At 37.0% G+C, this 72,089-nt stretch overlaps 3 protein-coding genes and 3 long non-coding RNA genes across 8 annotated transcripts; 3 read left to right on the forward strand and 3 right to left on the reverse strand.

The window, feature by feature from the left end:
• The first annotated feature begins 15,494 nt into the window (after window positions 1–15,494).
• On the forward strand, window positions 15,495–17,816 carry LOC110869257 (exocyst complex component EXO70B1). The gene has a single exon (XM_022118551.2). The coding sequence runs from the start codon at window positions 15,718–15,720 to the stop codon at window positions 17,599–17,601; it is 1,884 nt and encodes a 627-aa protein (XP_021974243.1). The 5' UTR covers window positions 15,495–15,717; the 3' UTR covers window positions 17,602–17,816.
• Window positions 17,817–21,227: 3,411 nt separating this feature from the next.
• LOC110937169 lies at window positions 21,228–21,824 on the forward strand. The gene is made up of 3 exons (XR_002590616.2): window positions 21,228–21,332; window positions 21,479–21,588; window positions 21,729–21,824. It is a non-coding gene; the product is annotated as an uncharacterized LOC110937169 (long non-coding RNA).
• A 10,136-nt stretch (window positions 21,825–31,960) lies between these two features.
• Window positions 31,961–33,022, reverse strand: LOC118481984. The gene is made up of 2 exons (XR_004866570.1): window positions 32,929–33,022; window positions 31,961–32,789 (listed from the first exon to the last, which is right to left on the reverse strand). It is a non-coding gene; the product is annotated as an uncharacterized LOC118481984 (long non-coding RNA).
• Window positions 33,023–33,082: 60 nt separating this feature from the next.
• LOC118481985 (glycosyltransferase BC10-like) lies at window positions 33,083–34,555 on the reverse strand. Of its 3 annotated transcripts, XR_004866576.1 has the most exons (5): window positions 34,214–34,555; window positions 33,846–33,891; window positions 33,664–33,727; window positions 33,445–33,483; window positions 33,214–33,279 (listed from the first exon to the last, which is right to left on the reverse strand). XR_004866576.1 is itself a non-coding variant. In XM_035977358.1 (3 exons), exons 1-3 carry the CDS (start codon window positions 33,748–33,750, stop codon window positions 33,157–33,159), a joined length of 249 nt encoding a protein of 82 aa, XP_035833251.1. In that variant the 5' UTR covers window positions 33,751–33,780; the 3' UTR covers window positions 33,113–33,156. The 3 variants fall into 3 exon arrangements, 1 of the variants encoding a protein (XP_035833251.1); XR_004866574.1 differs by lacking the exons at window positions 33,846–33,891; window positions 34,214–34,555 and adding an exon at window positions 33,083–33,106 and having other exon boundaries at window positions 33,664–33,786; XM_035977358.1 differs by lacking the exons at window positions 33,846–33,891; window positions 34,214–34,555 and having other exon boundaries at window positions 33,113–33,279; window positions 33,664–33,780.
• A 16,491-nt stretch (window positions 34,556–51,046) lies between these two features.
• LOC110937175 lies at window positions 51,047–51,837 on the forward strand. Its single transcript, XM_022179576.2, has one exon. It carries the CDS (start codon window positions 51,238–51,240, stop codon window positions 51,682–51,684), a length of 447 nt encoding a protein of 148 aa, XP_022035268.1. The 5' UTR covers window positions 51,047–51,237; the 3' UTR covers window positions 51,685–51,837.
• Window positions 51,838–68,130: 16,293 nt separating this feature from the next.
• LOC110937187 lies at window positions 68,131–68,779 on the reverse strand. The gene is made up of 2 exons (XR_002590635.2): window positions 68,592–68,779; window positions 68,131–68,501 (listed from the first exon to the last, which is right to left on the reverse strand). It is a non-coding gene; the product is annotated as an uncharacterized LOC110937187 (long non-coding RNA).
• Window positions 68,780–72,089: the final 3,310 nt, after the last annotated feature.

Raw genomic sequence — 72,089 nt, forward strand, 5'->3', positions numbered from 1 at the left:
ACAGAAAATCAGACTCTATTCCTTCGACCTCGTGCTGAGGGCAGTAATTCTCCTTGATTAGGGCAACAAATTGTTCCCAAGAGATGTTGTATAGCGGTATCTTTCTGGTGGCTTGAATCAGCGACTTCCACCATTGCAGTGCATCACCTTTAAAAGATTGTGTCACAAACTTCACAATATCTTTTTCAGCACAGCCACTTATATCCACTACTGTCTCCATCTCATCAAGCCAAGTCATACAGTCCACTGCCCCCTTCTCCCCAGTGAAATCCCGGGGTTTACAAGACACAAAGTATTTATACGTGCAACCCTTGGCACGTGGGGCATCATAAAGCACAATCTTCTTGGAATGATTATCATTTTCATTCGAAGAGTGTCTATCATCCTCCTTCTTGGATTCCTCCTTTTTAGACTTGGGTTGGACAGAAGGTGGCTTGCTGTGAGCCTCAGAATGAGTCTTAGACTTATTATGCGGTGTAGACAGGGTTCTACTGTGGGTCCCACTGTACTCACTGTACTGTCTTTCTAATGCCTTTGTAACCGCATCAGCCACCAGTGCTTTCAACTCCGTACCAGTTAACTGTATCTTTGCATTATCGTGGTTCTCCACCGGACGACTATTCACTTCATCCGACCCCGCCATGTAGTTTCAATTGCTACATATAAACAATAATGGGCAAGGTTTTATTTAATAGCTAATACAGTATTTTATGTATTTTATTAACCATGGTTTTAAATAGCCATTGCAGGTTAATTTATTAATCAAATATTAATCCAGGATCTGTATTATAATCCTAGATTATAGTTAAGAATTAACATATAACTTAGTCACAAGGACAGTGTTAGTTTATAACCCGGATTCTTACAGAATCAAGGTATTAGGGTCTGAATCACAGTTCATTACCCTATTCTAGACAGTGAGTTGCAGACTCAAACTGTCTCTTAGTCCCTAGGACACTAATTACTACCCGTAGGCACTTCATTCTCAAGGAATGGACATTTACTTACAGGGAATTTTAAATTAACCCAATTTTCAATGATGGCTTATGTGACTTTTACTGTGTCACACTTTGCCCAGTATGTTAACATACTTACAGATGTTAACAGAATTTGGAATCTTCTAGACAGGTTCTACCATCTTGGCCATGTCTGCGACGACACGTGGCTAGGTCTTACCCCTTAGATTCTCTTTATAACGCAGATCAATCCTAAGTTGAGACGTTAATTATGGACCTGAATCTAATTATGGAGATACCATCTTGGCCTTGTCTTAAAATGACATGTGGCTAGGTCTTGTCCCTTTTTAGATTTTGCCATTTATATTAATGGTAGGTCTTCTTTAATTTATGAAATGTTATTTTCATTTTTACCTTTTTATTTTAAGTTTATTCATATACTTATTTATAGCAATAATCATGAAAATTTAAATGCAACATTTCCTTAAATAAAGATTCAATAGTACAATACTTGCCCTAAACGGGACTTCTACAAACAACATGCCCACGCAGGGGCGAAATACAACCAACAAACAACAAACAAACCCACGCAGGGGTTAACTGAAAGACATGCCCACGCAGGGGCAGAATACAAAAAGACAAGCTCGCGCAGGAGCTGAATACAGAAACAACAAGTCCACGCAGGGACTGATTACAACTAAGCAACAAACAACAAGGTCTTCAGTGACCCCTCCTCTTAGACTTCCCCTTTAGCAAGTCTGACAGACCCTTGAAGAAGCCTTGCCGCTCTCTGCGGTCTTCTCGAACTTCTTGTTCGACCTGGTTCAACCTATCAAGAACCTCCTGCTGACGCTCCGGCGGGATATGCTGTGGCTGCGGCGGCTGGTACAACGGCTGAGGAGGTGGTGGCTGCTGGAACACATACGGAGGGTACCCGGTAGTCCAAGGACCACCATAGGGCCCTTCAGGGTGTCGAGCGTTGTAATCCCAAGCCTCCTGATATGGGTCCACGTTGGCATAGTTAAAGCTGTTGTGGCCCGGCATTTCAAACGGGTTGTATGCCGCAGAATATGCAGGAATTGGGTTGTCAAAACCCGGCGGAGGTGCCACAGGCACTGAGTTGACTTCTGGTATGGGGTTTGATGGACCCCCCATTTGTGGTTCTTCCTCTTCCTCCTGAAGTGGCGGATAATGGCTGCCACTTGATGGTTGGGGTGTGCTGATGCGGACACCCCCTCGCACGGACATCCGTGCGTTCGACCTCCTCCGCCTCGGTGGTTCCGGAGGCGGCTGCTGTTCCACTGGTGGTGGTGGTGGAGTGACTGCCACAAATCGTTGATCCTCAGAAGGATCTTGCTGCTGCTGTTGCTGATACGGGGACGAGTGCTCAGAAGGTGTAAAGTACCAGTCCCACTGCTTGAACCTCTCTTGATAACTATCCGGACCGCGGTATGGTGATCCGTGGAAAGATGACCCATCCGAGATTTCGATTGGGTGGTTCGGCGTTCCTGTAGCAGGCTCCATTGGATCAGTATCCTCGTCCATGTCATTATCCCCAGGGAAGTGGTCTTCCGGTCCGAGTGGGTTAAAACCCCCGGGTTCTGGAAAAATATTGGCCGGGTTGAATCGGCTTTGGAAAACTAGGGTTGGGTCACCAAAGGAATGGTGCGAGTTGGATCTCTGTAACGGTATGAAAGAGGGTGGTTGTTTGTTGGGCTCATTTTCCGATTGGGGCCCAAAGGAGTGCTGGTAAGAAGGTGAAGAGCTGAGGGAAACTGACCGTCTCCCGGGTTCAACATAGAGCCTCCACGGCTCTTGTGGACTAGTGCTCATGGTGATGGACGGGGTACGCCGGTGCGAAGGCCCGGCTTCGTGATCGTGACCCGTGACTGGTGCTTTGCCTCGACCGCGAAGAAATCTTGGTGGCATGTTGACCTGCATACAAGTTTTAGATAACAACAACAACATAATAATAAGACCCAAAAATAAAACAAAACAGAGCTTGTCCTATGTTCTTTGTCTAGACTCGGAACTCGAAGAATGTGCAATTCGTGCACTGAGACTAAACACAAAAGGCTAGTGTTTAATTCACTCAGTGTTGGCTCTGATACCAACCTGTCACACCCCTAATTTCCACGTGTCACGGGTGGGCCCGGTGGGGGATTAACGTGACGTAGTTGATATCATCATAGTCAAACAACACAAATTATAATGCACAGCGGAAGCAAAGATAGATTCATTTCAACTTAATTTATTGTAATATTCAAATATCACAAAATGTCGAAATAGAATCCACAGGCAGAATCAAACAAAAAGGAAACTTCATTTCAACAGACTTCATGCATCCTAAGCTTGCGAGACTTCTATGGATGCTTAAGGAGTGACCAGCCTATTACGCGTAGTACCTGTACTTAGTCTTTTTTGGAAAATACGTCAGTTTACACTGGTAAATACAATTTTACTGACTCATTTTGAAAATGTTTAAAATTGATTTAAATGCTCGTGGCATAAAACTTTTTATAACTTGGGATAATTATTTGCTTAATAATCTTGTAAAAGAATTACATGTTCGTTCTGCGTTCGGTAGCCCGGGTCATGCCGGGTTAAAGATTAATAGACACACCACTTAATATAATTCCGCCGCAAGACTTCTCTCGTACCGACGATTATACATGTTGTACAACACTACGGATGTACGCCTACACCCGAGTGCTAAGGTCGTGGCAATTCTTTGAATGATGCCAAGGATATCCGGGACATGGTCATTAAGCCCCCAAAGGCGTTAAACAAACAAAACATCATTTTCAAACGGGTTAATTTGACTGCGCATAACCAAGACCGGTTAAGGTCAATTCCCCGACCAAGCGGTATTTTATATACCGTACCCCAAGCCCGTATAGGGAAAATAAGTTAAAAGTATTTACCTGAGCAAAGTATAAACCAAATATAACGAGTGCACGTAGCTTTTGCTGGGCTCCTAGATCTGGAAATTAAGGTTTTAATAACCTATTAGAATCCTAACGGGTCTTAAGCTTAGACCGGTTAGTTTTATATAAAGATTACGGTTTTAAACGCACAATAAGGCGAGGACCGTTTTAGAATGTGGTTTTGTCCCAACAAGCTTGCACACTTGTTTTATATGGGTAACATAATCACATTCTGGATTTTGAGACCAAAAAGATATGGTTTGACCCGTTTCGGCTAATATGGCCAAACTAGTCACAAAAGCCGATCCGAACGCGTATAATGCGTAACGAGTAACCATAAGAGTCAAATACAAGTTTCTGAAGTCAATATGCTCAAAATATGTTGTGATATCAGAATGATACCTTTCATTATGCCCCAAATGATTTTAAACCAAAACTATGCCTTATAAGGGCGTTTTGGTCATTTTATAAGGTGAAAAAGGGTTAAAATGATAACCTGAGTTACAGGTCTGATTCAATTAGTAAATATACTAAATTTACTAAGTTATAACAGTAGGGTATCAAATTTATGTGAAATTTATTATCTTTAACCTTACTATGCACCGTAGGGGCATTTTGGTAATTTCACATGTGCCTAAAAGGTCAATTCAGGAATTCTGAGTTCAAAACATTTGCCTACTGTTTAGAATATAAGAATTTACTAATTACATCAGTAGGTTCAAACCCTTAAGCTTAATAAGGCTCTAGTGCACACTTATGCGTTAAAAATGACTAAAAAGGCGATTTGGAGCCATTTCCGGGTTTTCTGTAAAAAGCTGATATTTTTAATATTTCAGAAGGCTCAAAATAATTTATTTATCATAATAAATTAGTAGAAATTGGTTTGAGGTCAAAAGGATTTGTAAAACTCATTTTATGGCTAAAAAGGGCAAAACCGGCATAAACCGAATTAATCTTAGAACACTAAGTTATGCTCAGCCTAAAAATAAATAAAAATCACCAAAAATCCCAAAATATTATTTTATAACAGTGGGTAAAAAGTTTGGTATAAAAATTTGGGTTTTGATAGGCTATACATAATTTACGCTATTTAATTATCAAAGAAGCCCTTAATTACGCTATTGAGCATAACTCTTAATCTAGACCTCAAACTGACTTCAAATTTTGGGTGCAAGTTTATAAATCAGTAGCTAAGGTGCTTACCCTTTTATATTTTCAAAAATCACGTTTTAAGGTCAAATGGGCATAATGGTCAACATATAAGCGATTAACGGAAACATGCATGTGAATAGGATATCCAATGAACCAAGTTGTATAATCTCAGAGAGTTATACTAACATGTAAATAGGTTCAAAAGAAGCTCTAAGGCAATCCTAATCTTGGCTTAAACGGGTCAGAACTGAAAGTCAAAGCAGAAGTCAAACTTTGCGACTTTCGGTTCCAAACCGAGCCTAAACTGAAAATTGTCGAGTTGAACATGTTCTTACATTAATTACCAAGTTATTTTACTGATCAAACAGGTTGCATGTAACCTACATTGCTAATCATGCATTAATTCGCAAATAACCTTTCTGTTGACTTTTTATAATAAGCTTTGACTCGACAATTAGCATAGTTAGAGTGGGATTCTGGAAATACCCTTTTAAGGGTTTGTTATCCACATAATTACCTACTTATAGGTATTTTTAATTCGGGATATTAGTGAGTAATTATAGACTAATCCCAAAGTCAAACCTTAATTACGACGGTTTGATTTTTAGCTAATTAACTAAGCTAAAACAACTTAAAAGAGGTTAAGGACACTTACAAGAGTCCTAAGAAGGATTAGGGATTTAATGAGAACTTGATGTTGTCCAGAAAAGCTCCAGAGAAGTCTTGAACCAAAGTTGCAAGTGAGCATGTAAAGTGTTCACAACTTCAAGCTCTTATATAGTGAACCTTGAGGTTCAAGATGATGCCAAGATAGTCTAGAGTGTTTACAAGATCATCCCAGGTGTCTCTATGATGCTATATACTGCCTAGCAAGTCCTTGGTTTCGAAAACCATTCATTTAAGTCGGTGTAACAGGCTGAACAGGCAGCTGTCCATTTTCTGCTGCCAGCGACTGCCTTACGGACCGTAAGCTTAAGGCCTTGCGGTCCGTAAGCCCCTTTTGCGGACCGTATGCTAAAATAGTTACGGTCCGTAACCGACCCTTGCTGAAATCGCCCAGGTACCCTCCTTACGGACCGTAAGACTAGGGCCTTGCGGTCCGTAACCGGTGGTCAGAAAACAAAAATTTCACAAACTTCAAGTCTTGACGATGCAACCTCGTGGATTCCGAATTACATGCTAACTTTCTCAGTTGTGGGACCTAGTGGCTCAGCCATTGCATACTTGTATGTCCCTTACATGTTTCTACAACCTTGGCATCTTGTAATCTTTTAAAGTGACGGATATTCCTAAGTCTTGGATTCTCACAAGAGTTGGTCTTGTTAGTTAACTATTATTAATTTCTTTTACACAAGAATTTTATTCAGCATTTTAGTAACAACATTCCCAATAATCCAAATTCCATATAAAAGATGGAACTTTAGAAACGATCGGTTAATACATATATATAAGATGTTTATCAAACGATTTAAGGATCTTGGGATTTATAAATTTGGGTCGCTCAGAGGTATTTTAATAACATGTCGCCCTTGGGTCGTTCAGAGGTATTTTGAAATAACATGACGCCCTTGCATTTAAAATCCTACCATACATCTTTATATTTAATCCGGTTTCCCTGACACGTTTGTTCCTCATGACACGTGTCTTTATTTTATTGGACAGGAATTTTCGTGGTGTTACAGTTAGGGTTGTTATAACAATGCCGAAACGTTTAGAGATCGGTTTCGTTTACCCAAAGAATTATTTTTAAAGATTGTTGGAGATATCGAAGCAAGCGAGGAATGGTTTCAAGAACGTTACGATGCGAGGGGCAAACCAAGTTTCACGGCGATACAAAAATGCACGTCCGCCATTCGCCAACTAGCGACAGGTAACCCTCCCGATCAATATGATGAATACCTAGCTATGTCGGCCAGAACTTCACGTGAATGTTTGCAATTTTTTTGCAACGCGGTCATTAAGTTGTATGCTAACGAGTTTTTACGTAAACCGACGAGCCACGACATCTCACGTATTTACGCCGCACACGAGGCTAGATGGCATTTTCCCGGGATGCTCGGTAGCATCGATTGTACACATATCGTGTGGAAAAATTGTCCAAGAGAGTTGCGAGGGGCGTATGTTAGGGGAGACATCAAAAGACCAACCATCATACTAGAAGCGGTGGGGTCGAATGATTTATGGATTTGGCATTCGTATTTCGGTGTTCCAGGTTCAAACAACGACATCAATGTGTTGCACACGTCACCATTGTTTCAAACCGTAACGGATGGTACCGCACCTTCCTATCCTTTCAATGTTAACGGTCGACATTACAGACGAGGCTTTTTTCTTGTGGATGGTATCTACCCGTCTTGGTCTGTTTTTGTGAAAGCTTCCTCATTTCCTGTCGAGCATAAAGAAATCGTGTTCAAAAAATTGCAAGAATCGGCAAGAAAAGATGTTGAGAGGGCATTTGGTGTTTTAAAAGGTAGATGGGGTATACTACACTGACCGGTTCGTGCGACGACCAAGAAATCAATACATAGCATAGTGTATGCATGTATCATATTGCACAATATGCTGATCAAAGAAGACGGACGTGCAATATCCCCGGATTGGGTGCCGGATCCTCCTACACAAGTTCAAGTTCCACAAGATATCCATCTACAATTGCGTAACGAAGAAACTCACTTTCGGTTGAGATACGATTTGATCGAACTAGTAGGTTCTCTAGGTTTGGAGTTTCATGATTCGGACGAGGAGTATGTTTTTTTTTTTAAATTGTATGTTTGTAGTATGTTAAATTGAAGTAGTATGTTTTAAATTTAATGAATTTTTTAATTTTAGTGTTTTATTGTTAATTTCTAATTTAAAATAAAAATAAAAAAATAGTGAAATTTAATTTTAATATGAAAATTAAAAAAATTAGTGAAATTTAATTTTAAAATGAAAATTAAAAAAATTTGGGAAATTCCATCACTAGTGATACCACCCCCTCTACATTTCTATCACTAGTGATAGAATTTTGGTTGATGACAGGGCATGATTTGATTGGATAGTGAGAGTGATAGAAATCTATCACTAGTGACCACCCCTCCTCCCCTTAGGGCTGGTAATTCTGACACGAACACGATAACACGACACGAACATACACGAGGTTAATAGGTTTCGTGTCTATGACAGGTCGACATGATAACACCTATTTTATTTCGTGTCGTGTTCGTGTTTACCTATTTCATGTTCGTGTCTTATCGTGTTCGTGTCTTAACAGGTAATGTCAGGCACGATATGACCTGTTAACACATGTTAAGACATAAGACCATTATACAATACCTGTTAAGACATGTTAATGGCTAAATATCAAACATGTAGTAACAGGTCGTGTTCATGTCTTAGCATGTCGTGTTCGTGTCTTAACAGGTTATATGATACGTTGGTAATTTTTTCGTGTCTTAACAGATCGTTTCGTGTAACCTGTTTATTATCAGGTTCGTGTTCGTGTTTGGATAATCCGACACGATAAGATTTCGTGCGTGTTCGTGTTTACCTGTTTCGGGTTCATGTCTTATCGTGTTCGTATCTTAACAGGTCGGGTTTACACGATATGCCAGTCCTATAAATAATGATGTAAAATAAGTAGTAAATACTGTAACTAATACATGTTCAAGTGTCCACTAACTATAGATATATTTTTTTCTATAAAAGTCCAGTTGATCATAAAGTGTATACATTTTTAGAAACATGCACTTTAGTGATCAAGAGTACAATATGACATGTTATAAATACTTTTAGAATTAGAATTGATTGTTTTATTTATAAAATGGAAATATAAACATTTGTTCTGTGACAAAGGAACTAAAAGGAAGTAGTATATGTTACAAAACCTTATTCAAATGTTGGTTGTTACACTAACTTTATGTGTCACGTTTCGATAACTTTAAAGTTGTTTCCTCATAGTACTTTCACTTTATATTTTTATTTTAATCAAGTGGAAAACAATAGTTACTAATAATCTTTTTGAAATCTTTATTACTTATGTGAGATGAGTTTTTAGAAACCCCTTTACTTACATATCTCTCAAATCTTTTATCTATGTTTTTTTTAATATGTTGAATGAGTTAATTGTTACCAAAGCAACCGCTTAAACATGTGACATCTAATAGTTCACGTCCTCATCACACACTAAACAAAAGTGTTAGAACATCCGTAGTGGGAGGTTTTTGAATGTTTTTTCCCAAAAAAAAAAACCCCCTCCACGCCTTGAAACCGTCTTTTGGGCGTTTTTAAAAAAAAAAAATAGTTTGGCGTTCTTTTCTCAATGCCCTTGTTCATTCTTTTTGGCTAATGACCTTCTCGATGGTTTTGTTTGGCCAATAAGATTTCTTGATGGTTTTTATTTTATTTTATTCTATTACACTCCTTTTAACATAATGACTCACAATGCCCACATTCACACTACACTCATTTTAGAAAAACGCCCCATAGTACCCCATTGCTGACTGGACTGCCACCAGTGGCGGAGCTTGACCAAAAGTTTCGGGAGGGCGGAAAGTCATGGGATCCAATTTATATATTATATAAATATTTAGTCAAAATAATTGGGGGCGATCCTTTATAATTTTAAAATTTTTGGACGAAAAATAAAAAATTTTATACTTTAACCGAAACATGGGGGGAGAGGGTGCACCCCTGGGTATCAACTAACCCAGTGGCGGAACCAGAAGAAAAATTTAGAGGTATCCCAAAAAAATTTACCTTGACCCGTCTGAGAATTCAAAGGCACTATGCAGCTAGTAAAAATAGGCCCTTAAATTCTTCTTTTTACAATTTAAAGCATATGTTGATTATCATTTTTTTTATTAATGCGTGTACCACACACACGAGAACGTTATCAAATATTTTTTATAAAACTTAAATGTTATTTACAGGTTTTATAAATAATATTTAGTTTATAATAAATAATATTACAAATCGTATCTAAGATCCTTATCTTTAATTTTATGACTAGAGTTTAAAATTTTTCTTATTCATATATCCATATAATAGAGATAACATTTATATATTCATGTTCATATAATATAAGAAAAAAAGATAATTTATTAAATCGTGTATTTAAAAAGAACCATTTTAATCATTTTTTCAAGTATTATATTATGTATTTAAAAAGTATTATTTTAATTTTTTTTAAGTATTATTTTCACTTTTAACCTTTTTATTAGTTTAAAAAATAACCACCGTACAATTTATAAAAAGTGTTGATGCATATCATTTTTCAAGGAATCTTTTATGCAGGTAAAACCTAAAATGATAAATAAACAAAATAAAAAAAACAATTAAGTAATGTTTATAATAAATTGAATAAAATGTTGAACATTAATTGGAGATTTTGAAACCAATGGGGTAGTGGTCCATTGACAAAGGCAAAGCCTTTATAACAACCAAGGTTTGGAAAGTAGGAGGTCTTGGGTTCAAGTCCCACAGACAACAGGGGATTAAAGAAATTAGCCGTTCAAAAAAAAAAAAAAAATTGGAGATTTTGAAACCTGACTTTTGACTTTTCCAAATTTAGTATTCATTTTCATTTATTATCCCAATGCTAATAATATTATATTAAATATTAATATGAGTTCATCTTCTTCCTTCATCAAAAAAGTGTGCTATCACAACCTGCAACTTTATGTAACCAAAAATTTTCTGAAACTTCACTTCATCTTATCCTCTCCTACATTCAGGGGTATCCTAACATTTGATTAAGGGTATCGCCACAAGAAAAAACGGATATGAAATAAAAGATTGCACTACGCCAAGAAAGTTGAGGGGTATCCTGTGCTACAGCTCACATAGCACTAGGTCCGCCCCTGAACTAAGTTACGCCCCTGACTGCCACATGACGCACAACGCCCATGTATGTATGGTATTACGACTATCTTAACTTGTAACTCCAAATCTTAAAGTAAATTCAAAGATTATTTATGGTGTGATTTTCCTTTTCATTTTTCACATGGTTAACAAATTATTTTGAAAATTTCGAGTTCATATGTTTTAGAATATAGTAATAAACTAATATATTAGTATCTTAAAGAAATCATTGATGCTACTACATGAGATAAAAAAAAAACTTCGCAAGTACAAAATATAAAGTAAAAAATCGAAGTTTGTTTAAATTGTTATTATTTGATATTAAATTTATTTGTTGTTTTAATAAAGTTGCCTGTGTTTTCTATTGATTGGATTTTCAAATTTGACTGCTTTGGCACCTTGTTTCTTAAAGGCACCGTCGTACTTTAACTTTAAGAAGATAGCAATAAAGAATAAAAGCCGATCTACAAAAGAAATTTGGTTTCATTACATTATTTCATTTGATTACTTAAATGGTTTTTTTTTTTTTTTTTCATTACATTATTTCATTTGATTGGAAATATAAAATAGGATAAATCAACCAATATACAATAACATTTAATTTAATAAACTCTCAAACTTACCAAGTTTTAACACAACAAGTTTTGTAACTTATCATATAACGTAAACAACTTGTCAAGATATTATAATTAATCAATAAAGGAAAAGTTTATTTATTATCATTTTGTTAAAAATATCATTCTTTTTATAAGTTATAACCGATCTACACCTTCTTCTATTACAATCAAGTCTATTAGCCACATCATCAACGGAGAACCCGCCTAAATTGGAGGTGGATCCAGACATGGAAGATAGATGGTGAGAATTCAGGATTGGGTGTTGTCGGTGTCATCACCCGTGAAAGCTCACGATAGTTGATCAAAGCTTGAAACGACGAGGTGCCATTGGGCTAAAACAAATATATGTTTGTTGTTTAAGAAACTCACGGTGTTTGTTGAAATGATGTATCAAAGCAAGTGACAACTACAAACTAAAGGCATACTATACATAAATGTCTCCACAAAACATTATCATTATTTGGCCACTTGTTGAATCTTAAAAACGTATCGACCGATGGGTTTGAATCAAGAGATGGATGCAACTTGCTTCAAGTTATGAATTCCGCATTTGAATATCCACGGTGAGGGTGTTGCTTGAAATGACTTAACTGATGAAGAATTTACTCAAATTTTACAAATGGTGGTGACAATGGGTTGCCATGTCGAAAATACTGGGAGTTCATTTGTTTTTTTAGAATGACCAACAAAAAAGATTATTAATAACATTCAGACTATAACAATGTGTTAGCCCATGTAAAAATTACATACAATGCACCTTGGGTTGTAAACGAATCGAACGAACACAAACGAGGTCTTGTTCGTGTTCGTTTGTTAAGGAAATAAATGTGTTCATGAACGGTTCATGAACACTTACCGAACGAGATTTTATGTTCGTGTTCGTTCATCAAGGAAATGAGCGTGTTCACGAACGGTTCACGAACGCAAGCGAACACAAATAAATTTGGCGAACGCAATGAAGGATAAAGGTGGATGGCCCAGAGAGTAGCACTATAACTTGAATCCCTTATTGTGGAACGGAGGTAGATCATATTCGTCGATGTAAATAATGAGAAAAGAAAGGGAAATGGTGCATAAACAAGGTGAAAGAGGGTTTCCTAGTTTAATTGTTAGGGTAATGATACAAGTAAAAGTTTAATAGTATAAAAAGTATAGATAAAACATATGAAAGTAACAAAAACTTTAATTAAAACACGAACATAAACGAACGCATATGAACGAATGTTCATGAACACCTTACCGAACGTTCACGAACACAATTGAACGAACGAGACATTTGTTCATGTTCGTTCATTTAACTAATCGAACGGAATTTCTTGTTCATGTTCGTTCGTTTATTAAACGAACGAACATAAACGAACTTCCCGCCAAACGGTTCACGAACTGTTCATTGAACGTTCGGTTCGTTTACAGCCCTAAACGCACGAAAAGAAACCAACTAACTACATTTGCTCGGCTCTTCGAGTGAAGTTGTCGGTAAAAGGAGTGGAGATTATAGAGTATGATTCATAAGTAAAAGTTCGTTATCATTTGAAAATCAACAAGTTACTTTTTGTGTAAGTAACTACTTATAAGTTAAAATGTTGAGGTATTAAGTTTACTATATTATAAGAATAAAATACAGTTATTTCACTAACTCATTAACACGTATGAAAACTCAAAACAAAATAATATTATCCTATAGTTTACATAGTCAAAGTCGTCTTCACTTATACAAATTTAAAATAGATGAAACCAACTTCTTTTAAGATAAAAGTTTATTCCTAGACGAACGTAACACCCAACAAGATTGTTGATGCGATCAATGGTTTACCAGCAAAAACACACACACAACAAATTATCAAAACTAGATATTACAAAGTTAGTATAAATAAGTTTAGTCAACCTTAACACAAAAAAAAAAAAAAAAAAAAAAAAAAACAAACAAACCTGTACTAGCCTAGACAATTTTGGTTTATGCTTTGATTTAGACTTAAGACTTGTTTCAGACTTCTAATGAACCAGTCTTAAGACCATATAATTCTTAAATATCTTACAAAAAAACTTGACTCCTTTACGTTCGTAATATTATTTTCGTTCACTTTATCTTTATCTTTTTCACACAACATTTCACATACATTCTCATCTAAACAACTTTTATCTTATTCACATAATCTCACTCATATACTCTATGAGAATATCTCTAGAGAATATCTCTAGTGAATATGTAGTTAGAGTAATGTTTAGGTACAAATAAATCTTAACATAAGAAATGAAGGAGGGGATTTATTTTATTTTAATGTTTTTCTCATCTTGTTAAGTACGTATTTTAGTCCCAGAATCTAAAAAAGAAAATATTTCGTGTATTTACATTACTAGAGTAAATACACATATTTTTTTAAATTTTACACCTAAATATTATGTTTAAGTAGATAGAAAAACATTAAAAAAAAATCTTTCTTCACTTATGTTAAATCCATTTATATGTTAAAACTCGTTATATAATACTCTAATTTACAATATTCTTGTGTAATATTACTTGTACACCATGCTTTCTTTATTTTATTTGCATCTTTTGTTTGTACAGTACCAGTGGGAAGCTTAAAGCTTCTTTTAAAGGCTTTATCTTATATTTTTTATATATGAATGTTAATAGAAAAATAGAGTTTCTTTTAGTTTTTATTTTGGTTTTATATATACGAGCTTTTTCGATTTTAATGGTTATTTATGGTTATATGGCATTGCTAATAGACATGGTTTCAAGTCCACACCCGCAACGCGGGGATAGTTTTTCTAGTTTATATTTAATCTTTACACTGCATATAGATATTTACCTTATATTAATTTACAAAAATTTGTCCCTCACAAAAGTACTATTCTTTTTTCTTTTATTTTTAACTTTTTAACTTTTTATCTGTCACACTTTTAACCCGGTAGTTTTCATCTTTGACGTAACCTTCATATTTTCATCTTTACACTTTTAACTATAAACTCTATAACTTTCATCTTTTACATATTGTTCCTATGTAATTTACATCTTTTACAAATTTGTCATTTTATTATTCGTTCTAGATTTTGCGAGTTAACACGCTACAAAACGCGTGTGTAGTTCAATGTTTTTATGGTTTAACAGCTCACTCGAAACTCGCGGGGTCCTAAGCCGACTTAGTTATTTTTTTATATGTTTTACTTCTTTGGTAATTTGGTATAACTAGAACTAAGCTCTCTCGCGTTGCGGCGAGGGCGTAATGCCAAATAGCACTAATGTCATATCACCTCCAGCGACTACCAATGCTGAGTCAATCCAGGACCCGTGCGTTGCGACAAACTTATCAAACGAAAAAAATAAACGTAAAAACATTGAACCACACACGCATGTTGCGTCATGTTAACTCGCAGATTTTTGAACGAAACAAAAAAAACGCTGAACAATACACGTACGTTGCGCCGTGTTAACTCGCAAACTTTAGAACAAAACATAAAAAGAAAATTTATGGAAAAAAATGTTGTGAGGTTAAATTGAAAATGATAAAAAGTTTGAGTTAAAAGTGAAAAAAAAAAAAAAAAAAGAAAAGGTAAACAACCAGATTTTAAGGTTTTGCGTTCGTGGTTAAAAAATAAAAACAAAACCAAGAATCTAAACTCATAGTTTATTAGCCCACATGTAATGGGGCGCGACCAACAACATAGCGCCGGTATGGAGCCCCATACACCGCCCCCCCCAGCGCGATGATCAAAAAAAAAAAAGCCTGGCGTGAAAAAATTCGCGGCGCGAGAAGGTTTCCATTTTCCATTTTGGTCCCTGCATTTTACACTTTGGTCCCTGCATTAAAACACTTTGGTCTCTGCATTTTACACTTTGGTCCCTGTATTTTACACTTTGGTTATGATGAGGTAGGGCTTTATGACTACGGCCTCAAGCCCCATAAAGCCCCGGGATGACGTGGCATGCCATATGGCGCATAACGCCCCTTTGGGGGCTTTATGACTACACATGGCCTTAGGTTTTCACTTTTCAGGTCTATTTGGTCTGCTTCCTCCTTCCTTCCTTCTTTCCTTCCCTACACCGCCGCCTCATCATCACCAGCCCCCACATCAAATCCTTCACTGTTCATAAACCGCGTTTCCCCTTAATCTCCACATCTACAAAAACAAATCTCAATTTAACCATATCATCACACACACACACACATCTTCCGCATTTCATGCCCTAAATATCTCCAAACCACCACATCCACCACAATCATGTCTGAAAACCCTGAAGAAAAGCTCATCGCCGTCGCCCGTCACATCGCCAAAACCCTAGGTCACACCGACAACGCCCTCACCGACGACATACTTCAAATCTTCTCCAATTTCGATAACAGGTTCAGAGAAAAACTCACCGGAACTCTTTCCGTCACCGAAACACTTGACCAGACGCTAAAAACCATAGACCGTAGAGTTTCTCGTTACTTAACCGTTGACGAACCTATCTGGTCAAACTCCGGCGACGCCTCGTTGTTTCTCGCCGTTGTTGATGACTTGATTGCAGTGATTCGTGAAGGTTCTGTAACAGCTGATGATTCGGCGGTTATTGTTCTCGATCGAGCTGAGGATTTGCTTCAACAGTGTATGTTTCGGCTTGAAGAGGAGTTTAAGCGGTTGATTCAACGCGGCGGCGTTGAATTTGAATTTTCCGATGATGTCGCCGGGGGAGACAACGGCGGTTGTGCAGATTCAGATTCCGATGAAGATAACAGATTCGATGACGGATTTGATGACAGATCTGATGAGTTTAACGTTCCGGTAGCGCATCCGGTAACGGATTACAACGTCACGATCGACTCACTTCCGTCAAGTACGATTAACGATCTGCACCAGATCTCACAACGGATGGTGACGGCTGGTTACGGTAAGGAGTGTTCGTTAGCGTACAGTAACTGCCGGAGAGATTTTATAGAAGAAAGTCTATCGAGGTTAGGGTTTCTAGGGTTACAAAATGTTAGTAAACCGTTAGTAGATGATGATAACGATATTGAGATTGAGAAATGGATTAAAGCGGTTAATATGGCGGTTAGAGTGATTTACCCTAGCGAACAACGGTTATGTGATCGAGTGTTTGGTTGCTCCACTTCGGCTGCTGCGGCTGCAGCCGATCTGTCGTTTATGGATACATGTAGGGTTTCGGTTATGGAGCTTTTGAATTTTGCTAATGGGATTGCGATGGGGAGTAGAGCGCCGGAGAGGTTGTTTAAGATACTCGACGTGTATGAAGCGGTGAAGGCGTTGTTGCCGGAGTTTGAGGTGTTGTTTTCCGGTCATTACTGTTTGTTTTTGAAAAATGAAGCGGTTGGAGTTTGGAAGAGATTAGGTGAATCGATTAGAGGCATTTTTGTTGAGTTAGAAAACTTAATCCAGCGTGATCCGGTTAAAGCCGCAGTCCCTGGAGGCGGTCTTCATCCGATTACTCGTTATGTCATGAATTACCTTCGGGCTGCTTGTTCTCGGCCGACTTTGAAACAAGTGTTTGACGACTATGTTGAACAATCGTCAACTTCGAGTTCATTATCTGTTCAAATCGCGTGGATTATGGATGTTTTAGAAAACAATTTAGAATCAAAATCAAAGGCTTATAGAGACCCTGCGTTATCGTCTGTGTTCATGATGAACAATGGTAGATACATCGTAAAGAAGGTTAAAGACGACGAATTAGGTTCTCTTCTAGGAGACGACTGGATCCGAAAACAAACATCAGGAGTAAGACAGCATCATGTAAATTACCAGAGAAGTTCATGGCATAAGATTCTCAACACGTTGAAGCTCGACAATAACAATAGTAGCTCGTCTTCAAATCTTGCTTCGAAAGCTTTGAAAGATAAACTCAAGCTCTTCAATTCGCAGTTTATCGAGATTTGCAGAAATCAATCCACATGGGTTATATTTGATGAACAATTGCGAGACGAATTGAAGATTTCTGTAGCTGGAACTTTGCTTCCGGCTTACCGTAACTTTCTTGGGAGGTTTCATAATCTTCAAGATATTGGGAAGTATGCAGATAAACATGTGAAGTTCACCATAGAAGACGTTGAGGCTCGAATTGACGGTTTGTTTCAGGCAACCGCAGTGGCGGGGAATGGCCGGAAGTGAATATGATCGATCAAGCGAGTGTTGGGTTGTGTTGTAACATATTGGTGTATGTAATTTTCTACAATGTTTTGGTGTTAGATTATGGGTTGTGTGTTTAGTAAGTTGTGATCATTTGTATATAGTTGGTGTTGATCCATTTATGGCTTGCTTGGTTCTTGAGTAAATTGTATACACACGAAGTTCAGTATTAGTTATTACACTTGTGGGCTTTTTTAGAATCTAAACTGGTTAGATGAGCCTGAAGCATTCACTCAACAATGTCAAAATATGTGTGATTGAACAGGTATGTATGAAAGGGATTATTAAGTTAATGAAGATTATATTTGAAGGGTCAAAATCAAATTGTTTGGTTTTGGTATGCATGTATCATCATCATGCATTCATGCCTAATATTACCATGAATTCTATTTGATGACTATAAATATGAGTGAAACACCAATGCTTATTATAGGTAGTCATTTGTTTTTAGCTTACATTTTAGAACACCAGCAACACAAAAATTAAACAACTGAAGATTGAAGATTACAGAAGTCGTCATCATCATACTCAGTAAATCATACCAATAACAAAAGCTAAGGTAGAGTCTGAGAAAAGTAAATGTAGACAGACTTACCTTTATCCTGTAAGAATAGAGAGGCTACTTCCAGTGAGACCTCGGCTTGGATGACTGATGCATAGCCTGAGATGATCAAGTTGTGTTATGTTTGGCAAATTGAAGAAGTCAAACTTCAAAGTTCAAAGTTCAAGTTGGCAATGGAGTAATGGACAAACATCTCTGTCTAGAGTAGAGTCATGTAGAGTTTATGTAAATTTCAAGAAAACCAGTTAACCTTTTAGGTAAAAAAACTAACAAATCTATATAAAGCTGTTAGACAAGATTGAATTATGGCTCAAAATCTCGAAACCACGCACACCCTAAAACATTCGCGCTTGACCCGTTTGGAGAAATACATACCCATTTAACCCGTAAAAGAAAAAAACCCAACTGATTTGGCCTAGAGGGAAAAAAGAACACATGTGTAATCTATTACTAGCTATTGGAAATAACATAAAATAACTTGTTTGATCAGTCAGAAATAAAAGCAGCATTATTTTGTGTAACTAGCATAAGTACCACCTCATCAGTGTTATTGCTAACCACACAGAATAGTATTCTTGGAATTGTAAAACGCATAGCCTTGAATACACAAAATAAAATTCTCTAAGACTAGGTGTTATGGTGGCGCGAGCCACCCACCAGCGAGCCACGTAGACGAAGTTTGGTCGCGCAACATCATAACGACCACCTGTGAGCTCGCGCCGTGATCGGACCAAGCGGGCCTGCTCACGTGAAGAAATTGAACGTTGGGTCTTGGGAGGGGAAAAGTTACCGTTGGTGTTTAATGTTTTATTTTCTATTTTTAAATTTTGCCTATAAATACCCCTACTATTCTACCAAATTTTATACCATTCGATCCTTCTCTCAATCTATTCTCTACATCTTTTATAAATTTCTCATCCTTTTTTCAAAAACCCACAATGGATCCCAACAACATTTTTAATGTAGAAAGTTATCGGGTCTCACTCGACGACCCGTACGACGAGCAATTCGAACACAACATGAGCCAAATGCCACCGCTCTCGCCGGAGATGACGCAGGAGAGGCACCACCACAACGACCGGCTGGAAGGGACCGGGGAAAACGAAAAACAACTAATGAATCTGATGCCGAATTTTGTGATGAGATTCGGAGGATAACTATTGCCATGGAGTAATCGAAGGAGGTGAAAAAGGAAAAACAACGGTTGCGACACTTAGACTTCATAACTAAGGACTTCAGTCACCTAGAACTGGACCGACGAGCCCTACTAGAAAACGAGCAAAAGCTTATCACAAAAAAAACTAGAAGACGAGGCAAAAAACATTAAGTTTTTTTTTAATGTGTAATGTTTTTTTTTTAAAGTTTAATGTTCTTTTGTATTTATAAAATGTTATTTTTAATTAATATAATGTTGTTTTTGATTTTAAAAAAAAAATCTCGCTCACTTGAGCTGCTCACCTGGACCAAAACAGGTTGCTCACCTTGAGCGTGCCACTTTATCAAATGTACAGTCAGCATCCAGTCAGCGCCAGATGTGGACCAATGGACTTCGCTCGCTTGGGGTGGTCAAGAGAGCCATAACACAGTCTAGTGTTAACCACTTGCCTAATTGCCACATCCAAGGTGGCCTATTAATTAGACTTCTAACATTTTGGTGCGGCCCAACAGCGTCTCTGCCCAGCAGCAGTGTTCCAGCCCACTCCTTGCTAGCCCACAAAATTTAGTGACCTAATTTTTATTTTGGTAATGATTATTTAAATTTAAAACAGAATATTTTACTTTAATTAATTTTTAGCATTGTGAATTTTGTTAAATACACAATACTTGTATAATTACATATCGTTGGATTTTTTTATATAATTACATATACTGAGAAATAATTGGTAGGTCCCTGTTTATACACATAGGATTGATATATATAATTTAACAGTAAAACACTTGCCAGTCATAAAATCAAATCGAATACAAAGATTTGCTCAAATTGAAACTTGTTGCTCCCAAGATTCAAATGTCAACATCTAAATACCAAGGCGGTTAAGTATTCAGACTTCATTACAATGTTAACGAACATGGTGGATGTATCAAGCAAATTTGGCCAAGAATGTCCCATAACAAATATGCATACTTATTCGGAATCATTGAGTTAGCAACCATAAACATGAGACGTCTATCAGTCTATGGGCGCTTATGTTCTTCTTCTTCAATGACATTAAAGTGGCTACACATGCAGCCAAACAAAATCATTTTGAGTGGGAGCGGATGGTACTCACTACTAAACTGCAACACCATGAGTACTAGTGGTTCGACCCTTACTAAATTATATATATCTATGGAACCCATTAAGTCTAACCGTTTTTTAAATTAACCTCCACCGTTGGATTTGGATGAGATTAAATCTCAGCCACTTAAACTCACTAAAATAACCGCTCTTGTGGCGGTTTAGGGAAGTTCTCGACAATTTTGATAGCTCCACCTTTTGCTGCCATGATCTCCACACTCTTGCCCATGATCTCCACAATTTTAGCATTCTATAAACCTGGGTAGTATTGTCCCAATTAAGTGTAACCAACTTTCAAATGAATATTGATCATTGGATCTTGCTGAGATTAAATCTCAACCCTTTAAACTCATAAAAATAACTATTGTAGTAGCAGTTTAGAGCAGTTACCTTAGTGGGTGGTTTTCTCCTGATTTTTTTGCTCATTATCTCCACAACTCTCCACGACTAAGCTCCTACAAACTTGGATAGTGGTGTCAATTCAGTTAATGGGTATTCTTATATAATCTCTGCAAAAAAAAAAAAAAAAAAAAAAAAAAGAATTGAAGAACCATTTCGAGCAGTGAACAGATTCTCCATCAAGAGTCATCCCATGGTTGTTCAATCCCCAAGTTGCAAATACAGGTATCTACATCAAAACATTCATCTTTGTAATTACCCTTCGTAAACTCTTCACCTCCTTAATCGTTCATTCTTCCAATCGTGAAAGCATAGAATCATCCATTTCCAAATTGGATCTTTAAGTGATGATGGACATAAGAGAAAAAAGAGACATTCTAAAAGGGACCGACACAAGCGTGGTAAAAGGAGGGACAAGAGACATGCGAAGAGGCGCAGGAAGCATGATAAGAAGTCCAAATGCAAATCGAAAAGGTTAAACATTTAGGTTATATAGAGTCAAGGTTTATGACAGGTTTACTTCTATTTATCGCTTTTCTTTTACTTCTTGATTCTTTACGTGTGGAAAACGTTGTATGTGGCGCAATGTCATCATTTTATCTCTCGTGTTTTGATTTCAGGGGGTCGGATAGTGTTAGCGAGAGTGCAAGTGAAAATGAACATGGTTCTGAAGACAATGGTGATGCTAGGAAGCTAAATCAGAAGCATAATAACTCGACTAATATCACTGGTATGATCACTGATATTTTTCTTTTACTTTGGTATACTATTCAGTTTTCTTTATATGACACATTACAGTTTTATGAATTCACGCTGGAGTTTCTATTTGGTGGATTTTAATTATTTCTTTTTAATTTCAAACACATCCAGATGGCAATCAGTCTCCTTCAGAGTTCTGGTATGTAACTGTAATTTACATTTTCTTTATTCTTTTAATTAGAGCTGGGAGATTTGGTGTGGTTGCTACTTGTATAGAATAGGATGGTGAAAATGTAATCTGTAAGTTTTGGTGACCCTCTAGCTTTGGCGAATTAATAAAACTTCCTTTGGCCTTTAAAAAAAGTGATGGGTTATTAATTTCCTATAGGCATTCATTGTAATTCTTGAACTGATTTCAGCAAAAAGTATATTGTGAAATTATTATTTGTTTCTATGTCCCAGCATAGACACATTCTTATGTATTATTAGTACTTTTTCTATTAAGTTTGAAACCCAGGCCTGGAATAACTGAAAACACAGTTTTAAATCGAAATTCTAGCTCGAGCTCGGCTACATTAATCACATAAATTTTATGAGATCACTAACCTGGTATTGGCTATAATATGTGTTTTTATATGTATGTAAGTATGTATGTGTTCTTATGTATAGGGTTCGGTTACCGTTGTTGAAATGTTTGGAATTTGGTTTTGGGTTCCGGGTTGGTTCGAGCCGATTCCACTGGTTTTAAACTGTATGCTATATTCCTACCATATATGTTTGTGTATGATGTTGGTGCTCTTATGTATACAGTTCGGTTACGGTTCTAAACTGTATGCTCATCCCTACATCTATAAACCATAGATGTCTTAATTCAAAACATTTACATGAAGATAATAAAAATTTAGTACAGGTGAATATAAGGATGTATAATTGGATTAGATATTACTTTTTTGCCTTTCGAATTGATTTCATGAAATCTTGAGTGTACCTGTATATTGTTTTTTGCCTTTAGAAGTTGACTTATGAAATTTTAGCAATATAATTAAACCATTTGGTGAGTTAGATAAGGTGTAAGACTATAAGTCATGGGTTCAATAGGTATGCAAGTTTAGCTATTAAAAGAAAAATTAAACCATTTACAGGGGATAGTTGTAATTTGCTTAGTTGTAATTTGCTGATGTTGTGAAAAATGGTTAATTTTAGGGGTATTTTTTTCTATAAATATTATTCTATTCCTTCGTCTTTTCCGCCCTCTACTGGTACCTGTGCTGAATATGAGGTTGAACTAGGGATGAGTAAATGCGTAACCGGTACCAGATTTCCCGGACGAGTTGATTTTCGGTACCAATCCGGTACCGACATTGAGTTTGGGAAGCAATCGAGACTGTACCGAACTTGAACAATTGTTGGATATTTGACATCTAAGATGATTCTAGATAACCCTGAAAAAGCTTCTCTTTTGTATTGGGAAGAAGACTGTTGTCTTCTTTTGAAATATGTGTTTGTGCTAATAGCAAAACTGGGACGAAGTTGTGTTCTCGTGGGTTTGGTAAATCACATATTCTTTTGTGACATAGTTTGTAGATAGAAGAATCTCTTGTGTATAAGTAATTCCATCAAAATATGGAGGAAGTTATCTATATACCAGTATTAGAAAAAAAACCATTTTTTTTGTTGTTTGTGGGAGGGGGTATATGAGATCTTTTATACTATGTTTGATTCATTATTTTTATGTGGTAGCTTTGAGTGATCAATTTTTGAAATATCATTCTTATAAATGCTTGAAAGATCGATTACCGATTATAAGCAAAATCTTGAACTTGCTTTATTATTATAATAATGTTGTTCTGTAATCGTAATATAAATAATTTATCATACAAATGGTTCATGTAGCCAAACTATGATTTTGGTCCAACTTCAAAAAGGCTGCTGCGTCAGAAAACATTATCATTTTACTAAAACTTTTAACCTTTTAAATTAACAAGACATTTAGAGAAAATCAATGCATGTGACGCAAACAAAGATATCTAAATAATGTGTATGGCTATGAACAATTTATGTGTTTTAAGGGTGTGTTATTTGTCACCAAATGCAAGAGCGACAAGAATATCTTCATCGGAGTGCATGCTAAAATTTCATCAAATTCAGTTGTATCAATGGCTTCACAATTATTGAAGTTGTTGCTGCCTTAATTGCCCCGGTATATTATTTTATGTTTTTGGATCAATAAAAATTCCTTTTCCATCATGAGCATTTGATATGTTTAATACCATGGGAAGAGAAGACTGAGTAATAATTTGATTTTTTTAAATATATTTTGGTTGTTATTTAGCTTATATGATTGTTACTTGACATTGTCATTATACCATTAATATATCCGTCCACTGGACGGGTATTAAACTAGTTGTAATTGTTTAAGGTTGTCTTTGTTATAAAATTTCCGAGAGAATTTCATTGTGGAAATTGATACCGGATGTAAGGTCCAGTCATCGAACCTTAAAAAGATAGGACCTGGCCCATAAACCACAAGACACTCCGGCCACAGTGATGGCCGCACATCGACTGAACTGAATGGGTCGGGTGATGTCATCTAAATCTAAGAGTATAAATACCCAGCTCCAAGTACAATCAAAATACGTTCTTTTGTACCTACGTCCTTACTTTCTCTCTCTACAATAAACACTTATCATCATGCCAGAAGATGGCCACAGAGTAGCCTTCCACCTCTGCGACGAGCCTAATGGTTCTTTGTTTTGCAGGTCTCTTCCCTGTTACAGGATTCAATCCACTAGTCTAGTTTTTGGATCTTCAGTTATAAAGTTTGAGTGTGTGTGTATATTGTAACTAAAATAGTTAAGGTTAAACAAGGTCATTGAAAATTATTGCCTTAATATATAGAGGTGTTAAAGTGTTACACTACTTAAAAAGACATTAGCTTTTCAATCTCACAGAATTTTGGCATAAGATGCCACATGACCCATATCTTGCGGAATATATGTGATATGCTTCATTAGCTTTTCACTATAAAAGTTTATGAGACGGTGATTTTGAGTCAAATAACATCACACTTAACAATAACCTATACGAATTATTAACATTTACTTATTTTGTAAATTCAGAAAAGGGAAGGTTAGGGTTTGTAATTCAAAAGGGGGTGACGGCGCAACTTGTTGCTCGTCTACCTTTTGTTTTGATGTAACTTTGACAAGTTTTTTGGTGAAATGTAAGGCGATTATTGATCTGAAAAAAAGTAAATATTTTTATTGGGTTACCTATATGTTAAATATTGTGTATCTATTGATTAGGAGAAGATATCCAATGCATTAAATTGCAAAAGCTTGATGTCCGGAAACATGAAGCAATATGATAAATTAATAGCAACTCGTGACTCTTTATAACATCTCTAGCTTCAGATTCTTAGTTCACCAGCTTCTGAGTTTTTCTATTACTTTTTTAACTATTAAATTCTCTGAAAAAAGATTTGCAAATACATGCCCAGCTGGAAACAGAGTGGCCCTATGACTTTTGGACTTCGAGCCACACGATCAACTACTGATTATTAATCCTTAGGCTATAGGGTGTGGTTATGACCCTAATGGTCATCATGACCCTCCACATGAGCGTCATGTCAATCACTTTTAATCCATCATCCAAAATCACTACTCTAAGGGTGTGGTCATGATCCAAACCAATATTTTCTTATTTTAATTTATTTTTGTGAAAAGGGAAAGGAAACATTAAAAAAGGAAAGGAGGCTCATGGTTGCCATGGTTTAATCCATGCCAACCATGGTGGATGATGTAAGGGGATGGTGTAGCAATCCAATAATGATCCTATGTGGCATTAATGATCCAAATCATGTTCCCCGCACCCTTTAGCCTTATATATGTAGGTAAAGCCGTAAAGGATCAAATAAAAACAAAATTAACTTACGAAATGTACGAATTGAGGGAAAAAACAAAAAGTGGCGGTGTCATTTTGGTAATTATCAGTAACTTCAAATTACTGGGGAAAAAGCAAAAAGTGGCGGTGGCAATCTGGTAATTATTTGCAACTTCAAAATTACTCTAGTAGAGTAATTTTGAGCATCTGTAGAGTAATTTTGAGGATTTGTAGAGTAATTTTGAGCATCTGTAGAGTAATTTTGGGAAATGTAGGGTAATTATCAAATTACTCTAGTAGAGTAATTTTGACTTCTGTAAAGTAATTTTGGAAAATGTCTTGTAGAGTAATTTTGTTAGATTTAGTTATGAGGTTTAGCTTTATGGTTTAGTTTTTAGCTTTTAGTTGGGGGGGGGGGGTTAGGTAGGGGTGAGCAAAAGGAAAAACCCGACCCTATCCGACCATTACCCGACCTGAGAACCGATTAAACATAAAATACAGAACCGATTCACTACCCTAAATATAGGGTCGGTTCCGGTCCATAGGTCCAAGTCGGGTTTCACTATGAAAATAACCGAAAACCGACCCGACCCTATTTTATATGAAAAATTGGAACCGATCTAAATACCTAGGTACTTCGGTTCGGGTCGGGTTGGGTATATTTTCGGTTCTTGGTTATTTTAGGTCCGGACCTAAACTTGCTCGCCCCTAGGTTTTTTTTTTTTTTTTTTTTTTTTTTTTGGGGGGGGTAGGTTTTTGGGGGTGGTTTAGGTTTTTTTTTTTTTTTTTTTTTTTTTTTGGGGGGGGGGGGGGAGGGGGGTGGTTTAGGTTTTTTGGGGGTGGGGGGGTTAGTGTAATTTTGATAATTACCCTACACGACCAAAATTACTCTACATGAACTTTTACAAAATTACTCTACTAGAGTAATTTTGAAGTTGCTGATAATTACCAAAATGCCACCGCCACTTTTTTTGACTTTCTTTCAATTCGTACGTTTCGTACGTTTATTTTATTTTCACAGGAACTTAACTCTATATATGTAACTTGCTAAACGTATTATATAACTAGTAAACTGTGTCGTGGCGTATCGAAAAAAAATTACGTTAAAATATATGTCAAATAAAAACGTAGATAAAAATAAGCACGGAAACGTATTATATTTGACTCAATTTATTTCTGAAAAAAAAAATTTACGTGAAAACGTAGACCAACCGAAAACGTACATAATAATAAGCATATTATATTTGACCCGACTCATTTTCGTGAAAAATTTACATCGAACGTAAGTCAACTTGAATCTATACCCACATGTATATAAAAATAAAACGTAAAATTCGATTACAAAGTCTTTAGAAAGTTAACAGGTTGTAAGTGTTAATGCAGGTTGTAAGTGTTAATGCTGAAAGTTGAGTGATAAAAGTATAAAAATAAAAGTACATTGTTTTTTTTTTTTTGAGCGACCAACAAAATTAATCCTGAAAACTCTCGGGGCACCCACTGGACCAAATAGAGTACTCTGAGAGTAACCCGAGTCCATCATCAATTTCAGAAAAAAAAAAACCCTATAACTCACCGCCCATTGTAGGTTACAATTTCTAGTGATATACCAAGCTCCTCAATTTGAGACCCGAGTCTCATCATATGATCATGATTTTAGGTTATTATTATCATTTCATAAGCACAGTGGTTCAACTTATATACAAAATATTGATTACAAAGCCGTCCCCGAAAACTCTAAAAAATTTTAAGACCTTGCATGACAAAAAGAATTGGACCAAAATTGTGGTTAAGGGAAATAAATTAAAATTTAAGGCCTCGCATGACAAAAAGAATTGGGCCAAAATTGTGGTTAAGGGAAATAAATTAAAATAAGTAAACCATACTGATGAAGTCAAGACTTGAATTTGAGACCTTTAGGTAGCGTTTGGTATGAAGGAATAGAAGGTGGAATGGAATGGATCATTCTGATGGAATGAAAAGAAACATGTTTGGTTATCATGTGGTAATGGAATGGTGCATTCCAAAGGAATGTAACTCCTTCCAAATATAACAATTTCCATTCCTTGGTATGAGGGTGTTTTTTTTCCATTCCTTAAATATATTATTATTATTATATTTATATTATTATTATTATTCATACTAATATTAATATATATCAAAAAATTTATTATTAATTTTTTACCATTAATATATTATTATTATTATTATTGAGGCAATTATATTTTTACTGTTCGGAAAAAAATATATTTTTGTCGTTTTTAATACAATTGTGTTTCGTTACTTCATCTTTTTTGATTATTAAATTGTACAAAGCAATGATTTATTCTATTCACATATGAGTAACCAAACATCACAATGGAATGGAATAATCCATTTCATTACGTTATCCATTCCATTACCTGGTCCATTTCATTCTCTCATCCATTCCATTACCTCATACCAAACAGACCCTTACAATATTTTAAGATGATACTTCCTACTCAACTACCCAAACTTTTTAAAATAATTAACAAGTGCAAATACTAAATATATAATTTAACATATATATAAAATCTCATAAAAACTTTTCAGGCTATTTAAAAATTTAAGACTCGAGCAACAGCATGAGTTGGCCGAACCAATAGCACCGGCCCTGATTGATTACTTCAATTGATTCTTCCGATGGAATAAAATATAATTTCATGGAATGCATAGAGTTTCTAAGTAGCCTTTTAATTATTAGAGATTCCATGAATCATCTTAAAATCTTTCTAGGAATCGTGCTCGGCTATAAAAATATGTATACATATTATTTTCAATATTTGCAAGTACAGTAAATTTTAAATTGCGAGGCACGGAAATTTATCCACGTATGTGTATGACACACGTGTACACTAAGCTCTAATTTTTTTTCGAAAGGTAATATTATTCATACTAATCCCTAATTAAAGTCTAAATTAAAATCCTTCCATATGTATGTGTTTGACGTATGTATTTGTATATGATGTATGATGCATGTATAGGTGTATGTGTGTATATGTATTGTTTGTGATTTATTTGGCAACAACGGAAGACACAACGAGTTGTTCTGTTACGGGTAAAAGATCAATGGCTCAGATAGCAGTAGATGGAAAGGTCTGTCAAGAGTTAGTGGATCAAGCAGCAAGGGATTGAGGGTTAGTTCACAACAGTGGATTGGGTAGAGAACGTCAGGGATTAGCTGACAGTGGATTAGTCAACAGGGGTTAGTTAGCAGGGGTAGTCAGCAGTGGATTAGCAACAGAAGTTGTTAGTTAGTTAGACCGTTATAGGGGTAGTTAGTTAACAGTTGTAAGGTGGTTAGGAGTTGGGTTATAAAAGAGATGCGTTGTAATAGAATAGGGTATCTTGTGAAATAATAATCAGTTCCCCTCCTAAATTCTCTGTTATCCCCATTAACGTACTTTCGGAGCTTATTCAATCATTGAGTTCCCTGAGCATTAATAGAACTTGACCATTGTTAATCAATCTCAAGTTCATTCAATTTCAATCCTTAACATTGGTATCAGAGCTGTCTATTCTTGAACACTCTTGATTCAATTCAAACACGAACCCTAATTCAGCCAATTGGGGAAAATTTGCAGCGTTCAATTTTAAATTCTGAATTCAATCAGTGTTTCGGTTGAATTCCTTCATTTGACGTCCGTTCAATTCAATTTCCATTGATCTTTGTTCAGATCAATTTCCTAAATCAAAATGACGAAGAGACATGGTCATAATGATGCTGATGATGCTGAAAGCAGTCAGCAGATGAATAACAGAATCGATGAAAACACGAAAGCATTGGAAGAAATGAGAAATATGGTGACAGGATTATCTTTACAGTTGACTCAAATGGTCAACAATCAAGGCAATGGAAGAAACCATCAAAGACAAGAGTGGCAGAATGATGGAGAAGGGTTCAATTTTGCAGCAAGATTGACCAAGATTGAATTTCCTCGGTTTAAAGGTAATGATCTAACTTCATGGTTGTTTAAGGTGGAACAATTCTTTCAGTTGGATAGAGTGTCGGATGAAACAAAGGTCAGATTGGCAGCCATTCATTTTGAGGAAAAAGCATTACAATGGTATCAATCTTTTACGGGTCAAAGAATTGAAGGTGAAGTTTTGACTTGGGTGGAATTGGTAGAAGCTTTGAAGGTCAGATTTGGGAAGTTGTTTGATGATCCTATGACTGATCTTAAGAACTTTAAACAAACCATTTCTGTTCAAGAGTATCATGACAAGTTTGATGCCATTATCAGCAGACTTCAACTGCCAATAGAGTATGCTCTGAGTTGTTTCATGGCGGGGTTAGAAGAGGAGATACAATTGCAGGTAAGAATGTTCAACCCTAAGAATATTCAAGAAGCCTTCTGTTTGGCTAAACTGCAAGAAGCCACTATCAAGGCTAAGAGGGGAAGGGTTGGGTTCAAGCCACCCATTTTACCTAACCCAAGTAACAATAAGCAACCAGTTTCCTTTAGTAAGTCAGTGAGTCTTGACTCAAAAAAGAATGTGATTAGGAAGAACTTGACCAAAAGTAAAATGGTTGAAAGATCAAAACAGACTAAAACTTAATAAGAAAAAGAATGATATCCCTACTAGAAAACACAACTTACAAATATATCACTATCAAAAAGTCATGGTTGTGCTCACCAACAAGTCACTGACGAATCATCGACAAATAAAATAAAACAAAACCCCTAAAACGAGAAACAATGTTTTCATCACCAAAGAAAAAACAAAATCTAAAGAAAATGTAAAACAATTTTCTCACGTACGTATCTTATCAGACAATATGATTTTTTTATAACTTTAAAACAAGGCCAACCCTGAGAATTCGTGTAGCCTATTTGAGCTTCAAAAAACGTGCCCTTAATCCTTAACGAAATTGAGTATTGCCGTATTGGGCTTACTAAAGGTTTAAACCTAATGTCAATGGGCTAATAACTAATATAAACCATAAAAATAGTTTTGTAAGTGAACCTATGTTGGTGTTTATATTGGTATACCCTTTTAATTTATTTTTTTACATATACATATCAGATTTTTTTTTAGAATAACGTGCCCCTTCGAAATATTGGGCCCTGACCGGTGGTCTCCCTACCCACCCTTAGGACCGGCCATGCTTTAGAACATCCTATCCTTTTGTGAGGGATATGGATTTAAAATGATAACATTTTTAAGTATGTAGTTGATAATCCCTCACTAATTACAAATGAACCACTACTAGTGCTCTAGTGGTGGCTACGGATATTTAAGTTTCACTTATAGTAGGTCCGGGTGAGTTCTCCCTTCAGGTCTCAAGTTCAAGTCTGGTTGATAGGGGTTTCTCATTGAGAGGTTTAAATTGGAGATCTATTGTGCGAGGTGACTCTCTAGCGCAGACTCGATTAAGACAATATATGCTAGACCTCATGAGATTTGTGAATAATTCACACCTTTCAAAAAAAATAGCAAATGATGAAAAGACTCTTATTTGTAGCGTACGTAACTTAATTAGTATCTATGTATGAGCTTTATTTTCAAAATTAGTTGCTTTATAAAAGGGTTTTAAAATGGTAATTTTGAAACGACGAATTCTAATTTAAATTCAGTTTAGAAAATGAAAAACACAAAAAGACAAAACAACTAAGATGGACCATGTGAGGCAGATATTCCCAAATCAAGCAAGTAATCTTAATTGCATATTATCTTATCGAAACATCGATCCATTAAATTATAAATCAACACGTACATTGAACTTGACCGCTCAAATAATTAAAATCTAGATTGATTATAATATAACACAACACTACAATTTCAGTTTGTTTAATATAACAACAATTGATTTCATAACACTTCGGGGCAGTGGCGAAGCTTGAGATTTCTGACCAGGGGGTCGAAAACTTATATACCCAAAAATTTCTATAAGACTGGGGGGTCGAAAACGTATATACCCAAAAATTTCTATACGAAAACTACATACTCTTCACTACTGAGCAAAAAATTCGGGGGGTCGACCGCCCCCTCCCGCCCTATAAAAGCTGCGCCAATGCTTCAGGGAGTGGGGGCGTTGGTTGGGCGGGGAAACCATGCAATGCTGGGAAACCATGCAATGCTGGTTAACCAACTCCATGTCAGCGTTGGTTTTAGCGTTGCCCAGCCAGCGTCGCTATGAAGCCCGACGTGAGGCGGGGGGAGGGGGGGGGAATGCTGACTTGGCTGGCTAGTATTGGCTGTGACATATGACCGTTGGGCTAGCCTTTGGCCAACGACTATTTAAAAAAATCTTTTATTTGTAATCTATATACATCACTCGCCCTTTTCAGTGATCTAATAAATGGTGTTGGATCAAGTGGAACATTTATTGTAAATGAGTTGAATACAATTATGGGTACTATCTTTTTGATGGAACTAGAGGGTAGGCCCGTGCGATGCACGGCATGACCAACAGTTAGTGTCTTTCATTTTGTGGTGCGTTCGGGAAAAATGTTTATGCATGGATAAAAGGTGATTAGCCAAAAGACAATGTAAGAGAAGCCATACAAAACGTCATAAGAGCTTGTACCATAAGCCAGCCACACAAAATTTAAGGCGTGCATAGCACAGGAAACTTTGTTTGCGGAATGTGTTTAAGAACAAACTTGTATGCCAAGTCTAAAAACATACATTACAGGAAAAAAACTTAAAGGAGTTCATAAAGCTTCCGGTTTATTCAATAATTCACGAAATCTTCTGCCGCTAATGCATGCCCATGTAGTCGCCCTTCCCCTTAGTAGTTTCTTGTCTACAACAGGTTTAAGCAAGTAAACATAAGCAACGGCTATGAGTTAGTCAAATCAAATATCTTAACATATGTGCACGCATGACTCTCCATACATGACTAACCCATAAAAATCATTGAGAGAACTCACTACCATATGAAAACCTTAAATCATATTACAATATGCTACAATAAATTAAATAAAACCAGACTAAATTGTAACTGCCTAAAAACTTGAAATGACTATTAAACGAACTTAAACATAGATAAATGAAGGTAAATGAACACACATAAACAAATTTTTAAGTGAACTAACTTATGAGTGTAGCGACTGCAGTATGCACGTAAAGAAACATGAAACAGTAACAAAATAGATTACAACCGGTCTGCCATTATTAACATCATAGATTTCTTATACATAAACTTTAACGCTAAGTAAAAATATCAACAACTACCATGAATATAAACAAAAGGTATTATAAGACCAATAAAGTATAGAAACAAAATGGAAGCGAGCGAAGCAAAGCAGGTTAATTGGGCGAGGGAAGACTCTGTGTACTAACTTGCTTCTTTTATTCGGTAGGTGGGCACTCGTCATGAACCACCTAAGATTTGGAATGCAACAATGAGTGAAAGATATATGGTGTCAAAGTGTACATACCAAAAGCTATTCATCTTATTTGCTTAAAAAATTTATATTGTAGAGTTGGCATAGTATAGCACTATAGCAGTATTATTTGCAACCTTATTGTGATCAAGTGTGAATGAGACCATTGAATGAATAATGGGAGTAGCAACAACAAATTTGTAGATTTGGCCGTCATAGGATGCCATCCTTGCCTTTCATGACCTTTGCTTGATGAGATACCCATGAAGTGTGAGTTAAACTCCTATTTGTGGGTTCTCCTTAAAGGCCTTTTTGCTGATTATTTTAAGCCAGTTTACAAATGATGAACATAATGGTAAGCGAAGTTAGTTGCTTGTATTTCTTGAAGATAGAATACAAATATACTGATAATATGAACATACTGCAAGTAATGTTGCGGTATAATGTTCATAAGGCATGCAATTATGCTCCTTTGAATTATCAGCCAGCTTCAAAAAAATGAAAAGATCTGTTAGTAACAATCTTCTTTGTCATTCATTAACACATTCAACAAAAAAGCTCTCATTCATTAAAAGGCCACAAACAGGATGAAATCATGAAATAAATCAACACAAAATAAACAAATCATTAAATAAGCTAAAATATATACTCACAATAGGACAATCCCGCCAAAACTCAGATAATGATTTCCTCTGCAGGCAAGGAAAAAGACAACTAATTAAGAAGAAATTAGACCAGAAATAGCAGAGCACAACAATTCTTCCACAATTAGAACAAAGAGACCACAAATTTAGTAACTAAAACATTATGATTATGCATTCTTATTCATATACATCAAATAAAATGAAAACCAATGAAAGTATGAAACTCACATTTCTCAAATAGCTGAACTGAAATGGAGGCAATGCACCTGTATCCACACGGTTACTGGTGTTCCTTAGTGAAAGCAAAATATCCATTTGTAACACCACCGAATATGTTATTATTTCCACGAATTCTTTCTATATCAAAACTCAAAATAATGCGACTAAACAAACTGGAAATAAAAACGTACCTGAACCAAATCAGAATACGAAAAGAAAAAACCCTTGCAATCAGACCTATGACACGAATAAAAAAGATCTGAACCCAATCAGAGGCGAGATGTATATGAGTATTTAAACAAACAAACCAACTAATCGTGCACAACTATCTCCATATAAGCGACATCCGGTCAGAATCGTGGCCGGAACCCTTTCTTTATCTTTCAGATGGTCCGTAATTGCTCATCAAAGTAACATTCCAAAATACATAAAACAGTTAAAGGAATTGCATATAACCATATTCAATACATATATTTGCATGAAACTTTTTTATAACCATCCAATTATTAAAGACGTATGAAGCTCTAAATCAGATAAAGACAAAAGAAAAAAAACATACCAGTTGAGAGAAATAGCAGGGAATAGAGCAACCGCACCTCGAAAAGTGATAAGGAGTCCCTTGCCGGAGGAGTAGAGGAGAAGAGCAGGCGGAAAATGCGGATGACACTTCGTATACCACCTTCGATCCTCCGTTACCTTACCTTGACTGAAGTCGTTACCCCATCACATCACCCGGTTCGTTCTTCGGAACCCTAGTCGTCACTCAAAGATGTGGCTGCTGACCACCGGCGAACTACCGTCACCATCGTCACTATATGTCACCCTTGAGCGGTGATGTTACCCCCATCACCCTCGTCGTCATCTCCTGAGTAACAGATGATCACCGGGTAATGTAGCCGGCGACCGTCCACTCTCTCTCCAGGCCCCTCTCTCTCTCTTTCTTTAAACCTGGATGTATCTAACTTTGTAGACGTAGTGTTATGTGAATGCGAATGTGAAAAGGAAGTAAATAATAGTTGATAAATTGATAAATAAATAAATTTTAATTAAAAGTAAACGATTCAATTGCAATTGCAAGTTGTAGGAAACTCTTTAGTTTCCAAGGAGTTATTGAGAAAAAAGGGTAAACAGGGATTAATGTTAAAGTTAAATAGGTAAATTACTTCTCTTTGAATTCCATTTAATATTTTTTAACTTAAAGACTTCTAATTTACCTCTATTTCATTATTTGTAAACTTTTAGATTATGATTTTGGAATATATTTTTTAATCAATATTGTTTTAAGTGTTGAATTTATAACATCATAAATTTTGACTTTAAAAACATTCAAAATAATATTGAAAAAACTGTTTTACAGCAAAAGTAAATTTTTAAACCATGGTCGCATGACTGTTCTCTTTAAAAAAAAATAATGATTAAGAGCTATGACGTATTATATATAAGCAAAACTTTCAATTTTCACATAACAGAGGCAGAAGCTTATAAAAAAATAGGCAGGGCTTATAAAAAAATGAATTCATATCATTAGGTTAATATCTTATTTGTAAACAATTATATTACACATTAAATCATAAAATATGTAAGTAATGGTATTAGAAAGGGGAAAAATGTAATAATCATTTAATAAGTTCATTAAAGGTAAAATAGTAATTCAATAGGAGTAATTTTAATAAAATGGGTAAATATGTAACATGTATGGTTTAAAAGGGGGAAATATGTAATTGATTTTATGGGTTAAGTATATATGTAATAAATGATCTTAGGAGGGGGATATATGTAAATGACCTCATTTAAAACAACCATAAATTTTGGTTTTAAAATAGTACATATAACTAAACTTTAGAATATATATAGATTTACCTTGAGTGGGTTGTTTTTGTGAAATCATTTTCAAGAGAGGGAACCCTAGATCCTAAAAGAATAAAGTTTAACAAAGTTCAGATGGCGGCACGTAAAGACATCGAGCGAGCATTTGGTGTTTTGCAGAAAAGGTGGCGCATTTTGAGCATGCCTTGTAGATTGCATGAAAAAGATCAAATAAGAAACGTGATGTACGCATGCATCATTCTACACAACATGATTTTAGAGGATGAATGGCGCGCAATAGTTGAATATTATGACGAGAAGACCGCATCAAATAACGTAGACATTAGTAACGGAGAGAGAACGCAAAACCAAAATCTAATCAAGTCAAGACAAATAAGTTAAAATCTTCGAACTGATTTGGTACAACATGTTTCGACACTTCCAATAGACTAGAATCCTTCTTACCTGTTTTTATTTATGTCGTCATTTGTATTTAATCTTAATCCATAAGATATAGATATAAAATACATAAGTTTTTCATATAATTTTAAAATCAAGATATCATATGGCTTTTTTAAATATATATGAATCCATATTAAAACGATTGCGAGACATGATTAGAAGGGTTTGACCAAATCATATTCAAGTAATGAGATCAATAAAAACGTAATAAAATTAAGTACCATAAAAAAACTAATCTGGTAGATATTTTAACTGTAAAGATAATCTAAACCACATATTTTCAGTTGTAAAAACTAACATAGAGTCATAAAACTTTAAAAATAACAAGAACCCCATTATTTGCTACTATTAATTACTTTTTGTAAGAAAACTATAATAAAAAAGATAACCCTTTCAATAAATGATTATAAGCACATGAATTTCTAGAATTTAATGATTAAATGCTTAAGAGCATATTCATTAAATTAATTTAGTTGAAGTTTCCACCTTGGATCTAGAATGAAGCCAGAGTCTCACAAGTTATTAAATTGGTTTCTTTTGTGTAGTTTAATACTTAGATTATTGAACCCCTCGTGCGTTTTGGTATCGAAATCTTATTTAACTCAAAAGCGTATTAATTTATCAATAATATATCAAAATAATGATAAACATAAAAAATGACAAAACATTAGGGGTGAGCAAAAGGTAAAACCCGACCCTACCCGACCATTACCCGACCCGACCCGAGAACCGATCAAACATAAAATACAGAACCGATTCACTACCCTAAATATAGGGTCGGTTCCGGTCCATAGGTCAAAGTCGGGTTTCACTATGAAAAGAACCGAGAACCGACCCGACCCGACCCTATTTTATATGAAAAATTGGAACCGATCTAAATACCTAGGTACTTAGGTTCGGGTCGGGTTGGGTATTTTTCAGTTCGGTTCTCGGTTATTTTCGGTCCGGACCTAAACTTGCTCACCCCTACAAAACATATTGATTCATAAAGAGTTGGGCAGCGGATCATAACGTGTTTGAGTTGATTTTTTTTAACATATTTAAATGCTATAGCTAATATGAAAATAGTGTAAGAGAAAGAGTATTGATGTATATCATTAATCCCATATATAATCTAGGTTGAAACTCAAATATTTACACAAATGACAAGTTTCATTTGTTATTGATTGTATTCTCAACGGAGTGGTGGGTAATTGATAGGTCTATTCATATTATTAAATGATTATTATGTATATTTGTTAATTTTATTGTAGTTCCTAAATCTCATCAGAACCTATTACAGGTATTGTACATTGCTTATTATTAATTATCATAGAGTATAAATTTCATTTGAAAACGATAAACATATGAGACATTTAAAAAATATATTATATTGTTCTGAAAATGCTTATAATTAAGCTATCATGGGAATGGTCGGTGTCTAAAGCATACACAGATTGAAGTTTCCTAGTTACTTACAACTCAATGATTTAAGTACATATACATTAAACAACCAAAATTGGATGATGATTGATCTATGCAAGTTACTTCTAAAGTGGTGTAGTGAAGTTACAACTACCAAGTACTAACAAGTAACAAGACGGCGCACGTTCTCTCTCTACATATGTTTTTTTTTTTTTTTTAAGTAAATTACAAGTTTTGTCCTTTATGTTGGTCCTAAATTTCAGGCGTTGTCTTTTACCTTTAAAATTGACGGGTTTTGTACTTTATGTTACAAAATCTTGCATTTACGTCCTTTAGCCCTAACCTAGTTAATTTTTTTCATTAATTATGGTCATGTGCTTCGCACATGAGGGCATTTTTGCCATTTCATCTCTTCAGGGACTATTCTGTTATTAAGTTATATATAAGGACTATTGTGTAACAACTTATAACGTTTTATCCCCTCTCTCTTCCTCTCTCTCTCTCTCTCTCTCTCTCTGCAGATTTCATCTTCAGATTATATCTCTCTTCCTCTCTCTCTGAACTTCATCAATCGATAACAACAACAACAATCTCTCAAGTTGTTTTGAATCCAGATTCTGTCTCTCTTCCTCTCTCTCTCTCTCTCTCTCTCTCTCTCTCTCTCTCTCTCTCTCTCTCTCTCTCTCCAATGCCTCCATCGTCACTGTCGGCGGCTCTGTTTCCCCTAATTTTACGTCAAGCCGGCAGCGGTGGTGTTGGTTGGTGACAGCGAAACAGTCATGACGCCGGCATCCCACAGCGGTAAGCGAGGAGAACAGTGACGCCGGCATCCCATGGGGTAGTGGTTGCTGATTTGGGTTGATTGCAAGGTTAGGGTTCCGGTGGGGATGGGGTAGTGGTTTCTGATTTGCTGATTTGGCTGGAAAAAAAATTCAAATTGGGGGTGTTTAGATAAGGAAAAAGGGTTAAATTTCTGATTTAGCAGCCTGTTTATGATCAAGAAAGCTTCTTGTGTACTGATGAATGTTAATGTTGAATCTGGTTCAACATATGTTTGTGGTTTTTAGTAATTGATGAATGTTAATGTTGAATCCAGTTCAACAATTGTGTAATTTATGCCGGTTTTTAGGAACTGATGAATGTTTTTGGTTTTTGGTGATTGTGGATCGAAGGGGTGGATGTTGATGGTGATGTTGGAGACGGTGGAGAGAGTGGTGATGGTGGGTCGGCGACAGGTAAGGGTGGGAGGTGGTGGCGGCAGGTGATAGGCTATGTTTTATTTGTTTTCTAAAAATCATTTATTATTTAGGATGTGAAAAGACAATGCTACCCTCATGTGCAGTGCACATGACACAACTTAACTAGAAATTATAACTGAGTTTGCGCTAAAGGACATTGTCACACCCCAACCGATGGCGGAATCATCGGGGCATGGCACTGAGCGAAACAGATTGTCCAGAAGTTCCCATAACAACTATCATCACTATTTAGTTTAAATAACACGTCCAATACCGTGTCCCAAATAATAAAACAAATTATTACAGATAACAACCAGTCAAATATTCTGTTCCGACAACTCAGATTTAAATGGATAATATAAATATTGTTCGAATGCTCCTAAAGACCCGGTCGGACAAGATCTACAGGCAACTATGCTCTAGACGCTTGTTCCTGACAGACAACTATTTGTTGGGGGGCTCTAGAGCTTCATTCTAGCCTCGCTTTCCTAGCAAGCAAACATCTTAATCACCTGTCACATACGTAATACGTTAAAATAAAGTCAATACATATAATGTAAAGGTGAGCATACAAGTTTGATAATAGCATATAGAGTTCGAATAGTTTACGCATAACCAGCACGTACACAGAGGAAAACGAAGCATGTTAATTATCGACATGGATCTATCGATACCAATGACTGCGGGTTGACTGTCCGAGACAGTTCGCAATACATGATTACCACCGTAATCCATGCAAGTAATTGTCCTTAACAACCCCCGTGTGAACCGTTGCTGAGTCCAAACTATAGTACTACGTCGTTAAGGCAGGTAGACAGCATTACACGTGTAAACATAACAACAAGCATGCATTTAGTCACGTAATACATGCGATTTGGTTAGCGTTCAAATAATTGAGTAGTGTGATCGATTGTGTTTTGAAGTAAGTAACGTATGTAACACCCAAAAGTGCTAAAAGCAAAAAGGGATCGAGTATACTCACAGCGATTGGTTGATGGATTGAAGGGAGCGCTTGAGAGTAGGGTTAGCCTGAATAGTTCGATAGCATAACGATGAATACACGTAAAATGGAAACAGGGGATGATGGGTCGAACAGCCTGGTTGATCGGACAGTTGGTTCGATCGAACGGGTTGTTCGTTCGGCTGGACAGTCCGTTCGGACATTCTGTTCGATTGACCGGTAGGCTCGATCGGCTAGACTGTTCGAGTGGATTGTTTCTTCCTTTGAGTAGGATGTGTTTGTGTATGATGGTTTGACCTTTTGAAGTTTTCGTTGTAGTATTTGAGAACACTGAAGTGTTCTTACCTTTCAGGTCGATCGATCGAACGGTCTGTTTGATCGGCCGGCTTAACTGATCGATTAGACACTTCGATAGTGAGTCCTCAGCTGGATGTCACCTGATCGATCGAACAACATGTTCGATCGGGTGGCACTCCGCACTACTACGAGTTGTAAATCGATTAAGTGTTGAAGCATAGTATCTCATGATCCGAAGAGTAATGTTATCAAACAGCTCGTTCGATCAAACATCACCTTGTTCAATACTATACTTCATGAAATTGTCAAAGTGTGGGGCCACTTGCTAGCCGATCGACTGGCCTGGTCGATCGACTGACATGTCCGATCGGTTGGGCTGTCCGTTCGGTCAGCCTAACTGTTCGGTCAGCTTCCTGACCTGGTCGGCCTATTCGTCTAACACTTTGGCTGTTCTGATTATTTGACGTTATATTGAGGTAGTTTGACAACGAGCTGAACCATGGAGCTTTCGTTCTTACTTGCTTCCCCTGCTCGAACAGGAATCACCCAAGTCCGGCCGGTGAACTGTTCGGAACGGTTAGCTCAACGTTTACCCGAAATCAGTAAACCTCGTAGATAGAATCCGAACCTTGAACCACTCATCCGTTAGAACGATTGGTGAGTTGACTCAAGCTCCGTTTCCACCAGTTTGAAGGCATTGAGTGTAAAAGAGTTGAAAGAAAGTTGAAATTCCTTCTTTAAGTCCTTCACATTATGTAAATGTTCAGATCTGTGATAGATCTTAGCTTGTTTATGTGGAAATCGGTTAGATCCAAGCCATTCATGGTGGAATGAGGCCTAAACATGATGTTCTTGAAGAACACCATGATGACATCATCCTAGAATGCTTAGATCTTGATGATTTCACGGTTAGAAATCAAGATTCGAAAGATAGAAAGGTGTCGGAGTGTGTATTGATCAAGAAAGTACAAGATTTAGGATGAAAACTTACCGGAATCGGAAGAAATCTGAGAAAAGATGAGGAGCACGAGTTGGTCGGTCAGAGAGTTTCCAAAAGTGGAAAGAATGACAATGATAGCCCTATTTATAGGCTCCAAAAGAGGAAAAGGCTAGCCGATCGGCCAGGCATCCCGATCGGACAGCTTGCTCGATCGGACAGTCCGTCCGATTGGCTGGGCTGTTCGATCGGCTGACAGCCTGATCGATCAACAGCCTGGTCCGAGTGTTCGGTGCGACGATTTCTGACATTTCGATTTCGATTGAAGATGATACGAATATGATAGAATTTTCCTATTCAAATTACTTTCAGTCCCAATCACTATATCTAACATATAATCATCTACATCTTGCGTAATCTCTTCTCTACCAATTATTACAACTTGATTTCGATTGAGTTCGATTGAGTTCGATTGAGTTTTGAGTTTCGATTCGATTGGTTCGATTGATCATCACAATACATAAAGTAAACACGCACAAGTAACACCATAAGGCACACACACACGTATAACAACAACCAAAGTTAGCGTAATTCGAGATTTGAGTTCGATGATGGTTCGATCGGTTTGATTATTGATTAATTAACTTTATCGCATTGTTACTTCCTACTATTCAAAGTCGTAAATCAGTTCGCGTCGATTAAACATTCGATTACTTCGATTTCTTAGATTAACAACACTTACTCCACATAATACAAATAAAACATAAAATAGACTATTTACAGTCAAAGAAGTCAAAGTTGACTTGGACTTTGACTTTGATTTTGACATTCGAAAACACAGGGTGTTACAGCCTCCCCTTGTTTAGGGAATTTCGTCCCGAAATTAGGCTCGAAGCTGCACCTCACCGTGAATGATTTTACCAATTTCTCGCTTCAGATCTTCATTCAAACAACTGCGGGTACTTAGCCTTCATGTCGCTTTCGAGTTCCCAAGTAAACTCTGCGCCTCGTTTGCCTTCCCATCGGACTTTCACGATCGGGATGCATGAGAGCCTGAGTTGCTTGGTTTGGCAATCCATGATTTCGACAAGCTTTTCCACAAAGTGTAGCGTTTCGTTTACTTGAAGGTCGTCGAGCGGTACAATCAGATCATGATCAGCTAGACACTTTCGGAGGTTCGACACATGGAAAGTTGGGTGGACGTTACTAAGTTCCTCCGGTAGTTCAAGTCTGTAGGCGACTTTTCCGATCCTTTCCAGAATCTTAAAAGGTCCAACATATGGAGGCACTAGTTTCCCTTTCTTGCTGAATCTGACCACACCCTTCCATGGTGATACCTTTAGGAGTACGTAGTCGCCAACGTCAAATTCAAGGGGTTTCTCCTATCGGCATAACTTTTCTGTCTATCCCTGGCTTTCGACAAGTTGTCGCGAATCTAGAGGATTTTGTCAGTCGTTTCTTGTAATAGCTCGGGACCAGTTAGTTGCGAATGACCGATCTCGTGCCACACAATAGGCGAACGACATCTTCTTCCATATAAGGCCTCGAATGGTGCCATTTGTATGCTGGCATGATAGCTGTTGTTGTACGAGAATTCGACTAACGGTAGGTATTTGTTCCAACTACCACCAAAGTCTATGACACACGCGCGGAGCATGTCTTCAAGAGTACGGATCGTTCTTTCAGTCTGTCCGTTAGTTTGAGGATGGAATGCAGTACTCAGGTTAAGCGACGTACCAAGGGCCGCTTGAAACGTTTCCCACAATCGCGATGTAAACCGAGCATCACGGTCTGAAATGATGTCACGAGGCGTACCATGATTACAAATGGTCTCGTCGGTGTGGATTCGGGCTAGTCGTTCTACCTTGTAGTCTTCCCGTATTGGTAAAAAGTGGGCTGATTTGGTCAGACGATCAACTATAACCCAAATGCTGTCGTGACCTGATGGCATGGGCGGTAATTTGTTTACGAAATCCATAGCTATACTCTCCCACTTCCATATAGGGATTGGAGGTTGTTCGAGTAAGCCAGATGGTCGTTGATGTTTAGCCTTAACTCTCGCACAAGTCAGGCAACTTCCAACATAGAGGGCGATATCCCGTTTCATACCCGGCCACCAGTACTTGTAACGAAGATCCTGGTACATTTTATCGGCACCGGGATGAATAGAATAACAGGATTTGTGGGCTTCGTTCGTTATAATCTTTCGCAAATCGGTCTGCTTAGGGATCCAAATTCGGTCCAGATAATAGAAAATCCCATCTGCCTTGCTTACCAGTTGAGCTCCATCGTGGTAGATTCTCTCTTTCTTCAAAGTGTGTTCGTTAAAACAAGTATGCTGGGCTTCGCGGATGAGAGTTTCGAGATCATGCTGGGCTTGGGTATTGCGAATACTGAGCGAATAACTCCGTCTGCTGAGTGCGTCGGCAACAACATTTGCCTTGCCTGGGTGATAACGAATCTCACAGTCGTAATCGTTAAGAAGTTCTACCCATCGGCATTGACGCATGTTATGTTCTTTCTGATTAAAGATGTGTTGTAAACTCCTGTGATCGGTGAAGATCGTACACTTGGTACCATACAGGTAGTGTCGCCAAATCTTCAATGCAAAAACAAATGCGCCTAGCTCGAGATCGTGGGTTGTATAGTTCTTCTCGTGGATTTTGAGCTGACGAGATGCGTAAGCTATAACCTTGTCTCGTTGCATGAGAACACAGCCAAGCCCAAGGTTAGAAGCATCACAGTAGATAATGAAATTGTTGTTTCCGTCTGGTAACGCGAGAACAGGAGCATTGCAGAGCTTGCGCTTAAGGGTTTGAAAAGCAGATTCTTGTTCAGTTCCCCAAACAAAGGACCTGTCTTTATGAGTAAGAGCGGTAAGCGGCACAGCGATCTTAGAGAATCCTTCGATGAATCGTCGATAATAGCCTGCTAATCCAAGAAAAGATTGGACTTCAGATGGGTTCTTTGGCGTAATCCAGCTTTTAACTGCTTCAATCTTCGCGGGATCGACATGAATACCCTGACTATTCACGATGTGACCCTGAAACTGAACCTCCTCCAACCAGAATTCGCACTTGGAGAACTTGGCATAGAGTTGGTTCCCCTGGAGTAACTCGAGAACCAAACGTAGATGTTGCGCGTGTTCGGCTTTCGACTTGGAATAAATCAGGACATCATCGATGAATACGACGACGAACCGGTCAAGATAAGGCTTACACATGCGATTCATCAAATCCATAAAAACGCGGGTGCGTTGGTTAGACCAAAAGGCATAACAACGAACTCATAGTGGCCGTATCGAGTACGAAAGGCGGTTTTGGGTATGTCTTCCTCTTGTATGCGTAACTGATGATAACCTGAGCGTAAATCGATCTTCGAAAAACACGATGCACCTTGTAGCTGATCAAACAAATCGTCGATTCGAGGTAGGGGATAACGGTTCTTAATGGTCAGCTTATTCAATTCCCGATAGTCGATGCACATCCTGAACGACCCATCCTTCTTTTTGACGAAAAGGACCGGTGCGCCCCAAGGAGAGGTGCTCGGGCAAATAAAGCCTTTTTCAAGTAACTCCTGGAGTTGGTTTGAGAGTTCCCTCATTTCGGATGGCGCGAGTCGATAAGGGGCTTTAGCAACAGGGTTAGCTTCAGGAATAAGGTCGATACAAAAGTCGATATCACCACTTGGCGGTAGTCCGGGAAGATCGTCAGGGAACACCTGAGGAAATTCACGAACCACTGGGACGTCTTTGACTTCGGCCTTCTTTTTCTTTTCCTTCTCCGCTACAACAATGTTGGCCAAGAAAGCGTTGTATTCCTTGCGGAGATACTTGCTAGCTTGGACGCATGACATGAGCTTGAGACCTTTTGAAGCTGTTTCACCGTATACACATAAGAGATCACCATTTGCGAGCGAGAATCGAATCATCTTTTCAAAACACACAACTTCAGCATGGTTTTCGCGTAGAAAGTCCATCCCTACTATGACGTCAAAACTTCCGAGCTGCATCGGAATGAGATTAATTGGGAAGAGGTGATTGTTAAGCTCGAGGGTACAATCACGAAGAATAGAGTTAACAGCGACGGTTCTTCCAGTAGCAACTTCGACTTCGAATGACGAGGGAAGATAAGAGCGCTTACGACTAAGGAGCTTCTCGAATTCAAACGACACAAAGCAGTTATCGGCTCCAGTATCAAACAAACATGATGCATAAATACCATTCACAAGGAACGTACCATTAACCATGTTGTTATCAGCCTGAGCTTGACGGGCGTTGATGTTAAACGTTCTGGCACGGGCTACTTGCTGTTGCTGCTGAGGCTGCCGCTGTGTCTGCTGCTGGGGTTCTTGTTTCATAACCCGGTTCGGGCACATGTTTACAAAGTGGTTAGGATCACCACATGCAAAACAGACTCGAGCATTGAACACTGGTGCTTGAGCTGCAGGTTGGCCTTGAGGGGCTGGAAGTAGAGCTTGATAAGCGGCGGCTTGAACTGGGGCTTGACGGGGACCATAGCGACAGTTCGCAGTGAAATGCTCGTAGAGGTTGCAGTAGGCGCAGAAACGACAGGCGATTCCCACCGGGTGATGATATGAACATGTCGGACAGAGCGGGTGGGGACCTGTGTAAGCGCGCTTGGCTGGCGGCACATTGATCACTGGAGCTTGTCGATGGTGAGACTGCTGCTGAGCCTGTACGGCTTGCAGAGGAGCAGCAGTCGTTGTCACAGCACAGTTCTTGTTGCTGGAGCTGTTGTTGTTGTGCTTCTTCTTTCTTCTTGATGACTTGGAGGGTTGAGCAGTGGTGGTGTCGACGGTCGATGCGGTGGTGGCTTGGTGCAGAGACTTGGTATGCTTATCCCAAAAACCAGACTTCACTCGCTTGTCATTGATCTCAGCGGCAAGCAGGTAAGTCTCCGCAATTGATGCTGTCTTGGTAGCATGAACAAAATCGGCAACACAGTCGGGTAGAGCTCGAATGTACTTCTTGATGGCCATGTCTGGCGTCTTGACTTGGTCGGGACAGATGATGCTAAGCTGCTTGAAGCGAGCAGTTAAAGCAGCGTTGTCTCCATCCTTCTGCTTGATGTTCCAAAACTCGTCCTCTAGCTTTTGGCGTTCATGGGGAGGGCAGAATTCGTCCATCATGATGGCCTTCAACTCCTCCCAAGTCAGCTCATAAGCTGCATCGTTTCCGCGCTTGTTTCATTCGGCCGTACACCAGTCTAGTGCTCGGGACTGGAAGACGCCTGTAGCATTGAGGGTGCGGAGATTTTCAGGACAACCGCTTTGGCCTAGAGTGACTTCAACTAAATCGAACCATTGAAACATGGCGGTAGGGCCATCTTCTCCGGTGAATTCTTTGGGTCCACATGCTTTAAACTGTTTGAAGCTGAAACCAGTCTTGTTGGCATCCTTAGGAGCTTCAGTTCGCGACTCATCGGACGATTTACTGACGTTCTCATACACCTCGCTTACAGCTTTTGCCACACTCTTGGCAATGATAGTAGCGAGACGCTTGTCTCTCTTCTCTTGGCGAGTAAGATGGTGTCGGGATCCAGACGACATTGTCTAGAACAGACATCGTCACAGGACCCAACACAACATGATTGAATCTCACCTCACACGTCTACTACTTACTAAAGCTTAGAAATACATCGAAACATGTATTGCATAACACTTAAACATATAACCACAGATTCACGTAATCACAGAAACACATAAGCACGTAGGCACATAGAGCACAGAGACACATAAGCACAGAAGCACATACGCATTTAATCACAGAGGCACTAGGTACGTGGTTCCCTATAAGCACATAGAGCATTCTGACTGCCTCAAGATCCTATCATTCAAAGCTCGCGTGTCATTCGCATATAGTGATCGCGTATAGTATGTCGAATAGTATCGTATAGTTGTATAGCATGTCGAGTATAGTATAGCGTATATCGTAGCACAATATCGTCTAAGTTCGTAACGACTTGTTAGCGTTTTGAGGTAGAGGAGCAATGCGAATCATGTGTGTCGATCAAAGTGATAGCAAAATCGAATAAACCTCAAATTTTAAACATTTAAACAGTTAAACACATATATCACATAAAAGCAACGAATCATCAGAGTCGCAACTGCGGGCTCAGAATCGAAAACATATGAAAATCGAGAGATAGATTGTCTGCGGCTACTAGACATTGACTACCCAAAGCGGTTCGACTATTCTCAAATTGACTTGTCGTCACTTTTCGACCTTTGGGATCGTGCTTTTGCCTCGATTCTTGGGCATCCAGCATGTATTCCCTAGGTCATACTTGTGAGTTCAGGTCGTTGGAGTCCGTCGAGGCTTTGGTAAGATGAGTAAAAGTTGGAATAAGTTGCCAAGGTTCGGGTTTCACCCCTGGCTTAGCAATTTCTTCCTTGTTTTAATAAAATTGAGGAGATTATTCATCAAAATATGGATTTCACTCCTGATTTTGTATAATTCTCCTCGTTCGTTATTGAAAAGTGATGAAGAATCCTTCGATAGGTGGATAAAACAGCATTGATCCAGCAATTTGGTCGGGAGTTTGCGGTTTTCACACCTGATTCTGACCAAATCGCCTTCTCATCATTGAAAATTCGAGTGTGGTGATAGTGTAGAATAGCAGGATTTAGCGTATACGCTTGGTCTGTTGGTTCCTAACTATAGTCTAGGTCTCTAAGACAGCGACCCGGACTAGGTCGTGTCTAGCCTAATTCCCTACAGTTATGGCTCTGATACCAATCTGTCACACCCCAACCGGCGGCGGAATCATCGGGGCATGGCACTGAGCGAAACAGATTGTCCAGAAGTTTCCATAACAACTATCATCACTATTTAGTTTAAATAACACGTCCCATACCGTGTCCCAAATAATAAAACAAATTATTACAGATAACAACCAGTCAAATATTCTGTTCCGACAACTCAGATTTAAATGGATAATATAAATATTGTTCGAATGCTCTAAAAAGACCCGGTCGGACAAGATCTATAGGCAACTATGCTCTAGACGCTTGTTCCTGACAGACAACTATTTGTTGGGGGGCTCTAGAGCTTTATTCTAGCCTCGCTTTTCCTAGCAAGCAAACATCTTAAACACCTGTCACATACGTTAAAATAAAGTCAATACATATAATGTAAAGGTGAGCATACAAGTTTGATAATAGCATATAGAGTTCGAATAGTTTACGCATAACCAGCACGTACACAGAGGAAAACGAAGCATGTTAATTATCGACATGGATCTATCGATACCAATGACTGCGGGTTGACTGTCCGAGACAGTTCGCAATACATGATTACCACCGTAATCCATGCAAGTAATTGTCCTTAACAACCCCCGTGTGAACCGGTGCTGAGTCCAAACTATAGTACTACGTCGTTAAGGCAGGTAGACAGCAATACATGATTACCACCGTAATCCATGTGTTTGTGTATGATGGTTTGACCTTTTGAAGTTTTCGTTGTAGTATTTGAGAACACCGAAGTGTTCTTACCTTTCAGGTCGATCAATCGAACGGTATGTTCGATCGGCCGGCTTAACCGATCGATTAGACACTTTGATAGTGAGTCCTCAGCTGGATGTCACCTGATCGATCGAACAACATGTTCGATCGGGTGGCACTCCGCACTACTACGAGTTGTAAATCGATTAAGTGTTGAAGCATAGTATCTCATGATCCGAAGAGTAATGTTATCAAACAGCTCGTTCGATCGAACATCACCTTGTTCAATACTATACTTCATGAAATTGTCAAAGTGTGGGGCCACTTGCTAGCCGATCGGCTGGCCTGGTCGATCGGGTGACATGTCCGATCGGTTGGGCTGTCCGTTCAGACAGCCTAACCGTTCGGTCAGCTTCCTGACCTGGTCGGCCTATTCGTCTAACACTTTGGTTGTTCTGATTATTTGACGTTATATTGAGGTAGTTTGACAATGAGCTGAACCATGGAGCTTTCGTTCTTACTTGCTTCCCCTGATCGGACAGGAATCACCCAAGTCCGGCCGGTGAACTGTTCGGAACGGTTAGCTCAACGTTTACCTGAAATCGGTGAACCTCGTAAATAGAATCCAAACCCTGAACCACTCATCCGTTAGAACGATTGGTGAGTTGACTCAAGCTTCGTTTCCACCAGTTTGAAGGCATTGAGTGTAAAAGAGTTGAAAGAAAGTTGAAATTCCTTCTTTCAATCCTTCACATTATGTAAATGTTCAGATCTGTGATAGATCTTAACATGTTTATGTGGAAATCGGTTAGATCCAAGCCATTCATGGTGGAATGAGGCCTAAACATGATGTTCTTGAAGAACACCATGATGACATCATCCTAGAATGCTTAGATCTTGATGATTTCACGGTTAGAAATCAAGATTCGAAAGATAGAAAGGTGTAGGAGTGTGTATTGATCAAGAAAGTACAAGATTTAGGATGAAAACTTACCGGAATCGGAAGAAATCTGAGAAAAGATGAGGAGCACGAGCTGGTCGGTCAGAGAGTTTCCAAAAGTGGAAAGAATGACAATGACAGCCCTAATTATAGGCTCCAAAAGAGGAAAAGGCTGGCCGATCGGCCAGGCATCCCGATCGGACAGCCTGCTCGATCGGACAGTCCGTCCGATCGGCTGGGCTATTCGATCGGCTGACAGCCTGATCGATCAACAGCCTGGTTCGAGTGTTCGGTGCGACGATTTCTGACATTTCGATTTCGATTGAAGATGATACGAATACGATAGAATTTTCCTATTCAAATTACTTTCAGTCCCAATCACTATATCTAACATATAATCATCTACATCTTGCGTAATCTCTTCTCTACCAATTATTACAACTTGATTTTGATTGTGTTCGATTGAGTTTCGAGTTTCGATTCGATTGGTTCGATTGATCATCACAATACATAAAGTAAACATGCACAAGTAACACCATAAGGCACACACACACGTATAACAACAACCAAAGTTCGCGTAATTCGAGATTTGAGTTCGATGATGGTTCGATCGGTTTGATTATTGATTAGTTAACTTTATCGCATTGTTACTTCCTACTATTCACAATCGTAAATCTATTCGCGTCGATTAAACATTCGATTACTTCGATTTCTTAGATTAACAACACTTACTCCACATAATACAAATAAAACATAAAATTGACTATTTACAGTCAAAGAACTCAAAGTTGACTTGGACTTTGATTTTGACATTCGAAAACGCGGGGTGTTACAGACATAACGTGCAGAATTTTGAAACATTAAGTACAAAACTCATCAATTTTAAAGGTAAATGACAGCGCCTGAAATTTAGGACAAACATAAAGGACAAAACTTGTAATTTACTCTTTTTTTTTCGAACGGCAGCTATTTTATTAAAACAAACAACTATTTTATTAAAACAAACAAAATAAAACAAAGGGGCCAGCAAGAAACTGAGGATCCCGGGAGTCAAAACGAAATTACAAGATTATGTTGTCGCCCCTGTCATTGCCACCCGCCACTGCTGACCACTACCATCCACCACCATTGCCACCCTCCGCCACCGCCACCGCCACCACAACCCCCACCCCCACCTCCGCCACCACCACCCATCGCCGCCGCCATCCTCCACCACCAAACACCGGCGGCATTGCTAACCACCGCCACCCGTCACGCTTTTATTCCTTCTTCTTTTCGTAGCCTGCCAAACACTACAAGGTAATGATTCATTTCATTCCATTCCTATGTGATAACCAAACAAGACCATGGAATGGAATGATCCATTCCATTACCTCGTCTATTCTAATTATTCGTCCATTCCATTACATCATACCAAATAGAACCTAACACATAACTTATGGGGAAATGACAAGAGTAAGAAGCCATTGGGAAGGGCTGTTTGTAGGTTTTATTTATTTTTTTAAGTAAAAAGTATAATGATTATTTTATGCAATAATTTTTTTTTAACGCTAGCAACTAAAAATGACCAAAGATGTTACGAAGCCAACAAACTCTTGGACCAAAGTCCAAACCCATATTTTCTCAAAGTAAAGACCAAAACCACAATATGACTTTACAAGATGAACCATCATTATAATTAACTCCAATATTTGAAAACAATTTGCTTGAGACTCAAGAACTCATTAACCTAATCACATTACATTTTTACAAGTCACTCAACAACATATGTAATAAAAAAACCATCTCCGTCTTAGGTTTATGTTTAAAGTAGAAGTCAAATTTAAAATACAATTGTACAAAGATTGCAAGTGCAAAAATGTACTATCCAAGAAATAATCAAAACTACGGCCGAATTATTTTCATTATTTCACTCCACTCTATATTATAATACTCCATCTACACGCCCATATCATTTGCACATTCACCTCTCTATCTATATAAATACACCACCACAAACACCCTCAAACCACCTACTCAAACATTTCAAAATCTCCACCACATCAAATAGATTCAAAAACTTCAATATATAGCAATGGGAAATAGTTTAAGATGTTGTTTATCTTGTCTTCTTCCATGTGGAGCTCTAGACTTGATTAGAATTGTTCATTTAAACGGTGTCGTTGAAGAGATCACACATCCGATCACCGCCGGTGAGGTTCTAAGCAACTATCCTAACTATGTATTAAGCAAACCGACGTCACATGGTGTCGTTAGGCGGATAGTGATATTGTCAAGTAATTCTGAGCTCAAGAGAGGTGGTATTTATTTTTTGATCCCGGCTTCTTCTGTCCCGGAAAATAAGAGAAAACCGAGGCGGGAAAGTTTGGAGAAGGCGGTGAAGATCAAGACGGTGATGGGTGATGCGGTGGCGGTAGGTGGTGGTGTTGTGGCTGAGAAGAAGGTTAGGCGGCAGAGAGTTCGCCGGAGTGTTGATGGTGGTGAGTGGCGACCTAGGCTTGAATGCATATGTGAAGAATAATAATAATTGTTTTTGGTTTCTTGTGGATAGATGTATATTATTTTTTTTATTCTAGTTTTAAGGAAAAAGATACACCTTCAACCAAAGTGATATCAAGGACATGTTAGTTGTTGATATATGATTAAAAAAAGTTATATGATTGTTGTTAACATTTGAAAACTGAAGTAATAATTGAACATTTTTAAAAATTGAGAAGATAAGAGTGTTGATTTTTACAATAGTTATGGGGATTTAAATTATTGCAAGTGTAAGGTTGGTAATATTAGATGTAACAAAAAAGCTACTATTTAAAAAACAGTTATTTAACATGGTTTCAGCGTATGTTGGGTCAAAATCATACACTATTTAATATCTTTGATAAAAGTCATGGCAAATGCGTATTCGATACGGTTTGTTCACCTTATCATAAATATTTGAGACGATTTTATCTGCATGTTAAAAGCACTTGACACGGCTAGAGACTATTCCAAACCCGTCCTTAATTCCCCCCCCCCCCCCCCCACACACACACTCTCTCTTTAAAAATCAGTTTGTTAGGTAGATGTGATTTTGATGGTTAAAAAAACAAAAGGCCAAATTCAACTTGCATAGATCATCATGAAACCTGAAACTGCAAATTCACCTCATCTTAATACCCTACGTTGGAAAAAAAAAAAAAAAGCTTGTTATAGTGAATTGAATATATTAATGTCTTGTGCCTTATGCTTGCATGATCTAAAAACACATATTACAATTAATCTTATCAGGGTGTATATCTCATGACCCGATATAAAAATGCACAAAATATTTATTTTTACTGAGTAAATTTCTATACCTTACATTTTCAAAGCACTTGTACAGTGCTTTTTATTTATTTATTATTATTATTCTAATTAGTCCATTTTAACCACTAGCATACTTTAGTTTTTTTTAGTAATTATTTTACTTTCAAATTGAATTGTTAGTGAAGTCATCTAATACTTTTTATTTTTTTCTTTTATTTATTTGATTATTTTTAATATAAAATTTTTATTGTTGCAATTTCTTTTGGATAGACTTTTTTTTTCGCTTATAATCTAAAGAAATACAATATTTTATAAAATTCCGAGTATGCAATTATGATATGCTTATTTTTATCTATTTTTAGACATAAATTTTATTTAAAACCGAGTTGTACACATGAATATAAAATGATGTCGTTTACCTTTTTTTTTATTTAAGCAATATAATATGATGTTTTATAAGCTATTTACTCTTTTCATTATTTGAGTAACATAATATGACATTAACTAAAGTATCGAATATATCATTGCGACGTGTTTATTTTTTATCAACGATTAATGTTTTTATTCGAGCGAACATCGATACCAGCATTATAATTGGTTTTATGGTTTTCTTGACATTACGATATAAAATTCATTGAGTTTTTTGTATACAGTTAGACCGTTTACCTTTTTTTGTTATCATAAGTTGCATAATATAAAATTTTGAATACACGTTGCGACATGCTTAATTTGAATACGATTCAATAAAATTTTTAATCGAATAGGTAAATGTAGTTGATTTTTTTGTACTATGCCATAAAGAACCGAACCATACTGTTCGAACTATATCGATACCATTATTGTATTCGTTTTTATGATTTTCTCGACGTGACGGTACAAACTAATTGAAAATAAAGTTGTATTGGTAATACAGTAATTTTTAGTACCGTAAGCTATAGCGAGTGCTAGTGACCGAACCGATGCCCCGACTAAACAGCATGGGTACTAGTATCGGTATTTGTTTTTATAGTTTTCTATCAATATAAAACACGTGAAGATATCCTTTTGGGTGTACCTCTTTTGGTTGCTATAAGAACCGAGCCGATACGGTGTTGATACTTTAACGAATTGAGTTGATGCCGACCGTATGGCCGCCGCGAAGCGCGGAAATCCCACTAGTTAGAGATAAAAGAGAGTTGATGGGGATTCAAAGTGTTTACTCTCAAGAACGTGTCTTCTATTTGTAGGTTTTATTGAGACATTTACGCCATGTACTTTAAGTACGAACGTTATCTGACCTTTTTATTATCATATTGGTAATGCACGTCGTGTATATATATATATATATATATATTTTTTTTTTGCCGTTGGGTGATGGTGAGCTGTTCTCCTGACCAAAGTTGATCCAGATCAAATTTGGTTCGGATGATGGTTCTACTTCTAGTGGTTAATATGTGAGTTATTCATTTAAGTGTTGTTGAGTCCAACCCATCTAAAGGTATGTTGTCACCCAAATAATATAAAACTCAATCATTAGTAATGTGCATTGGACATGATCAAAGCAAAAGTACCAAAAGCAATACAAAAGTGTTATTATTATTATTTTTATGAAATTGGAAATCATTGATTGCTAGTTTCTTTTGTCAAATTTAAAGAAAGGTACATTTACATAGAGATAGACACACCACACCAATAACTTGCATGACAAACATAGTTAACAATGGAGTTGGACCTAAACATAAACAAACACAAATTAGTGGTATACATGTAAAAACAAAAAAAGATAGATGTTGATGTTTTTTTTTTCTAAACCTATTTAGTTATTAATGGATGATTCAGGTTGTATCTTATCTAACTAGTTAAAAATAGTTACGTAAAAGGAACCGGGTTGCATTTGTTGAAATGGTCCTAAATCTACTTTTAATTTTTATAAAATCTCCAAAAATTGTTATTTTTTAATATGATTCAGGCTGTATTTTATAACATTAAATCAATAGCACTCGATTAAGAAAATATAATATAACTATACTAAATTACTTGTACCTAAAACTAGAAAATATAATATAGCTAATACTAAATTACTTGTACCTAAGTATAAACTAGTATTCTTAATAAAGCCCTTGGAAGTATGTAGAGGTGCATAATACCAGGTTTTTTTTAACACCTAGGTTTGGGTATGGACCCGGATATAGGTATGATCGGGTATGCTTTTTTCGGGTATTGGCAATAACCAGTTCGAGTCCGGGTATTGGCCTGAAAAACCATACCTGATGTAATCGGTTCTGGGTAGAGTTTGAGTACAGGTAGTCTATACTTGGGTATCAAAATACCCTATTTTCAGGTAAAAATGACCCGGTTTCCGGGTATGGATTGGGTCTTTTTTCGGGGGCTGCTGACTTTTTTGTTCCGAGTTCATTTTTTTTTTTTGGATAAAGACTTCAAATCAATATGGTAAATATGAATAAATAACATAAAAGTGCATATGTATTAGATTTATATACATAAAATTTCAAAAATCATAAAAAAACAATAGATTTATATATTGGGTATTGAAAATAGCCGGTTCGGGTATGGAAAAACCCCGGTTTCGGGTATGGACCCGGTACCGGTTTTCGGGTATGGATCAGGTCCGGTTGCGGGTTCGGGTATTAATCTAAAAATGTATACCCTATCCATACCCTACGGGTAGGTATGGGTTTGGGCACCCCCAGTTCCAAATTTTTTTATCAGGTTCGAGTCCAGGTTCGGCTGTTTTGCACCACTACTTGCAACTTTGCAAGGAAAAAGGAAAGACAAACAAAAGGAGCCCAAACAAAGGGGGAAAGGTCCAAAGAAAAAGAACACAAAGTATAAAAAAGCCCAAAACTATATATTACAAAGCTTTGCCACTTTGACAAGAAAATAGGTCTTGAGATACAGTGGCGTATCTAGGCTTCCGACCAAGCGGAAACGTTTTATAAATAGGCGGTAACGAAATCGAAAAAACGTCAAATTTTTCCAAAATTTACACTAAAAACGTCAAAAATTTTCCGACCAAGCGGTAGCGGAGGCTACCCCTTGGTCCTCTATAGATCCGCCCCTGTTGAGATATAAAAAAAATACATATGAATAATATTAAAAAACGACAAGAAAATATAGGTCTTGGGATATAAAAAATATACATATGAATAATGTTAAAAAAACTCTACCAGGATTTATATAAATAAGAAATGAACACATACAATTTCTCCATGTTTTATGAAAGCATACAATTTCTACATGTTTTATGAAAGCAAATGTTATATTACATGTTCTAATAAACACGGACACTTTGTGGCAGTAAATCAAGTCTTATCTAATAAAATGTTTTCAAGAGTCATACAAAACAAGAAAACAACATATTAGTGTCTATGGCCATCCCTGAACATTCAGGGGTCTTATGCGACTAGATTAATGAGCCCCTAAAATGGGCATTCGAGAATTCAATCACCGATTGTTCTTTAGCATTTCACCTTTGCCACCACTATCAAAAAGGATTATGTTATTTAATTGGGTTTAAAATTTGAAGTTTTCAATTGGATTACATAGAGTTAGTTGGATGAAATTTAAATGGGTCAAAACTAAATAGATTAACGAGTTTAAAAATCATATTAGGTTGTAAATATTATTAGGTTTTATATTTTATAAACTTTTGTTTTAAAAAATTCATATATGAATTATCCTTAACTACTTTATATTTACGCGATAACTTGAAAAATTCAATAAGAACGTGTAAAAAATTGACGTTACTTAATAAAAAAACGTTCATCCCACCAGTCGAAAATGTGATGTATCTGGTTGACTAGTTCCCAATCAAACCGGTCCGATCGATTAATCTGGTTATGATACATTATAGAGTAAACTGCAATTTTACCCCCTGAGATTAGGGGTCATTGGCATGTCTACCCCCCTAAGGAAATAATTGCAAATTTATCCCCCACTGTTCACTCTTATGTTGCATGTTTACCCCCGGGCCATTTTTCCGTTAATGTTTCCGTTAGTGAGTGATGAATTGTCCAAATTGCCCCCCAACGTCTTCCTCTTCCTCATTTAAGAGCTTGAAGCCCTAAATTGTCTGCCTAACCCCTGTTCTCATTGTGTTCTTCAATCGACCCCCAAATTCGCTGAACATGTCTTCATCTTCTTCCTTTGTGCTCCGATCCAAGGAGACCATGACCAAAAGTCAAGCTTGAGACATCATATGTCCTTGTGGTGCGAAAACAGTGTTCAAAGAATCACAATCCAAAGCTAATCCTGGTCGATGGTATCTTAGATGTGTAAGTTTCTTCTGTTTAATGGTTATTAAAACTCAAGTTTCTTTCTTCTGTTGCTTATGATGCCCTATAATAGGTTGGAGGATGTGGATTCCTCAGATGGGCTGATGTTGGTGAAGAACAGGGATGTCCGATTTGTCGAGAGGTAATGCCTGCTTTAATTCAAAGCATTAAAGATAAGGATGAGTTGGCTAAGTGCAAAGAACAGTTGGCTCGGTACAAGAATGGCGATGTGTTCAAACTGAAGATGTACTTTGTGATTACTTGGGTCTTCATTGTTCTACTTTTTTTTGCTTAAGTAGTTTAATGTGGAGAAATTGGATTTGGTTGTGTATTTTGTTTGTAACTGTATTTGAGTTATGAGTTTTCAAGTTTATGCAATGGTCCTTTTCAAGTTCTTATATGTTTGTGGTTGTAGCCTGCTTGTAATTCTATAGGTATGGCTGACAAAGAGAATGATCAAGTTGAGAATGAGAAAGATATTGCTAAGGATGAAGATGTTGTTGCAGCCGAAGAACCAGACAGTTATGTATACTTTGAGGATCAAGACTCTGAGATACTTAGACCTTACATGGAGCAAGAAACTGATTATGAAAAGATATTCGGAGATCCGACAAAGGATTATGACCCTGAAGTGCTGGAACATGCATGGGATTACACATATTGGGATGAAGAGGATGATTGGTACTTTGACCGATATGAAGGGGAGCATGGTTCTGATTCGGATTTGTCTTGTTTGGATGATTGCCACTGGAAATAGGCTAGATTTGTTTGGTTGTATGTTTGTATTTTGGACCTCTTATTTGTACTAATTGTTGCAATGTATTCGAATCACTTTCCGCCAAAATTCTGTTTCAACAAATTATTTGTACTATAGCAGCCATATACTAACCAAACATAAAGATTGTAAACGAAAGCAGCCATGACAGTTGTAAACCAAACATAAAGCAGCCATGACAACAAACCAAACCAAACATTGTAAAGCAAAATACAAGCAGCCATATTGTCTTGAACAAACTTGACAAACCAAACATTGTCTTGAACAAACAAACAAATAAACATAGTCTAAAGTTACAAACCAAACATTGTCTTGAACAAACTTGACAAACAAGCAAACATAGTCTAAACTTACAAACCATCCATCACTCATTAAGATTGTAAACTGGTGCACCTTGAGTGGCAGTGTGTGATTCCTGTGAAGCAGTGGATTGTTCACCCCCTTGTCCTTTGCAGCTCCTGACATTGTGACCCGTGTTCCCACATTTACCACACTTGATGCTAGTTCCCTTTCTGGTCATTTTACCTCCTTTGTCGAACTCCTTCTCAAGCTCTTTTTCACCAAATGCCTTCTTTCTTTTCTTCTTTGGCCTTCCAACTTGTGTATGATGCTTTGGTGGGATAAGTGTTGTTGGACACTCTGAAGGACTCCACATCTCCGGCCCGTTGATTGGCTCTATCACATTGTCATAGACTTTCTTCCATGTTGACAGCCAATACACATCATCCACCCACTCTTCTGGTATGCCAGCATCAATGCTATTCCTTGACATATCCCATATGGCTGCAACTGCATGTTTGCAAGGCATCCCTGTCAAATCCCACTTCCTGCATGCACAAGTTTTATGTTTAACATTCACAACACACTGTGATCTCGGACCTGTTACTTGATACTTGTCTGAATCAACCATTCAAACAGACATTTCAGCAGCCTGTTTCTTGATCTCATCAAAAACCTCAATGGCATGAGGTGTCAGTGGCCCCATACACTTTGCTTGCAATTTCTTCACATTCACTATCCTCTTGGTCATGTACTCCCGAATGAATTCTAGGCATGTGATAATCGGCTTGTCCCTTGCTCCTACGATTTGTCTGTTAAAAACCTCACATATGTTGTTCAGCAACATATCACATTTAGCTCTTCCAGAAAAATATGCTCTTGACCAAGCGGTGTACGGGATCTCATTCAGCCAGTCATACATAGCTCGTTCTGTTGTCTTAATTTCTTCCATAGCTTTGTTAATGTATGGAATAGATGTCTTCCTTCCGGCTGACGAAAGCAAATTCTTGTAAATATCTCCACGCCACGTGGATTTCATGTTCTCACGGATGTGCCTCAAACAAAATCTGTGCTCACCATTAGGAAAAACAGCTAGCATAGCAGGAATTAGACCATGTGATACAAAATGCAATTAATCGTAATATTTTGCTACCAAAGTTTTTTACAATGTATTAATTAACACTTAAGAACTTATTACCTTTTGTCTGTCACTGATGAAGGTGAAACAAGAGTCAGCCGTACACCCTAGGTCATCTCTCAACAGTTGCAAAAACCATTTCCAGGTTTGTGTTGTTTCTGCCTCAACAAGGGCATAACAAACTGGATATATGCTATTGTTCCCATCAATACCAACAGCACTCAAGATCTGTCTAGGAAATGGACCTTTCATGAAACAACCATCCACACCCAGCAATGGTCTTCCAATCATCTTAAATCCTCTCATCATAGAGGCAAAACAAAAATAAACCCTTCGAAACTGCCTTGTAGGACTAGCTGAGTTCCCACATGGCTCCACATCAATTTTAATTGTACTACCTGGGTTCGCTTTTAGAAGTTCATCACAGTATGACCTTAGCAGACCATACTGTTCTTGGTAATCACCATAGATCTTCGTAGTTGCTATCCTCTTGGCTCTGAAGACCTTATGTAGTGATACTTCAAGTTGATTCTTCCGAAGCAGTTGACTTTGGATTGCTTGAATTGGCATGTCTGGATTGCTTTCAATCATAGGTTGGATCTCTCTGGCAATCGAACTCATTGTGTACAAAGAAACGGCCCTTGTTGTCAAACAATTGTGTTGATTATGAATGGTCTTCACACACCACTTATCCTTGTCTGTGTTCCTTGAGATGTGAACTGCCCAAGGACATGTGGGCTTGGTATGCCTTTTAAGGTGCTTGTATTTTTGCCCTACTTTGGTGCATTTACTATTTTGCCCCTCTTCTCCCTTTTTTTACAGGACCAAGTAGTGGTGGATTGCTTCCAAAACATACTACCATATACCTTAACAATTCATTTTTTAGAATAAACACATCCCTCCTTGCCTTAAGAGCATAATCTTTCACCATCTGATTCATCTTTTTCTTGTCATCAATAAGCTGACCAACATAAAATGGCAGATCATTTGGACCTTTTAAAGCACTTTTGTTTCTCCTTTTTATCTTCCTGGCAACCTTATCTCTAATGCTTGAATTGTCATCATACCCACTTTCAAAATCCTCCAGGTCAACAGGCTCATGACCTTCTTCGCTTCTCTCATCATCATGATCCCCATCACTTGAACCATCCAGTTCATCCCTTGTAAATTCAACATTAGCCCTGAACCTCTGCATATCCACCTCTATTTCATAAACCAAATTATCTTCCTCAACATACTCATAATCAGGATCACTTCCTTCACTATCTTCCTCTTCTTCATTCATACTATGATTCTGATTATTTATTGTAAATGATGCTGGAACAATTGCTTTACAAGCCCCTACACTTGTATTTTCCAATATTGTTGACCTCCGGTGTTCAATATACATGTCTATCATGTGGACTCCTTGACGCACATGATCTAAGATAGGCTCTAAGTCAACATCACATTTTAATGTCCTAAGACCAAAATCCAACGAACAGTACGGTTCCTTGCAATGAATGCAGAAAAACAAACCATCATTGTATCCTAATTTCTTAACCATCTCCTCTAAAACATCAGTATTTAACACTCTAAAATCTACATGATCAATGTAGTTCATCTTCCCACCAAAGTATTTCCTATTTGGGTTTTCTACAAAATTACCTCCATGGTGAAATTTTATGGTAAATTGAGATTGGGTTTGACCTGTAAACAAATATCAACAACAAATTAACACAGAAAAAAGTTAAAATTTTACCTAATTCAGACCCTGTGAGCTTGGATGTCACTTACGGTACATTTCAGCCGGTTCGAAATACTGATCTTCAGCTCGTACCTTCCACAATCGAAGATCCATGCTCGTAACAGACTTATAATCACCTGTAATTGTTGAAGAATGCGTGATCGCCAGTGAGGAGCTCTTGAATTTAGAGGTAGGTTAAGTTCAGGGTTTCAAAGTGATGAAAGGGGGATTATATGAGGTTGCAGGTCAACAGGAACGCGAATTTACCTATTTGCCCTTTGATCATTAACAGAAAACGCTAATGTCTGACGGAAAAATGGCCCGGGGGTAAACATGCGACATAAGAGTGAACAGTGGGGGGTAAATTTGCAATTATTTCCTTAGGGGGGTAGACCTGCTAATGACCCCTAACCTCAGGGGGTAAAATTGCAGTTTACTCTACATTCTATAAGGAAATCTTAATTTTTAAGTAATACAACTATAATTGCTTAATCTGTTAAGGAAAACTTACACTTTTGTCCCCTCAAGTTTACTCAATTTTTGTTTATTCAAATAATAATTACACTTTTGCTTCGTTTTTTTTTAACCAACAACACCCACGATTTTTAAACGGCTATAACCAAGGGCGGACCCAAGCCCAGCCCAAGGTGGGCGGGCGCACCCCCGGGGAAAAAAAATTAGTGCTAAGTTCCGTCAAAAATCTCGCCCGCACCCCTTGCAATTTTTCGTCCGCACCCCTTGCAATTTTTGGACCGCACCCTTCAAATTTTTCGTCCGCACCCCTTAGGTAAAAAGTGTTATCAATTTATATTTTTAATTTTTTTTAGTAAACTCTTATTAAAAAAAAAATACTACCTAAATTATATAACTTTTATACCTAACTAACTAAACCCAAATACCCATACTTTACCCACTTATAATTCCTAACTAGCTAGCCCACTAAGTCTTAGCCCATTAACCAAACCCAACAATATTTCAAACTATAATAAAATAATTAAAGCCCAAAACCTTTAGAAATCCCTCCCGCTCTCTCTCTCTTGCATCCCTGCACTGCCAAAGAACAACATCACCCAGCGACAACAGTCCAGCAGTCGACGACCACCGTAATCAGCCACCATACCACCGTCGTTCAACACCAAATCTAACCGGAATCCGAACACGGGTAAGTTTCTTTGTTATTTTGATAATTTTGGTTGATATTATAGGAGAAAAAAGGTAATAAAGTTGTTAAATAGGTTTGAAATGTTGTGTGTTTTGACGTTGTTTATGGTTGTTTAGATGATTTTAGGGTGATTATGTTGTTTATATATTTTTAGGGTGATTACAACTTACGTTATGATTTCTAAGGCTTGAATAGTTGAAAATTAAAATTGAAATATTATGTTATGGAGCGATGAACTTATGTTATATAGAGAAAGAATTGCTTAAGAAATTAGCTTTAGATGATGTTTTGGATAGATTTCAAAAAATGAAAACCCGTAGGGCGTTGACATTTTAATTATGTTTGTAACAAGGTTTGACATGTTTTTGATGATTATATAAATTTAGTTTAATGTTCGTTTGTTTTACATGACCCGACCCGACCTGGTACGAACCGATTTTTTTACTTATATACCTAGGGGCCTAAAATTTTTAAAAATGTTCCGCACCCTCATGAAAAAATTCCTGGGTCCGCCACTGGCTATAACTTCTTCATATATTAATACTTTTATAAAAGAATTACACCATAAAAACAAGAATTTTATTCTCTTTAATTTGAGTATGGCATTACTATACTTTTTTTTAATTTAAAAAAATTGATATGTTACGTGATTAACAATATCTACGAGTGAGCGGTAACTGAACCAAAAACAGCCTAAACGAACTGAAATAAACCGAAAATTGGTTATCAGTTTTTTTGTACCCTTGCTTAACCAAAATTAACTTAACCGAATCGAACCATTCATATTATCTAATATTTCTAGCTTATACACACACACATATATAATGTATTTCATGTTTTATACCTCTATTTCATGTATTACTAGACAAAAACTTTAGCCCAGGTTTGCGTATGGTTATTAAGTGAAATTAACTAAACAGAAACAAAAATCGCCACTCTAACCAAATAAACCGAACCGATTATTGAAAACTGATTAATTAATAAAATGGATTAACCGATAGTGTCTTCGGTTTTGGTTCAAGCTAAGAACCGAACTGCACACTCCCCTGGCAGTGTTTGTGTTCCTACCGCACTATACGGACACCCATCTAGTATAACATTAATGGATCAAAAACTTCATAATTGTTAAACGCTCAACTATAACCATAATTTGAATTCTTATAAAACATTACAAAAGATTTGTTTTCAAAATAGTTAATATAACTAAAGCACTTTAGTTATATTGAAATATAATTTGTGTAACTGTATCTGTCTTTTGATATTTATAATTAGAAATTAGAAATTTAGAACTAAGTTAAATAAGTAAAAAATTCAGTCACTATTTGAGAATGGAGGAACCAGGTTATGAGCAGCGAAGAGGAGGCACAGTTTCAGAATTTTGTTCTTTTGCTTTGCAGTTTCAATGTTGGTGCGGCCCGGGATGAGTGGATTTGGAAGCCATGCCTGTCAGCGGGGTTCTCGGTGGCAGTAATAAAAGATACAGTGGCAGCTTATAACAGGTCAGTGCCAGAATATGTGTTCCTTTGGAATAATTGTATACCGAAAAAGGTCGGAATAGTCTCGTGGAGGGCATCGATGGAAAGGCTACCTACTAGGGTCACTTTGGCGGCAAGGAACATCCAAGTTGGTGACACGAGATGCCCGTTATGCGCCGATTACGATGAGACCAGCGAGCACCTCTTTGTTTCGTGCCATTTTGCACAAGTAATTTGGTCTGTCATTACACAATGGTGTAAGTCTCCTCCATTAATTGCCTTAGCTTTAAAGATGTGCTTGGGTATCATCTTACTGTGGGTGGTTCAAAAAGGAAAAAAAAGGTGGTTAATGCTATTGTTCAGATTGTGGTTTGGAGTGTTTGGAGGATGCGGAACGAGGTAGTTTTCAATAATGCCATTCCGATCGTTTCAAAGGCTGTGGAAGAAACAAAGTCTATGGCTTTTTTGTGGATTAAAAGCCGGCTGAGAAGTCCAATGTGGTCATGGAGTGATTGGCAAAAATTTTGTATAGATATGTAATGTAACTGGTGATTAGTAGTTGTGGTTGTTTGGTGTAAACTCTTTTGTATATTTGGTGTCTAGCTTCTTGCTAATTGAATAAATAAAGTTTTATGTTGGCCATTCAAAAAAAAAAGTACTTCATTTCTTAATCAAGCTCTTTAATCATATTAATTAATGTCAAAAAATAAAAACTACTTCATTTCTTAATCAAGCTCTTTAATCATATTAATTAATGTGATTTCTTGTACTGCAGGTTATTCAACTTTTATTTACTATTTTCTTTTTTACATACAGGCGAAGGATTATATTTTATACTTTTTTGTTTTTTTTATTGAACGGCCAAAAAAAACTGTTATCATAAACCGCACTTGTCATATTGTTGGCCCAATATTCAACCCATTCATGATGTTAAAAGCACTTGTGTCCAAACACCCCTGCCGGAAAGGTATTTGTTCCTTTTTTGTTGTTGTTTAAGCCCAGTGGGCTTAGTGCTTTTATACCAAGTAGTTAATTTTGTTTCTTTGTGCTTGCTAAAGATTGATGCACTCATCCTTCCCACGTCCCACCCCACAATAAGTGATGATTTTGACTGTTTGGGTTTTCTTTTCTTTGACTTTTATGGCTGCCTTTGACTTTATTGATCATGGAAAGGATTATTGATCAAGGATGGATGTGTAAAATGACGCACAACTGCGAATTTTGCAATGGTGATTACTGTGACAATGTGAAGTTGTTTTTTTTAACTTTGCCTATTTTAGTGAAGTAATTGTTTACAAGTACACTCGACAGGCTTTAATAGTACTTGATATTAAAAGTACATGTCTTAGATGTCGAAATGTACGCTATAGAGGACATTGTCCAAAATGGGTCTAACGATGTTGATGACCTATGGTTGTGATGATAACTTCACAGTCGATGCAGCGCACTTATAGTTCTTTCCTACCAGAGAGAAATGTCAAGATTTGTTTATTACTATCATTATTTTTTTAACAAAAAAAAAGTTGAATTTTTATTCATGTGCAAATTAATTTGGGTGTACTAGACCACATCGTATTATATTTGGTAGTATTATGTTATAGTTGGTCTTATGGGTCATAACGGGTTTTAAGTGTCATATTTGGTTATAATATATTATAATGGGTTAATTTGTCCTATTCACATCCTATATTTATCCTTATTCGTATAATTTAACAAAAAATCACAATCTCATATATTTATCTCTAATTTTTATAACCCTATCAAATTTCCATTCCTTATCCGTAAAAATATACAGGTTTACTTTAGTTTTCCTTAAACGAAAAATCACAATCTCATATATTTATCTCTCATTTTTATAACCCTATCAAATTTCCATTCCTTATCCATAAAAATATACGGGTTTACTTTAGTTTTCTTAAAAAATATAGAGTAAATTGCCATTTTAGTCCCTGTGGTTTGAACCATTTTGCCAGTTTAGTCCAAATGTTTCATTTTTAGCATCTGGATCCAAAAAGGTTTCATCGTTGCCATTTTGGTCCAACTGACTTAACTCCATCCATATCTGTTAAAGCTGCCAAGGGCATTTTTGTCATTTCATTTTTCCTTCTATTAACCCTTTTTTCTTAATTGCTTTTCCCTCTCATTTTGGCGCCCTTTTCACCCTGTATGTAACCAGATCTCCTGAAACCCTAAATTCCTAATTAACTTCGAGCAAAGCAAACCATCACTCCTACCTACCTTCAATCTTCAACAATGGTGCAATGTCCATGTGGTGCCCATACTGTAATTCGAACTTCGTGGACCTCTTTGAACCCAGACAGACGCTTTTATTGTTGCAATAGACACGTATTTGGGTTTCGTTCATCATCTTCATTTGAACCTGCGATTTGTTCATGTTTTTGTCATTTTTGGTTAACAGGGGGAAGGGCTGTGGATTCGTTGCTTGGGCTGAGGCTGAGTTGTGTCAAAGATGTGCAGGAATCATACGAGGGCAATTGAACTCCATCCGCGGGCTTGAAGAAGAGAACAGGAGACTGAAGTGGTTATTGTGTGTTACTTGGGGTTTATTGATGTTGTACTATGTATGTAGTTAAATGCTTTAGATTCTGACTCAACCAATGCATAGGCCACCGGGTAAATGCCATTGTTTGAATCTATACCAACTGCAATTAAGACCTGCCTTGGATAAGGCCCCTTCATGAAACATCCATCTAGACCTAACAAATTTCTACCAGCTAGCTATCTGAAATCCCCTTTTTAAACCAGCTAAACAAATGTATATCTTTTTAAACTGCCTTGTTGGAGAATGTGGGTTAGGCTCCTTCTCAACCTCTGTTTTTATTATTGTACCAGGATTAGCCCTAAGGAATTTTTCACAGTAGTCTATAAGCATTGTATATTGAACATTATAATCACCTTGAACTCTCTTTGTTGCCTGAGACCTAGCCCTAAACATCTGCATTACAGTAATTTCTACCTGGAACTTCTTTTGTATCATATCTTGTAAGGATTTGAGTGGAATAGTTAATCCGAATAGTACCTTCTATCTCCTTAGCCAACCAACTGATTGTGCAGAGCCTAACATCCCTTGTGTTTAAACATATGTGCTCTTTCAAGAAGGTTTTAACTACCCAAGAGCCGACACTCTTGCTCTTTGATATGTGCAGCAGCCAAGGACATGTAGGGTTTATATCCTTTTTTTTAGGTTTAGGTTTAACTTTAGGCCCACTTGCACTTTTTGCTGAATTTACAGATGTACCCCCAACATTTAATGAACTTCTAGATATACCCCCAGTATTTAATGAACTTCCAGATATACCCCCAACTGTCACATCTTCAACTTCCAGCCCTTTTGCTTTTGTTTGTTACATCTTCAGCAACAACCCCATCTTTTGCCTCTGTTTCACCCCTGACCAGTTTAGGATTGAACCCCTTACACACTACACGAAACCTAGATGTATCATTTCTTACTATCATCAGTTGCCTCCTACTTTCCACTGCACGTTTTTTAAGTAACCTTTTGATTTGTTCCTTATTACTAAAGGTTTGACCAAGATAAAAAGGTCAACCATCAGTTTTTTTTGGTATTTTTATGCTTCCTCCTATGAGCCCTCATGCTCTTTTGCATCTTTGTGTCATTCTCATCATCACTCAAACTATCAAATTCTTCTAAGTTAATCTCAACATCCATGTTGACATCATCTCCAATATCTAAGTCTGCTCCATCATCACTTAAATCAAAATCTATTGTAGCCCTAAAATCATCCATATCAACATCATACTCCTCAACAATGTTATAAACATCCATAATATAGTCCGAGTCTTCATCAGATACATAATTACCCTCAGCTGCTTTTCCCTTTCTTACATTATAACCCTCATCTACTTTTGCCTTTCCTTTAGAAACCTCATCTGCTTTGGCCTTTCTTTTAGAAACCTCATCTATATCACTACTATCATCCTGCTCATAATCACCTGCCTTAGGTTCAAAATTGCTATCATCTGATCCATCACTACCACTATATTCTGATCCATCACTACTTACAATCTCTTCAACAATGTGCTCCCCATCAGCTGCACTACTGCCATCCACATCATCTACATTTTCATTGATATCATGCTCTGCATTGTTTCTTAACTACAAACCTTCATAATCAGGTCTAATATGTTCTACAAACACATCTATCAGTTTAGTAGTTCTAGATAGCTTTAAAAGATCAAGAATATAGCCATCATTTAACAGTGGTCTTAGCCCTAAATCCAGATCCTTTCCTGGCAATCTATACATAAATCTCATATCATCCTCCTCTCTATACCCAATATCCACCATCATATCCTTCAGTACAATGACTGAAAAGTAGTCTGAGTTAATCTTGTCAACATAAGAAACCTTACCCTTCGCATATGTCATTCCAGGATACTCTGTAAATTCCAATGTTTTTAAAACCGGACCGGTGATCGAACCGGCCACCCTACTGGTTCATTGGTCGAACCGGTTCGACCGGTCAGACCGTTTAAGAGAACCGGATTACATTATAATCGCTTTACTATTTATGAAAAATAAAGAATATATTAATTACAAAAATTGAAATAAACTCTAAATCACAATGCTCTTATTTTCATTTATTTTAGAAAAACATTGGATAAGCAAAATAATATGTGAGATAGGCTGTTGACTAAAGTAAACCTAGTCCACATATAAAAATTAGGGTTAAACACTAGCCTTACTTATTCACCTAAAAAGTAAAAAGAAGAACAGAGCAACACAAAGCAAGGAGAACAGAGCAACACAAAGTAACTCTTCAGGAAGAAGGTGAAATGAGGACTGAATAAATCCAGCCTCGTCGAAGATGAGAAAAAATATGATAATTTTCATTTCTATTTATTACCCATCGTTTTATGAATCACAAGTATCAAACCCTAAAAGGTACAGTATTTTTTTTTGCGGCCTCGTCGGAGATGACAACAGATCTGATAAAATTCGTTCCCCTTATTCAACTTCGTCGGCCCGACCACTAAATAGCACTGATTTTCCGATCCGGCCGCCGGTCACCGATCCAACCGGCCGGTTGAGTGCAAAACGGTTCAACACCACAAACCGGACCGGCTAGGGTTCCGGTTGCCGGTCCGACCAGTCGAACCGGCCGGTCCGGTTCGGTTTTCACAACATTGGTAAATTCAACCCCATGGTGTATTTCGATTGAAAAGTTTTCAGGGTAGTTTACTGCATCAATGAACATATAAACTTCAAATAAGTGATCAATCCACTTTAAAAAGGCAAAATTTAAACAAAATGTTGAGTATTAAACAGAACTTATCATATGCCTCTTCTGGATTGAATACTTCACTAGGATCACGAACACACCAAGGCTCATTCATCGTTCAGAAACCACCGCACAATGCTCGTTCACAGCTCAGTCGCCTTTGATCGACCGTCTTCATTGTTAGGGTTTTAATATTGGGGAAGTGTGTGTTGTGATCGATGTATTGAAAGAGTTCTGTTATTTATAGCACTGATAATAAAACAATAAAGCTTTAATTAAAAGAAAAGGCAATTAAGAAAAAGGGTTAATAAAAAGAAAAATGAAATGACAAAAATGCTATTGGCAGACTTAACAGATATGGATGGAGTTAAGTCAGTTGGACCAAAATGGCAACCTTTTTGGATCCAGATGTTAAAAATGAAACTTTTGGACTAAACTGGTAAATTGGCCCAAACCACAGGGACTAAAATGGCAATTAACTCAAAAATATATGAATAGGGTATGAGGATGAGGAATGGGATGTAGTGATGTTTTTAGATAGTTTTCTTAGATTTTAAGGTTTGAATGAATATAAAGAATGGGATGTGAATGGTTAATATAAATGAGCCATATTTGGGTTTATGTTGATTTATACATATATAGTTGTAAAGACCGATGATCTCTTGGCCTAGTGGTTAAAGGGAAGGTGGGAAGCTTTGCTTCTCTTGGAGGTCCTGGGTTTAAATCCAGACAAAGAGATTTTTATACCAACTTGGTGATACTAACATATTAACTACTAACCCAGTTGGCGACATTCTAACCGTACGCCGTTAAAAAAAAAAACATAGTTGTAAAGTGTTATATCTATTTTAACTTATATCTATTTTAACGAATCTTAGTAGGTCATGTGCTATTGTGCTAACAAATTACATGTTTACCGACCTAATTGGTTTTATTATGGAAATACTGAAATTCTAGATATTAATATACCGTTGTATTGGATTTGGATAACTTTGATAATTTTATAAATTTGGATAATTTTTGTTTGATAGTTTTTTTTAATAATTTTGTGACTTGCTCCCTAAGGTTTGATGAATGTTATATTCTTGTATATAGCCAACAAATTGGATACACATAAGAAAGAGACATTGATTCATCTTTAAATGTTTATGTAGTTTCGTTTAAACTCATCCATTTGTACTCGTTTATTATCTTAACAAACAAACAAGCTTTCATTTCATTTGAACGTACGTGTTCGTCAAGAATGAAAATGAACATGTCATGTCATGTTTCTATTTAATTGATTCGTTTACAACCTGCCAAAGGTTATTAAGAAGATTCGAATTAATAATGTGAAATTACAAGTTTGACCTTGAGTTGCGTGTTCACCAAGCTATCTTTGACTCAATCAATACCCAAGCTTTTCATTCGTATGTAATTGTACAACGTTAGCAATGACGTAATTATACATAGAATAACACCTCAACACAAAACCAACCCTTAAAATTTTGAAAATGATGAATTTCTTATTCCTAGTCTTTATCCACAAAAGGTACTTGGCAACAAAGTCAACCACGTGCGGCACACTTCGTTATCACGTGAGTAGAACAAATTAAATATACGGTTTGCTACAAGTAGATAACATACGCCTCCGTCTCATGATGGGCGACGATTTTTCCGTAACAACATTTGGTACAACAAGTGTTAGAGAGTTTAGTTAGTTACATGAGGTGGTTATGTTAGTTTTAGATAATCTTATGTCAAATTCTATGAGGACGAGGAATGGGATGTAATGATGTTTTTAGATAGTTTTCTTAGATTTTAAGGTTTGAATGAATATAAAGAATGGGATGTGATATACTCCGTACTATACACGGTTGATTTTATACTGAGATTACATTTTCACCATGACTATTTATACAAAGAGATGTCAAAATCATTTGCAGTTCTATAAGGAAAAGATATGTCAAGTGCAAAAAGTCAAGATTATAAACCTGCATTCCAGTTCAAGATTATAAACTGCACCTCAAGTTGTAAACTTATTTCCAATTCTGCTTACACAAAGAGAGGTCAAAACCATTTGGAGTTGTAAACAGATTGAAAGGCAAAAATTCAAACCCAAACCAACTCCGAAATAGTCAAAACTAGATCATTTTGTAAACTTATTTCCAATTACATGTGTTGATTTGTTGTTATGTTACTACCTTCTTATTTCTGATTAATTAATGGTTTAAGGTGATTTATTACTATGTTAGAAAAGAATTTTGGAAATGGTGGGAAATTATGAAATCAACCACTAGGGACTGAAATTGTAAGTAAAGTTTTGGGGGGTATTTTAGTCTTTTTATAGAAATACTACCGGTATGTTAGTGTCAGGGTTTTAATTGTGAGCAATTGAATATATCAGAGACTAAAGTATTGATTTTTTTAGAATAAAAACTAAACCTGAGATCGAGTGTAAACCTCAAAGACTGAAACTATACTTTACTCTAACATATATTAAGAGGTAATTTTTCTTTGTGAGGAAGAGTTAGTATAGAGGTTATACAAGTTTTAATACACAAGTTACAATCAATTTGATGCATAAACTACTACATTTCAACCAATTTCTTTACCATCACTCAAATCCTTGAAATCTCAAATGAGTTAATTCGATTATCTAATCAGAGATTTTCTTTTAAAAACGAACCAATAAATGAATTTTGTGGATTTTACAAACAAAAAGAATTAGTTTTTTCAACTATATCTTTCAACCTAAAGTTAAAAGTAATTCTTTATTGTGTATAAAAATAACGATGTTGTGTCATTTAAAAAATAGTTTCCTTTTAATATTCATTATGTATTTAACCACATCAACGTTAACGTCATAAGATATCGGTATCAGCTGGTATTTGTTTAAATCTCTTTTGGTTGTTATATCGAATGTTGATAGCGTAATGAATCGAACCGATATACTAAATTCTCGCCGCAACGTGCGAGATAAAAATACTTGTTTTAGTTATAAATAAAGGGATCAAACCTTTTATAGGTATACTATGCAAAATTACAAATATACATATTCTACAAGTTTAATCCATCAACCTACTTACTACAAGTTTAATCCATCAACCTACTTAACATCCATTTAATATAATTACAACCAACAATTGGTTTACAACTTGTTTTAACTAACTTGTGATCCTCTGACCAATGAGCTAGTGGTGGAGTGGTAAGCGAGAGATCTTGTGTTCCAAGTGACCCAAGTTCAATTCCTACCCCTAGCATTTAGTTTCTGCGGCACCTGGTGATGATGGGAGACTAGGCGAGTAGGCGGCGATCGCTAGTTCGATCCTTGAACTGAGCGGGTTTTACCTCACCGCACTGTCGTGCCTTCGGGCGAGTGTTCACGGGCTTCGGCCCTAGGTGAGGGTTTTTCCCCGGTTCGGAAGGTGAGTGTATCCCGATGTGATGAATTTCGCCAGTAGCCCATTTGAAGGATTCGTTGGCAGTTAAAAAAAAAAACGTGTGACAATCAATCTATGGATTATAATTTATATTTTTAACACAAATAAATATATAAGTAATAATGT

This window comes from Helianthus annuus, chromosome 1, assembly GCF_002127325.2.
Source record: "Helianthus annuus cultivar XRQ/B chromosome 1, HanXRQr2.0-SUNRISE, whole genome shotgun sequence".
NCBI classification, from domain to species: domain Eukaryota; kingdom Viridiplantae; phylum Streptophyta; class Magnoliopsida; order Asterales; family Asteraceae; genus Helianthus; species Helianthus annuus.

What these genes read in the sequence shown, in the direction of transcription:
- LOC110869257 (XM_022118551.2), top strand. Translation starts at nt 15,718, where the DNA reads ATGTCTGAAAACCCTGAAGAAAAGCTCATCGCCGTCGCCCGTCACATC.
- LOC118481985 (XM_035977358.1), bottom strand. Translation starts at nt 33,750, where the DNA reads ATGGATATTTTGCTTTCACTAAGGAACACCAGTAACCGTGTGGATACA. An exon ending in AGTTCAGCTATTTGAGAAAT is followed by an intron (nt 33,484 to 33,663) that starts GTGAGTTTCATA and finishes CCTTGCCTGCAG; the next exon opens with AGGAAATCATTATCTGAGTT. An exon ending in TTTGGCGGGATTGTCCTATT is followed by an intron (nt 33,280 to 33,444) that starts GTGAGTATATAT and finishes ATTTTTTTGAAG; the next exon opens with CTGGCTGATAATTCAAAGGA.
- LOC110937175 (XM_022179576.2), top strand. Translation starts at nt 51,238, where the DNA reads ATGGGAAATAGTTTAAGATGTTGTTTATCTTGTCTTCTTCCATGTGGA.